The 72,089-nt window shown below is 43.1% G+C and overlaps 5 non-coding genes across 5 annotated transcripts; all 5 read left to right on the forward strand.

The window, feature by feature from the left end:
* The first annotated feature begins 19,951 nt into the window (after positions 1-19,951).
* Positions 19,952-20,022, forward strand: trnag-gcc (transfer RNA glycine (anticodon GCC)). Its single transcript has one exon. It is a non-coding gene; the product is annotated as a tRNA-Gly (tRNA).
* A 10,337-nt stretch (positions 20,023-30,359) lies between these two features.
* trnag-gcc (transfer RNA glycine (anticodon GCC)) lies at positions 30,360-30,430 on the forward strand. The gene has a single exon. It is a non-coding gene; the product is annotated as a tRNA-Gly (tRNA).
* Positions 30,431-44,615: 14,185 nt separating this feature from the next.
* Positions 44,616-44,686, forward strand: trnag-gcc (transfer RNA glycine (anticodon GCC)). The gene has a single exon. It is a non-coding gene; the product is annotated as a tRNA-Gly (tRNA).
* A 10,326-nt stretch (positions 44,687-55,012) lies between these two features.
* Positions 55,013-55,083, forward strand: trnag-gcc (transfer RNA glycine (anticodon GCC)). Its single transcript has one exon. It is a non-coding gene; the product is annotated as a tRNA-Gly (tRNA).
* A 13,984-nt stretch (positions 55,084-69,067) lies between these two features.
* Positions 69,068-69,138, forward strand: trnag-gcc (transfer RNA glycine (anticodon GCC)). Its single transcript has one exon. It is a non-coding gene; the product is annotated as a tRNA-Gly (tRNA).
* Positions 69,139-72,089: the final 2,951 nt, after the last annotated feature.

The following is a 72,089-nucleotide window of genomic DNA, read 5'->3' on the forward strand; positions in this document are numbered from 1 at the left end:
TACTGCAGCCACTGCAACAGAACAGGACACACAGAAGCAGTGTGCTGGGAAAAACATGGGGCACCCCCAAACATCACCTGGAAAACTGCGGAACTGCAGGAAGCCCGAGGTCAGCAGAGCTGACAACCAGCTGCCCCTATTTGTGAGGGTAAGGGCGAGAGGAGAATTTACATACCTGTAGTAATAGGAGGGAGGAAATGTGAGATGCTAGTGGACACGGGAGCCACTGTATCTGTCACAAACCTGCCCTTACCCCACACAAACAAAATAATGCACTTAACTGGGGTAAAATGGGATAAGACATCAGCTTACTTAAGCGAAACTACCCTCGTAGAAATAAATACCTTGTATATCCCCATGAGATACTATATATGTCAAAATAACAAGGCACGATATTGGGCAATGATCTCATGAAAGAATATAATGTTCTAACTGATTGTGCAAAAGGGAAATTGATTTGACCCAGGCCGGACGGTTGGAAGACTGAGATTGGGAAACGTATAAGTCACCTCGAAACTATTAAAGTGGCTACAGCCACCAGTAGGGACTGGAACCTGGAAAGGGGGCGATTCGGAGCCATCTGCCCCTCCGTCCCCAGAGGATGGGCAGAAACAGGTCTAGTTAACATCGACCCAATAAGGGTTCCCAGACAGGAGCATAAGCCCCTCCGGCAATACCCAATAAAACCCGAAGCAGAATAAGCAATTGTGGCGATAGTGAAATAGGGAATCCTGACTGAAACCGCAATTACAACTAATTCCCCAACGTGGCCAGTAATAAAGTCTGATGGGGGCTACAGGCTCACCATTGATTATACAAGACTAAGTAAGGTCACCCCCAAATTGCACACCGTTGTAGCGGATCCCTCTACCATTTTAAACACTTGGCCCCCGAACACAAGATTTTTTACTGCCCCTTTACACTAAGGGACAGGCAGTACACGTGGACTCGCCTGTCACAAGGGTTCCACAACAGCCCCACTATTTTTCACAGGGTGACGAGTGACATTCTGAAGAGAATAGATTTACCAGAGGGTCGCACTGCCCTTGCAGATCAGAAAGCCCTAGAACAAGAAGTCATTAACGAGACTGCAAAAGCCCACTATTGAAATAGTGAACGACGCCATCCAAATTCAGCAGCTGCGGGAGGACACCCTGCAGGAAGAGAGAGGTGGCATTCAAAGGGGAGGATGGTGTCTGGAGGCAAGCAGGCAAGATGGTAGCACCAGCGTGTTTATGGAAGCATTCCCAACCAAAAGCTGCACTTTAACCACTGTGGCCAGAATATTAGCAGAGGAGGTAATCCCTCAGTGAGGGGGACCCCTCCAGATCGTCACCGACCAAGGGACACATTTTACAGGAAAAGTCATGGAGACTGTATGCCAATTACTCGGCATTAGACAAAATTTCCACATCCCCTATCACCCCCAGGGCTCAGGGATGGTAGGGAGAATGAATACAAAGCTGAAAAATGCTTTAGCAAAGGCTATGCAAGCCTCATGCAGGACATGCGCTGAGGTGCTGCCAACCGTACCAATGAGATTAAGAGCCACCATGATTCAGGCAATCTGGCTAACACCATCTGAATTAATGACCGGGCGAGCAATGCAATTGCCAGAGACAATCCCAGGTGGCACCGATGTGGCTCCACTAAAATTCGGTGATATGTGATAGAATTAAGCACCAAATTGAAAGGGATGTGCAAATCTGTAATTGACAAGCAGGACAAAAAGGACAGGGCAGAGGAACTTGAAGTCTTTCCCTGAGGTCCCAGCAGCAGGGAGCTGCATCCTGGTGTGAGCACTGCCTGACAAACCAGGCCTTGCCCCGAAATGGAATGGGCCATACGAAGTGGTATTAAATGGGGACATCTGTGCCTGCCGAGACATTAAAGGAAGAGGCTCATGGGGGCACTGGACCATGCTAAAGCTGTTTAAAGACTCCTGTGGCCAAACTAATGTCATTGACCATTCCCCCGGTGCAAGCAGGAAAGGTGGACAAGATGGTCCTCCCAGGGAGAATACAGAAAATGCAACAGAACACGGCACGATTGCACCTCCTGACAAAGACAAAGACTTTTTACTGATAACTTTATCTTTAACTACAAGATGTAAATGTTTATATGTATTTCATTGCATGTAAGTGTCGCGACTGTCAGGAGCATGTCAGGATCTGTAATGTCGCCTGACCATCTCCGGCAATAGTACCTCGAAAGCTCTGGAAGCAATTAAAACAGAGCTGGCTGAACTCAGACTCTACACACAGCAGACACATTACGTGGTGGGTTATCAATTAGCACAGCAAGGGGGAGTTTGCACAATTATTGGTGACAATTGTGTTATCCATGTTATTGATGCCTCTTATAATATTACAGAAGCCATCAAAAATATCCGAGACCAGCTGGACAGTTTTCAACAGGGAACCACACTTACAGACAGCTGGCGAAATTGGTTGTGATGTATATCTTGTGGACCCTATTAGGCACATGGGATAGTTCTCTTCATTGCACTCATGCTGGTGTTCTGTGTGGGCCTCAGGTGTTTAAAGCTCCGCTGCATGACACTACTGACAAGAACTGTGCCAGCAGCGAATAAAACCACAGAAGAGACCCCAACGAAATTGGCACTCCATGACACCCGTCGGGAGGAGGAACTTCTAGAGATGACCCACCTCTACATGTAAATCAGGTGGTGTGCAGGAGATCTCCAAAGTCACCTGCTTGACCAAAAAGGAGGGGAATGGAATGGGAGATGGCATGGGGCAAGGTGACAATGGGCACACAGACACAAAAGATGGCCGCTGAGCCATCAGTTCTCCAACTTGACGCATGAGATGGTCGCCTGATCACAACATGGAGAGAAACAGCAGAGCAGATACAGACACTGCCTGAGGCCATCAGAATGCCAGCACAACCCAATTGATTAGTTTAAGGCGGGTGGGTGAGAGAATACACGTGAAGAACTAACACTGCTCATCAAAGTGTCTGAGTCCGGCCAGCACCTCTTATAGAAATGCTAACAACTTAATACAGACTCAATGCGCAATGTTAATGTCCAGGGCTGCTGTAATCGTCCTTATCAGGAAGAGCGATTAGCACCCATTGCTACAGTAATGGATTTCCGTGCAGTCATTGAATCAGACAACGTCTCCCCTGAAACTGACAATGGCTGTATTGAAACTATCAATGATTCTGTAATGATTACTATCAACAAACCATGTACAAGGACAATTATCTCATCACTGACCTATTGTGTCACAAGATGTCTGAAAATTTCTCAACATGTTCTCCGGGTTGAGAGAAGACTCGCAGCTGACCTCTGTGCTGTTGGTGTTTTTCTCTCCCTGAAGCACCAGTGTTTGTTTGTACAATAAACTCTGTCATTGAACCCGACTGACTCCGAGACTGGTGATTTCCTCCACAAGACTTTGAATTCCACCCTTGCGGTATGACACAGAGCTGCAAAGAGTTCACAGTTTGCATGCTGACAGAGTAAGTTTAGCCCCGGACACATGGTTTGTGCAAGAGCTGCCCAATGGTGCTGGGAAACGCTAAGTGTCATTGTAAAAGTGGGAGATGTCATTTGCAGCTTCTCCAGCCTGCTGACAAGGTTGAAGTCTGACATGGTGACAGGCTTCAGGTCAACGCCTTCCTCTCCAGACTGTAAATGGTTGGCACCTTCCAACTGCACATCGGGCACAATTCTGTCAAGGCTGTGAAGCACAGCCAAGATGGTAATATGGTGGGCAGAAGGATGGTTTGGAAGACTCTGCAGGTTTGACAGCGGTTTTTCTGCTGTGAAGTCAATCTCGCATTGGTTGATATCTCTTGAACGTAGGCTGCAGAAACAAAAGCAAAATGCACTTGCGAATTTATCCTTGTTCTATGTCTTGCATGGCCACCGCTTTTGGTTTCATTGCTGCAACATGGCCTGATTGAGAACACCAGAACCAATAGTGAGACAAAGTAATGGATGAAATGGCACCAGCCATGGTCTTTTCATAAGGAGAAGCTGAATTCAGAAAAGAACGTCAAGCTTGTAATTTGATTGGACTGGATGAGAAGAACAGTAATGAGTTGAAAGAAGTGTTGTGGGCTAGGCCAGACTACTCAAAACAATCTTAAGTAGGCCACCCAGACCTTAACTTTGCAGTTTGCTTCGGTAAGTGTAGAGTGAAAATTTCCCGAAGTTAGCTGGGTTGACTACCTAGTTTTAAATCAACTAGGTAAAAACAGTGACTGCAGATACTGGAAACCAGATTCTGGATTAGTGGTGCTGGAAGAGCACAGCGGTTCAGGCAGCAGGAATTGCAAAACCTGTGCCCACACCTCCTCCCTCACCTCCTTCCAAGGCCCTAAAGGAGCCTTCCACATCCATCAAAGTTTTACCTGCACATCCACCAATATCATTTATTGTATCCGTTGCTCCCCCGATGCGGTCTCCTCTACATTGGGGAGACTGGACGCCTCCTAGCAGAGCGCTTTAGGGAACATCTCCGGACACCCGCACCAATCAACCACACCGCACTGTGGCCCAACATTTCAACTCCCCCTCCCACTCTGCCGAGGACATGGAGGTCCTGGGCCTCCTTCACCGACGCTCCCTCACCACCAGACGCCTGGAGGAAGAATGCCTCATCTTCCGCCTCAGAACACTTCAACCCCAGGGCATCAATGTGGACTTCAACAGTTTCCTCATTTCCCCTTCCACCAAATCACCCCTGTTCCAAACTTCCAGCCTAGCACTGTCCCCATGACTTGTCCTACCTGTCTATCTTCTTTTCCACCTATCCACTCCATCTTCCTCCCTGATGTATCACCTTCATCCCGTCCCCACTCACCTATTGTACTATGCTACTTTGTCCCCACCCCCACCCTCCTTTAGCTTATCTCTCCACCCTTCAGGCTCTCTGCCTTTATTCCTGATGAAGGGCTTTTGCCTGAAACGTCGATTTTACTGCTCCTCGGATGCTGCCTGAACTGCTGTGCTCTTCCACCACCACTAATCCAGTACCTGGTTATAAAACAGACAAAAATTTATTCAGAAAATTACACAATGAAACACAAAGAACAGAATGAAGAACCTATGCAGAACTTAGTCTCTCCAAACTAGATTTAATTATGCTGTTCTGAATATACTCAACAGTCCCAATAAGCAATCCCCCTTTCAAAAAAAAACGATAAAAATGGAGCAAATGCTTACAGGTTGAAGTTAGAAGGGCAGAAGGAGAGAGAGTTTACCAGCCAGTTTCCACACAGCAGAACTTCTAACTAGTTCTGGACTGAACTGCTCAGCAAGAGAGCTGACCACTCCCCTTTCATTATACAGGTCTCTTCTAAAACATGACCACTTTGGCCTGAAGTCTCGCCTATTTACATAGAAACAAATGGTCTCTCAACATCCTTTTTCATCTCTGGACCAAATGCGCCACCTCAGAGCTGAGCTATGTACGACCCCTCTGAAAAAAAAGGACACAGTGTCCTTGAGAAAAGGCACATCTTTTTTAAAAAGGGACCAGTTTTGTGACACCTTCCCCCTTAAAAAAACATGATCCATCAATATCAAAAGATGGCCTCATTTTAAAACCCTTCACAAACAAACTGGTGAATAGTCTAAAACACACATATACACTGTACTAACTATACATGTGCAAACCTGCCCAGCCACATGCAAATTTAGACCATGGCACAACCACCACCGAACACCTCCTTATTTCATGCAAGACTTGATAATGCATCTGCAATCCCGTTTTCGTGACCTGCCACATGCACAATTGTTAAATTGAATGGCTGCAACAACAAGCTCCACCTAAGCAGTCTGACATTTTTGTCCTTAAATTTTTCCACAAATGTCAATGGGTTATGATCAGTGTGTACAATTGTCTCAGATGCATTGCTGATAATATAAATACTGAAATATTGTAATGCCAAGACCAAGCTTAAAGTCTCTTTATCCACCATTGAATATTTCTGTTGATGAATGTTCAACCTCCTGGAAAAATACCTGATGGGTCTTTGTATTCCCTTGTCATCCTCCTGCAGGAACACCTCACCAACACCCACTTCACTGGCATCGATAGCCACCTTGAAAGCTTTGTGTAATCAGGTGTGGCTAATACTGGGGCAGTGGCTAACACAGTCCTTAGGCTGTCAAATGCCTTTTGACAATCGCTGTCCACTGAAACATCTTGCCTTTTTTTAGTAATTTGGTGAGTGGAACAGCCACACTCCCAAAGTTCAGCACAAACTTTTGGTAAAATTCATTCAACCCAGGAACTGTAGCACTGATATTTTCACTGACGGTGTAGGAAATTCCCCAGTTACCTTCATTTTTGCATCCCATGGGACCATTCACCTATGTCCAATAACATGGCCCAGGAAGGTGACTTGTGCTTTGGCAAATTCCACTTTAGCTATGTTTACCACCAAGCCTGCCTTCTGAAGTTGATCGAAAAAGTCCAATAATTGCTGTGAATGTTCCTTTCATGAGTGACTAAAAACCACCAGGTCATCAACGTAAACAGCACAATTGGGTAATCCAGCAATAACCTTATTATTCAGTCTCTGAAATGTGGCTAAAGCATTTTTCATACCAAATGGTGTGCCTTTGAACTGATACAGTCCATTTGGCGTTATGAAAGCTGAAATTGCCTTTGCTGTCTCTGACAGAGGTCATTGCCAGTAACCTCTGAGCAAGTCCAACTTAGGAATGTAAGGGGCTTGTCCTACATTTTCAACACAGTCCTCCGAATATGGAATTGGATATGCATCAGTCTTTGTAACGGCGTTGACTTTGCGATCGTCCACACATAACTGTTGGGTAACATCTGGCTTTGGCACCATGATTATGGGTGAGCTCCAGTCACTGTAATTCACTTCGATTATTGGAGCATTCGTTATGCCTATAAGGATGTTGCTTAATCGGAACAGCACCTTCTATCTCTACATCATGCACAATTAGGTTAGTACTTCCCAGTTTATTTACTCACATCTCCCCATGTGATGGTAATAACTCTTTCAGGTCATTTCTTTCTTGTGGAACATAATTTATCCCAGTTTTTGATAACTTCCTGATTGTCCAATTTGATTTGAGGAACATCCAATTCAGAATCCTCTGAACTTGGACCTTCCTTCTGTGCTGCAATCATTAACACTTTCTCCTCTTGTTTTCCTTTCCTATCAAAATACCTTTTGAGCATATTCACATGACACACTCTGTGAGATTTCTTCCTGTCTGGAGTCCTTATCAAATACTTCACCTCACTCAATTTCCTCTAGATTTGATAAAGGTCCACTAAACCTAGCTTCTTGATGAGGACTCATCTACTGAGGTAGTATAGGCTGAGGTTAGAAACAGGAGAGGTCACACTGCTGGGAGTTTATTGTTGGCCTCCACAAAGTTCCAGGGATGTGGAGGAGAGGATTAGCAAAATGATTCTGGGCAGGAATGAAAGGAGCAGGATGGTCTTTATGGGGGACTTTAACTTCCCTAACGTTGACTGGAAATGCTATAACTCCAGTACGTCAGATGGATCAGTTTTTATCCAATATGTACAGGAGGGTTTCCTGACACAGTATGTTGAAGGGCCAACAAGATGGGAGGCCACACTGGATCTGGCGCTAGGTAATGAACAAGGCTTGGTGTTTGATTTAGGGTAGGTATGCACTTGGGAAAGAGTGTCCATAATTCGGTTACGTTTAGATTAGCAATGGAAAGGGAGAGGTACACACCACAGGACAAGAGTTACAGATGGGGGAAAGGCAATTATAATGCAATTAGGCAAGACTTAGGAGGCATAGAATGGGGCAGAAAATGTAGGGGATGGGGACAATCGAAATGTGGAACTGGTTTAAGGAACAGATATTGCGTGTCCTTGATAGGTAGGTCCCTGTCACGCGGGGAGGAAGTGATAAGGTAAAGGAACCATGGTTTACGAAATAAATTGTATCTCTTGTTAAGCAGAAGAAGGAGGCTTATATGATGTTGCGATGAGATAGTTCAGATGAGGCAATGGAGAGTTACAGAGTAGCTAGGAAGGATTTAAAGAGAGAGTTAAGAAGAGCAAGGAGGGGATATGAGCAGTCTTTAGCCGGAAGAATAAAGGAGAACCCTAAAGCTTTCTATAGGCATGTGAAGAATAAAAAGATGACTAGGGTAGGAATAGGGCCAGTCAAAGACAGAAGTGAGAAGTTGTGTGTGCACCCTGTGGAGATCGGAGAGGTGCTAAACAAATATTCCTATCTGTTTACACTCAGGAAAAGGAGAATATTGTAGAGGAGAAGACTGAGACACAGGCTATTAGACTAGAAAGGATTGAGGTTAGTAAGGAGGAGGTGTTATCAATTCGAGAATGTCTGAAAGTAGATAAGCCCCCTGGGCTGGTTGGAATTTTTCCAAGGGTTTTCTGGGAAGCTAAGGATGAGATAGCGGAACCTTTGAGTTGTCATTGTTGACAGGTTTAGTACCAGACGACTGGAGAATTGCAAATGTTGTGCCATTGTTCAAGAAGGGCAGTAGAAATGATCCAGGTAATTATAGGCCAGTGAACCTTATGGCTGTTGTAGGACAAGTTTTGGAAAGGATTATAAGTGATAGGATTTATAATCGTCTAGCATGCAACAATCTGATTGGAGATAGTCAACATGGTTTCACCAAGGGCAGGTCATGTCTCACAAGCCTCATTGAGTTTTTTTGAGAGGGTGACCAAGCACATGGATGAGGGTAGGGCAGTTGACATGGTATACATGGACTTCAGTGAAATTTTTGATAAGTTTCCATGTGATAGGCCATTGGAGAAAATGCGGAGGCATTAGATTAAGAGTAATTTAGCAGTTTGGATTTGAAACTAGCTTTCTGAAAGAAGGCAGCGAGTAGTGGTTAATGGAGTCCAGTTATGAGTGGTGTGCCACAGGATCTGTTTTGGGACCATTGCTGTTTGTCATTTTTATAAATGACTTGGACACAGGCATAAATGGATGGGTTAGTAAATTTGCAGATGACACTAAAGTCGGTGGAATGGTGGACAGTGTAATAGAACATTGCAGGTTGCAGGGGGACTTGGATTCACTGCAGAATTAGGCTGAGAGGTGGGCAAATCAAGTTCAATGCAGATAAATGTGAAGTGATCCACTTTGGGAAGAATAACAGGAAGGTGGAATACTGGGACAATGGAAAGATTCTTGGTAGTGTGGATGTACAATACATGTACACAGATCCCTGAAAGTTGCCATCCAGGTTGATAGTGCTGTTAAGAAAGCATACGGTGTGTTAGGTTTTATTGGTAGAGGAATTGAGTTCCGGAGTCGTGATGTCATAATGCAACTGTGCATAAAGCTAGTGCAGCCTCACTTGGAGTACTGTGTATAGTTCTGATCATCCCATTACAGGAAGGATGTGGAAGCATTGGAAAAGGTGCAAAGGAGATTTACCAGGATGTTGCCTGGTCTGGAGCAGAGGTCTAATGAGGAAAGGCTGAGAGACTTGGGTCTGTTCTCATTAGAGAAAAGAAAACATAGAGGGGTTTTAATAGTGACACACAAGATTATCGGAGAATTAGATAGGGTAGCCAGTGACAGTCTTTTTTCTAAGATGATGACATTGGTTTGTATGAGGGGGCATAGATGAAAATTGAGGGGTGATAGATTTAAGACAGATGTCAGAGGCAGGTTCTTTACTCAGAGAGTGGTAAGGGTATGGAATGCCCTGCCTGCCAATATAGTTAACTCAGTTACATTAGGGGCATTTAAACACGATGATTATGAGATAGTGTAGGGGGATGGGCTTAGATTAGTCAGTGCAACATTGAGGGATCAAGGGCCTATTCTGCGCTGTATTGTTTTATGTTCTATGTAAAGGCTGTCCTGTTACTGAAAGTAACACCAATACCTTATCCCCAATTGCAAAATTGCAAATTTATGATTTCTTATTTGCTTCTTGTTTCATTCTATGCTGTGATTCTTTTAAATACTGTGCAGCCAACTCTGCAGCTCTATTTAATCATTCTCTAAAATTTGACACACCCTCCAAATGGCTGGTCTCTGAATTCTGACTTATTATTTTCTCCCTAATCAATTTTAACAGTCCTTTTACTTCATGCCCAAAAACTAATTCAAATTGACTGAATTCGATCGATTTATTTGCTACATCACTGATCGCAAAAAGCACAAACGGAACTCTCTTATCCCAATCACCGAGAAAATCCTGACCATAAGCCTTGAACGTGGTCTTTGGTGCTTGATGCCCATCTCTCTTGTGCTCCCTGCAATTCTGGATGGTACGTAGTAGATTTGAATAGCTTATACCCAGGTTATCCATAAATTCCTTGAACAGTTTGGATGTGAAATTTGCTCCTTGATCTCATGAGATCTCTATTGGTAGTCTGTATCTAGTAAAAAAAATTGAAGTAATTCTTCTACAGTCCTTTTAGTTGTGATGTTGCATAATGCTATTGCCTCTGGAAATCTACTCGAGACATCCATTGTTGTTATAAATACTTATTCACACTTTTTGTTTGAGGTAGGAGACATATACAATCAATCAAGACTCTTGTGAAAGCTTTCTCAAATGCTGGAATAGGTACTAAAGGTGCAGGTTTTATTACTGCCTGTGGTTTTCTGTATAACTGACATGTATGCCACATCTGGCAAAATTCAACTACATCATTGTGTAGTTCAGCCCAGTAAAAATGTCTTTGCATTTTACTCTGTGTTTTCCTCACTCCTAAATGACCTCCAAGTGGTAGCTCATGCGCCACTTGCAGCACCTCATTTCTATATCCTACTGGCAAAACAATTTGATGAATCTCTGCCCATTTCTCAACTAGTTGAATGTGTGATGATCTCCATTTCCTCATTAAAACAACATTTGGTAAGCAATAACACACAAGGATGAATTCATTCTCCTCTGAATATGCCTTTTGATACAACTGTTTTAACTTCTCATCTTTCTGCTGTAACTCAATAAGCTTAGCAGAGCTAAAGATAATTAATTGCATGTTTACCTATTTGCTCCTGCTCTGCCCCACTTAATCTGATCAAATAAAGTCTCAGATAAAGCTATGTCAGCTTCCTTGCCTGTAGCTTTTAGATCTCTCCTGCTTCAACCTGTGCCTCTGTGATCTTGTGATCACACAATCTGGGAAAATTTCTGAATAAAGATCCTTCATTTCTTCAGTTGCCTGAGTCTCCGCTGGTTTTTCAACCAGAGTAGGCAGCGCACCTATGGGTTTGTCCAGTACTCCTACCACAAATTCTCTACTCTTCTCTGGACTATCGAGCCTTACTTTACATAACTGATCACTTTTTGTCTCATCATGAATTACTATTACCAGTATCTTTTATACCAATAATCTCTGAGAAGTACATATCTCCTCACCTTTCAGTATTACAGACTGAGAGGATCCTGGGTCCCTTAATATTGTAATCTTTTTACCTGCTATTCCTGGCCTATGTGAATAAACTTTGCCCTTGCAGGTATATTTTTTTAAGCAGATCTGGTACTTCCTCATTAATCAATCTGTGATCATCTTGTACACTCTGAGGCAGTTGTCTAACTTCCCTTGTGCTTTCTGTTACTCATCCAACAAAACTCCCGGGCTTGTCTGGTTTTCCTGCATCTGACTTTCTCCTAGCTCACCAAAACTGTGAATTTGTGTGGCCCACTTTATTACAATGAAAACACCAGAGTTTTTAAAAACTTCTTTGTCCCCCTCAAGGGTTTCTTTGTTACCCTGTGGTAAGTTATCCTTATGATCTTCCCTTTCCACATAAAGATTTCTCTTTGTCCCAGTTTCTAACACTCATGGACTGAATTTCATTCTGGAAGCCAAACCATGTTTTATGAACCAGCTCATGATCATCAGTTACTTCCGCTGCTCACCTTGTTATTTTAACTACGCCAGGCAGTGAATTTTTGAATTCCTCCAAAATTATTACCTCTCTAAAGGCATCATAGATTTGTTTGATTTTAAAACTCTTATCCATCTATCAAAATTACCCTGTGTGACCCTTTCAAACTCAATATTGGTTTGACCTGGGTTCCTCTTTAGATCCCTGAAACGTTGTCTGTAGGCTTCTGGTACAAACTCATATGCACTTAAAATGGCTTTTTGCACCTCCTCATACTCCCCAGATACCTCCTCTGATAGTGATGCGAGTACCTCACTCGTCCTACGTACAAGTTTCGTTTGGATCAACAAAACCCACATTGCCACTGGCCACTGCATTTGTATAGGCACCTTTTCAAATGAGATGAAAAAGGCTTCCACATCCTTCTCATCAAATTTAGGCAATGCATGAACATAGTTAATCAGATTCTCACTGGGCTTCTGACTACCAGGGGCTTGCTCATCCTCGCTCTCTTCCTCACTGAGCCTACCCTCAACCTTTATCTCCAGCCTTTAAGCTGACTTACCTTTTTAAGTGTCCATTTTTGAAGTTCAAATGCTCTCTCTTTTTCCCTCTCTTCTGCTGCCCTCTTGTTTTCCCTCTCTCATGCTTTTAGTCGTAATTCAAACTGTTTCATTTCTGCTGTCATTTCCTTATCTCTCGCCTCTAACTCAAGCCGCTTCATTTGCAATTGGATTCTTGCCATCTCTATAGATTCTGATGGATCCTCCACAATTTTAAACACTGAGCTACTGCTGTAATTATCTCTCCTTTCCTCACAGAAGCAGGCAGGTCCAATCCCAGCTTCCCTGCTCATTCCTGCAGCTTGGTCTTATTAACCTTTTTCAAAACTTCCAAAGTCACCACATCCACTTCCAGAAACCTTTTGGTGACTGAAAGAGCCCTTACTATCCCAAGCTTTGTCTACACAACCAACCCAACATCTGACACAGAGACACTAGCACCTACCACTCACTGTTTGAAATCCCGCAAAGAGCCCCCAGTCTCTTATGGACTGGGCCAGACCACTCAAAACATTTTTGAGCAGGCAACCCCGACCATAACTTTGTAATTTGTTCTGGTAAGTGAACAGTGAAAATTACCTGGAGTAAGTTAGCTAGGTTGAGTAACAGATTTGAAAACAGATAAAAATTTGCTCCAAATTATACAATGAAACAAAAAGAATAGAATAAAGATCCCCTACATAACTCAGTCTCTCCAAACTAGACTAAATCATGCTGTTCCGAATATACTCAACAGTCCCAATAAGCAAAGCCCCTTAAAACACAGTAAAAATGAGTTCTCATGACTTCAGGAAGTGAATTTTTGAACCCCTAGCTAAGTGCCAATTTGTGAAGTTCGAGTTCCCTCTCTTTCTGCCTTTCCTCTCCCTCCATTTTTGTCTGTTCTGTTTTTCATCCTAATTCAGACCGTTTCATTTCTGTTGCCTTTCCTTGTATTCTTCCTGGAACTCAAGATGCTCCATCGTCAATTGAATTTTAGCCATTTCTAAAGATTCTGATGGGATTTCCATCAAATGTAAATGCTGAGCTATTGCTGTGAAAAACACTCCTTTCCTTATGGAAGGAGACAGCTCCCGCTCTAGCTTGTCTGCTAACTCCAGCAGCTTGGCTTTCATCACCTTTTGCAAAACCCCTGGAGTCACTTCTTCTACCCCCCAAAAAACGCCTGGTGACTGAAAGAGCCATTGCTATCCCAGGCACTGTTGAAACCAAACAAATTCAACACCCAGAACAAAAGACACTAACACCAACCACTCGCTGCCTTCGAGTCCAGCAACCCTAATCCCAATTTGGATCTACAGAACAAATCCTGGATGAGCCCCCAGTCTGTTAAGGACCAGGCCAGACTCCCTCCAAACATTTCAACAAAGTCGCCCAGACCCTAACTTTGCTCACTGCTTTAAGCAATTGTAAGGTGGCTACTCCAGGAGGGAGGCACGTGGTCAAACCACTCAGTTTTAAACGAAACAGAATTTATTTACAAATAAAATGAAATGAAATGTGAACAAAAGAGAATAAAATACTGATAACTTAACCTCTCCAAAAACCCAACATATCATCCCAGCTATTCCAAATAGTTGCCACAATCCCAATAAACATCCTTTAGCACAAAAGGTAAACTCAAACACAAGGTCTTACAGGAGTGATGTCAGCAAGCAAGGAGGATCAGTCTGGGCCTTCGGTTTTGTCCAGCAGCTTTTACAACTGTCTGACTGCTTTCAGTGAACAGCCAGACCAGGGATGAGCTGAGCTGGGAGAACTGGCCACACCCCTTTCATTGTCCAAGTGTTTCTTTTTTAACGTGAAAGCCTTTTGCCTGAGGGAGGGTCAGTTGGTGATAAACAAACTGGCCCTAAAACCCATCCAAGCCCAGACTTTTTAGAACTTGTGTTTCTAAAATCTCCTGAAAAAACCACAATGACAACATAACCTTGTGAAAGGAGTAGCATCATCACAACAGTGCTGTACAGTCATGAAGGGAGTGAGTACAGATCCCATCATGTCTCAGAGCATCTGGCTATTCCTGGATAAGGATACCTTCTGAGCACTACTGTTCAAGCAGGTGAAGTCCTGAAGGACACGACTGTCAGACTGTGTCTGCTACAGATAACAGGGGAATGGAAAAGAGATAAACATCTATGGGACCACACCCTCACCAATCTCTGTGTCGCAGATATAACAAGCCAGGAGTGTGCTGGTGTGAGTGATCACCACACAAGTCATATCTTCACATTGATGATACATTCTATGATACTGAGTGTCACTACCAGTGTGCTAAAGAGGACAGAATTTGAAGAAATCTAACAAGTGCAAAGTGGGCATTTCTGGTGTACTTCCACAAAGTGTTCCTCCTCACCTGGCATTTTCCTCAAGTACGATGAGATGAAGAGTACTGTAGAGCATTCCAGAAACATCTCCAGGTATATTGAAAAATGAGGCATTAACCTGACCAATCAGCAACCCAGGACGACTTTGTTTCAGACAGTGGAAGCAGCATGCAATAGACAGAGTGAAGCAGGTCAGTCCAGGTCAGTAACAGATCAGTACGAAACTCTGCCCACCTGCTATATCTTGCCAGTAATGGTGATACAAATTGAACAACAAACAGGAGGAAGAGATTCCAAATCCTGGGACTTTAGGGCAAATATCGTTGCTGAAACATTTCCAACAGCCTTCAGCCACAAGTTCAGAGGAAATGATCAATCTCATTTTCCATCAGAGGTGCCCAGCATCACAGACACTAGACCTTCAGTCAGTTTGACTCATTCCATGTTATATCTAGTAACAGCAAAGGCAGTGGTCCCTGAATAGTACTGAAGGGTTGTGCTCCAGAATTAGTTACATCACAAGCTCCAGACCTGCTCCAGTCCTGCCACTGCCCCAGCAATGTGGAAAATTGCCCAGTTAGGTATCGTGTACAAAAAGCAGATCACATTCAACCTGACCAATTGCAGCTGCATCTGTCTACTCCTAATCATTAACAAAGTCAACAGTGCTGTCAAGTGGCACTTGCTCAGCAATAACCTGCTCCCTGATGCTCAGTTTGAGGGGAATAGGAAGTTGGACTGTAGAATTCACTGCTTCTGGCCTGCTCTTGCAGTCAGAGTATTTGTCTTTTCCCGGGAACCTTGTTACATTGGGGCATGGACTGAATAATATGTGAACATCTTCTATCCTTGCCTTATAATGGAAGAAAGCCATTATTAAAGAAACTAAATATGATTAGGCTGATGCTACTGTTATGGAAACATTTTCTTGCTGTAAATCTTATAGTGATATGGACTCAGACATTTCCAGCTCAGAAGGAGACAATTTGGCTCATGGTTCCCATGTTAGACACAAAGGGCTGACTATATTAATCCTATTTTCCAGCTTTTGACACAGAGGTATGACACTCTAGTTGAATAGAAATTGTTAAATCATTCATGAGCATCGCTGGAGACCGGTAATTTTATTGCCCGTACCGACATGCCTTTGAGAAGGTAACAGTGAGTTACCTTCTTGAACCATCGCAGTCCATCTGCTATAGGTAGATCCAGAATGGCCTTAAGGAGGGAATTCCAGGATTTTGAACCAGCGACAGTGAAGGAATGGCACTATATTTCCAAGTCAGGATGTTGAGTTGGTTGGTGGGGACCATGCAGTTGCTGATATATCTGCTGCCCTTGTCCTTCGAGATGGAAGTGATTGTGGGTTTGGAAGGTGTTGTCTCAGGACCTTTAGTGAATATCTGCAGTGGATCTTGCAGATTGTACTCACTGCTACCACTGAGCATTGGAGATGGAGTGGGTGGACACTTGTGCATGTGGTGCCAATCAAGGGGGCTGCTTAATTCCAGATGGCATCAAGATTCTTGAGTGTTGTTGGAAATGCACCCATTCAGGCAAGTGGGGAGTATTCCATGACATTCCAGACTTGTGTGTTATAGATAATGGACAGGCTTTGAGGTGAGTTACTTGTCTCAGCATTCCTATATGTTAACCTGCTCTTGTAGTCACTGTATTGATATGGTAAGTCCAGTTGAGTATTCAAGTCAATGGCAGCTGCTATGAAGCTTATAATGAGAAATTCAATGATTGGAGCATCATTGAACTTAAAGGGATGGTGATTAGATCACCTATTATTGTGTATGTTCATTATGTGGCATTTATGTGGTGTGAACGTTACTTGATGCTTGTCAGATATTGTCCAGATGTTGTTCCCTTTGAACATGGACTGCTTCAGTACCTGAGGAATCACAAATAGTGCTTGACATTGTGCAATTCCTGGTAAACGCCACCACTTCTGACCTTACCATGGAAGGAAGGTCATTGATAAGGTAGCTGAAGCTAGTTGGGCCTGGGACTCTACTCTGAGGAACACATTCAATGATGTCATGGAGCTTAGGTGATTCACTCCTACAACCACAGCCATCATCCGATATGTCAGGTATGACTGCAACCATTGGAAAGTTTGCACTGCTATGACACATTGATCCCAGTTGTGCTCGGGCTCCTTGGTTCCCCACTTGGTCAAGTGCAGACTTGACGTTAAGGGCTGTCACTCCCACTTTGCCTCTAGAATTCAACTCCTTTGCCCATGTGTGAAGCAGGGCTGCAAAGAGATCAGGAGCTGAGTGGCCCTGATGGAACTTAAACTGGGCATCACTGAGGAGGTGTTGTTCAATAGCATCATCACTTTACTGATGACCAAGAATAGACTGAGAAGGTGGTAATTGGCTGGGTAGGATTATCCTGATTTTTGTTTACATGATGTACTTGGGAAATTGTCCACATTGTCAAGTAGATGCCAGTTTTGAAACTCCACTGGAAAAGCTTGTTTAGGAGAGTGACAAGTTCTGGATGACAAGTTTTCAGTATTATTTCTAGCCAATAGTCTTGCTATGTCTGTGTTTCTAACTGTTTCTTAATATTGTGTAGAGTTGATCAAATTGGCATTAGTGATGGTGGAGACCACTGCAGGAGGCTGCAAATGGATGACTTCTGGCTGAAGGTTGCTGTGAATGCTTCATCCTTATTTTTTGCAAAGATGTGCAGGGCCCTTCCATCATTGAGGATAGTGATAGTGGAGCTGCCTCCTCCATTAAGTTGTTTAATACTCCTTCACATTCATGGCTAAACGTGGCACAACGGCAAAGCTTACATCTGACTTATTCATCGATGCGCAGTCTTGAATTGTTAGATCTATAAAAATGTTGTGGGAAAAGGTGCTTAAATACTAGTGCCATATTACACAGCAGTGAAATCATGTGGATCTTGTTATGTTTTGTTGTGCTGGATATGATGTGCCCTTGCCAGGTTTGATTTCAGCAAGGGATTTGCAATGCAGGCTGGGTGGCCAGTAAAACCCATTCCTTGCCTATCTTGTATCAGTGTATTTCAAACCAGACAGGCCTCCTGGATATGTTTGACCGTTACATGGCATACTACATGTGATGTTCTAATATAAAGGTGTCCGCCACATATTGAGTTACTTTCTACATGTAATCGGGTCAATTATACAGCAACATCAATGATATACACAGAAACCGGACTATATATTTTGCGAATAAACTTCAAAACATTGGACGCAACAAAACCTGGCTCTCTGTGGTATATGTTACATAGGCTAACATATAGAAAAGTGTATCACTCCCTCCCTGTGGTGCTAATTTCCCCACATCCTGCCTAAATCCCTGGATTTACCTTCCTTGAGAATCCATGGGGCTATCTTGCGAAGCTTGACTGGAGTCCAAGCAGCTGGATATCCATTCCGATTGGTTGGTCGCTCTTTTGGGTGGGAATTTCACACAATGATGGGCCGCAGCTCCACTAAGTTCTCGTATGCAAACAAAAATGAGGAAAAAGTGTTGGAGAAAACTCAATAGGTCTGCAACATTGGTGGAGAGAAAAGCAGAGTTAACGTTTCAAAATCTGAAGAGCCAGAAGATTTGAAATGTTAATTCTACTTTCTGTCTACAGATGCTGCCAGACCTGCTGAGTTTCTCCAGCAATTTCTGTTTTTGTTTTGCATTGTCAGCATCTACAGTTCTTTGTCTAAATTCTGGGTTAGCTTGCCTGAAGCTCTGTAGCTGTGCTGAAAATGTGTTGCTGGTTAAAGCACAGCAGGTCAGGCAGCATCCAAGGAACAGGAAATTCGACGTTTCGGGCCAGAGCCCTTCATCAGGAATGAGGAGAGTGTACCAGGCAGGCTAAGATAAAACGTAGGGAGGAGGGACTTGGGGGAGGGGTGATGGAGATGTGATAGGTGGAAGGAGGTCAAGGTGAGGGTGATAGGCCGGAGTGGGGTGGGGGCGGAGAGGTCAGGAAGAAGATTGCAGGTTAGGAGGGCGGTGCTGAGTTCGAGGGAATCGACTGAGACAAGGTGGGGGGAGGGGAAATGAGGAAACTGGAGAAATCTGAGTTCATCCCTTGTGGTTGGAGGGTTCCCAGGCGGAAGATGAGGCGCTCATCCTCCAACCGTGGTGTTGTTATGTTCTGGCGATGGAGGAGTCCAAGGACCTGCATGTCCTCGGTGGAGTGGGAGGGAGAGTAAAAGTGTTGAGCCAAGGGGTGGTTGGGTTGGTTGGTCCGGGGGTCCCAGAGGTGTTCCGCAAGTAGGCGGCCCGTCTCCCCAATATAGAGGAGTCCCAGAGATGTCCCACAGCTCTGTAGCTGTGACCAGGATTCTAACCCACCAGTTGGCTCTCTGGCCATTTTCTTTCGGTGGTGGGTGGCTAAGCCACCTGCCCCAACTGCCATCCTTCCCAGAATGCTCTGGCTCACATTAACATAGAGTAGGAGGAGTCACACTTTAGGTTGAAAATCCTGGAGTCCCATCAGGAGTATTTTATTCATCTTTCCATTTGGCTCACAGACTGATACATTATTTCTCAGCGTACAACCTTGACTGTGGTGTCTTGGGATTTAATTGCTGCCAATTACTTTCGATACTTATATAAGAGTAATGATTTGGAGAAGCCGGTGTTGGACTGGTGTGGACAAAGTTAAAAATCACACAACACCAGGTTATAGTCCAACAGGTTTAATTGGAAGCATTAGTTTTCAGAGCGCTGCTCCTTCATCAGGTGGTAAGGAGCGAGGCTCCGAAAGCTGGTGTGCTTCTAATTAAACCTGTTGGACTATAACCTGATGTTGTGTGATTTTTAATGTTGTATAAGAGTATAATGCGTCCACAGACAAAGCGTTAGGTGCAGCAGTGTATAATTGAAACATGTTCCAAAATACAAGTTATCATCTTAAGGTAAGCCACAATCGAGATGGGCACGGGACCATGCATGAATACGTAATGTGTATTGTACCAGTGCTAGAAGAGTAAAATTTGAATTGTGCTTAAAAATGAGGTTTCCAGGATTTCAGGAAGGTTTGGGTTTAATGGTAAATTTTTGTTCCGACTTATTGAGTAAAAGGGAAAAGTATAGAGTAAAAGTAAAATGCAGCATATTCAGTTAACAGTGATTTCACAAAATAACAAAACATCATGTGAAGAAAAATCTCCTCGATTAAATTATTCAGTGAGTGCAAAGGCATTGATTCACATCTGTTGCATTGGTGGTTCAGTGGTAAAATTCTCGCCTGCCACGCGGGAGGCCCGGGTTCGATTCCCGGCCAATGCAGTTGGCTTATTGCCTATTTTACTCACTCCGAAATACTAACTTCCTTCAACAAAAATTCTTCTTCTGCACTTTTTATACATTTCACGAAATCCCAAATATTCTGCTCATGTTTTTACCATTTTACTACAGCGAGTTTTCAAAACCTGCTTCATAAAAGTCCTGTTCTTTTCATCTCACTTCAGCAGTTCCATCCCTACTCTTAAAAACTGCAAAATCACCGCTTCATCATTCTTACAACCATCAGACTATCAACTCTCGCAAATACTCTCCAGTCGTCAGCTTTTACACGGTGTTTACTTGAATCACATTACTTATTTCGTAACATTAAGACAACGTTTACATAGCTGGTGTCTCCATCTTTTTTTTAAAATCCAACTCAGCTGTGACACATGTGGGAAGCAAATGGGATGAATTAACCCATTCATAACGTACTTTTCAGAAAAGTAGACTAATAGCTTTCACCATGTATCCTGCATAAGAGTCTGGACATACACTGAGAAAGTGAATGCCATTTAAAAACACTGAGCAAAATTGGGTGAAATCATTCATTGACACATCTTGTCTTGACAAACTAATATCAAGCAGTCGACTCTTATTTTACTTTGGAGAAGGTTGGGTGCATTACATTACTAAACAGAGGCTGCTGAAGAACAAGGTCTTTAAAGATAACTGTTTATTCACATTCTAATATATGCACGTAGACCAAGGACACTGGCCTAGGTAGCATGGTGGCTCAGTGGTTAGCACTACTACCACACAGCACCAGAGTCTCAGGTTCAATCCTGCCCTCAGGTGAGTGCTTGTGTGGGATTTGCATGTCCTGTCTGTGTGGGTTTCCTTCCCCAGTCCAAAGATGTGTATGATAAATTGCCCATTGCAATAGTCAGATGGGGATGGGTAACTCTGTGGTGTGTTGGTGTAGACTGCTTTGGCCATAGGGCCTGTTTCCATCCTATAAGTAAGAAATCTCATCTAATCATTGCTGTTCTCTTAGGCCCTCCCTCATCATGTGGTCTATAACATTGTTCCTGATCCAGCTCCCTATTTACAATTGGTTAATTCTTTACACAGTCATTGCCTCTTCTCAATATTCACATCATCCATCATTTCCTCCAAACTCTCCATTTCAAGGCTGTGGTGTTTTCACAAATCTACTTGATTGGATGTGAAGTTTCCTTATTGATGGCTCAGTTCTCTAAGATTTTGTTTTCCCAGAGTTTATGAGCACTCCTGATGACTCTCAAAAATGGTAACTCTTTGATCTCAAAGATTTGTTGCCACTTCCAGCACAGAAGGGTGGGTCAGGTGGGTGTCATTCACCCCTTTGTATCCACATCAGTCTACAATGATTGACTACACTAATCCCATGTTCTGGTTTTTGGTCTATAGCCCTGGAGATTCCAAAGAAATGCAAGCAGATATTGAAATACTGATCAATTGTTATGAGAGTTTCTGACTCAACTATACTTTCAGGCAATGACCTCTAGATTCTCACCTCCCTCTAGATGGTAAAAAAAAAGACTTCTCCACTTCCCTCTCCTCCTTTTATAACGTTTACCTTAATCTATGCCCACTTGCTATTAACCCCTCCACTAAAGGGAGGGAAGTGTCCTCCTATCCACCCTATCTCTGCCTCTCATCACCTTATATACCTCTATCCGATCCCTTCTCAACCTTCCCTGTCCAAGGATAACAGTTCTCCCTCGAGTCTTTCAGACACAGATTGCTCAGGAAATACAATCCAGGAAAGTTCCTCCATTCAATCTTCTATAGCCCTTCAAAACCGAAATCCTCCAAACATATTATCACAAGCATTAAATGCTACCTTGAAGGACTCAGTTAAAATTTGTGCAGCCAACACTTCTTCACTGATCAAAATGGAAACATCGAACTAGAAGCAGGAGTAGGCCATTCAGCCCGTTGATGCTCCTTCACCAATCGGCACAAACCTGGCTGATCCTCTTTCTCAACTCCCATTCTCTCCCACATCACTTGACACCTTTAGCCTTTTTGAAATCTACCTATTTGTTCCTTAAATAAATTAAATGACCTTACCCCTGCAGCTGTCATATCCTTTAGAATTCCCCAGGTCCACCACCCTCCTCGTGAGATATCTCTCATTATTCCAGTTCAAAATGTTCTACTACATATCCTGAGACCATAACACCTTGATCTCGCACCATCTCTGTATCCAGTCTCTCCCGCCTTGTCAGAATTGTAAATGTTTTAATGAGATCTCTCCTCTCTTTCTTTTAAATTCCAGTGAATACAGGCTCAGTCAATCCACTCTCCGTTAGACAAACCTGCATCTCAGGAATCAGTCTGATGAATCTTTGCTGCACTCCTTCTCGAGCAAGTATGTTATAAGGAGACCAAAACTGCACACAACAAATACTACAAGTGTGCTCTCACCACGGCCCTGTACAGCTGCAGTAAGACTTCCTTGTTCCTGTACACAAACTCTTTTTTTTAAAGACAGCTAACATACCAATTGCCTTCCTGACTGTTCTATAGCTGTACCTGTCTGCTTCCTTTCAATAACTGATGTACAAGGACAACTAAGTTCCTCTGTGCATCAAGATTTCCTTATCTATCACAAATGAAATAATACTCTGCAATTCCCTTTTTCCTAGTGAAGTGGATAACTTCATCCTTATCCATGTTATATTGCTTCTGCCATGTACTGCCCCCTTATTCAACTTGCCAAATCATCCCGAAGCCTCTTTACATTGTCCACACCACTCACATCTCATTTCATGTCTCAGCAACATCAGAATTTGATTCCCATTTCCAAATTGTTGGTATACAATGGTCCAAGCTGTGATTCAAGTTCAATCCCCTGTGATTCCCCACTTGTCACCCCCATGTCACTCGGTTAATGAGCCATGTCTGCTAACCCATTGTCAGTCCATGTCAGTATATTACCACCAATCTCATGTCCTTTCATTTTCCACAATAAGTTCTTAGGTAGGGTTTCATCAAAAACTTTCTGGAAATCCAAACCTACCATATCCACATTCTCCCTGATATATGAGTTATGTTTTCAAATACCTCCAAGACATTTGTTAAATGTGATTTCTCTTTTATAAATCCATGTTGACTTTGTGTAATTCCATTTGCATTTCCCATTATCCCACAATAAAAGACTCCACCATTGTCTCTGTTACTGGGGTTGCGCTAACTGGTCTATAATTATGGCTTTAACTCTCCCTGCTACTTTAAAGTTTTGGTTTATATTTGCCACCCCCCAATCTGCCAGGACTGTTCCGGAATCTACAACATTGTGGAATGTGACAACCACAACATAATCCATCATTTTCCTGGCCATCTCCTTTAATGAACTGGGATGGACATTATCAGACCCTGGAATTTTATCAACAATCAACTTCACAAAAGACACCTGACATTCCCTGAACCATAATCCATTGATTTTCTTTTTGAGCAAATCTGCCAGTGGAGCAGATATAGTTATGGAATTTGGTACAAATGTGTAATAGAAATCATATATCTCAAATCATCCCATTATTTCTTATTTAGGTTTACAGGCAGCCAACTCCACTAATGCTTGCAGTTTTGCTGTTTGCGGTAGCACTGGTGCTTAGCTGGTTAGGTTGCTCGTGCATTTGTAAATTCACTTTTACACAAATTGTCTTACCAAACCAGCCAATTGCAATTTCTTAACAAGATTTGTGGTTGTTCGGAGTGGTCCTCCCAAGTGTATAACAGCACAATATTGAGACAAATTACATAATTTGAAACATTGGTTACTTACTTGCTTCATCAGTGTCTGGAAAGTTGCAGGAGGAATTTATTAGCCTGATCACTATCACTCAGTATTTGGGAAAGACTATCTGATGTGCAGAGGTCAACATGGGTTGTCCGTATCCCTTTCACAAATTTATTAACGTAAGAAATCTGGCATGGTCAACATTATCAATTCTCTTTTCCAAGTGAGGGATTGAGTAAGAGTTTGTATTTGTCACTGCACTGTTCTTTCTGTAGTGCATGAAGAAACTGGTAGAACCATCAGGGCTTCGGCTGTAACATAACCGAAGGACCCCAGCCTCTTTGATTAGATTCAACTAGGTGGCTTTCCAACATGTATTAGATGTCTGTTTTCACCTGAACCTGTCTCTTTGGTCCTAAGTGGTAAGGTTACTGTTTTAAGGCAGAGAACCCTCTGAGGTTCACATCTGTCATGGTGAGAGTTGTACACCTTGGTTAGTCCCTACTGAGAATTTTAACTTCAATGAATAACAGTGTAAGCTTTTCTTTGTTCTTCTGTCTCTAAACACGAAAACAATGTGCCTAAACTTCCAGAGAGTTGAGTAATAGCACAACAGTGTGTGGAGTAGCAGCTCAATCAACCCAACTCAAAGCCTTTGTTTGTTTTCAATAAACCTTGGATTGTCTTCACCCTTCTTTTGGATTCTCCATTGGTATGCGTGTAGCTGGGAAAACTGGTAATGTATACAAAGCTGTCTGATTTCACAAAGATCTGAAAAATCTGTTTGCAAACTGCAGTGCATTATTCAAACCACAACATTGGAATGATGTGTGTTGAGAAGAATATTTCAAGAAAGATTATAACAGAATCAGAACTGCACTCCTGCTATCAATTCACAGTGATACACTAAGAATATTAACTGATGAGAATAAGAAATATCTTCCCTTTAAACACAAAGAAGTCCACATTTTCTCGACTCTTCCCAACACCGTCTGGTGGGAAAATTAATTATTCTTTCTGGTCTTGGCAATGAATGGATGTGCAAAATAATTGGAGATGATGGTCTCCAAAGATCTTGAGATTCCTGGCCATTACCACATGTACTGTTCCCCAGTCTGACACTCAGTGATACCAATGGCTACATCAATGAAGCTTCTTAAGGATACCAAGGTGACAGGCTCTTGGGAATTAGTAACTTCGCAATGTAAACAAACAGGTCATTGATCACATTAATATGTCCATGTTCTTCAACGTGCTGCTTCAGGGTGCAATTGTAAACAGTATTCATGAATCTGGAAAGATTTTTCAGTGCTTGTCAAACCTCCTGTAGTTTTCTTGTTGCTGCATGTAACTATCTGGTTGTCAAGTCTCCAATTCTTCTCTGAAGATCTTGTCCTCCTGCTCTGCTTCATTCTTTGATATTATGGTCAATGTATCTGCAGTGCTTTACAGGCACAGAGTCATAGAGATGTACATCACAGAAACAAACTCTTCAGTCCAACCTGTCCATGGCGACCTGATACCCTAAATCAATCTAGTCCCAGTTGCCACCATTTGGCCCATATCTTACTAAAATCTCTCTATTCATATACCCATCGAGAATCCTTTTAAATGCTGTAATTGTACCAGCCTCCACCACTTCCTCTGGCAGCTCATTCCATACACACCATCTTCTATGTGAAAACGTTTCCCCTTTAGGACTCCTCTACTCTAGAGAAAAGACCTTGAATATTTGTCCTATGCATCCCTCTCATGATTTAACTAACTGCTATAAGGTCACCCCTCAGTCTCTGATGCTCCGGGGAAAACTGCCCCAGCCTATTCAGTCTCCTCTTAGAGTTTAAACCCTCCAAACTTGGCAGCATCCTTGATTCATTCATGCCGACGTACGGCTGTGTTCAAACTCTGTGAAACCACCATGCGTATCGATGCTTGGTGCTCCTGAAACTTGACACTAGAAACCTCGCTCCGCAGGTTTTGTTCATCTTGTAAATCTACAAACCCTCACACTCCACAGTTAATAATGTCACGGCTCCAGGTTATAGACCAATAGGGTTCTTGGGAAGTACAAGCTGTCGGAGAGCTCCTGCTGCGTCACTTTCAGGATGGTAGGACACAGGGTGTTGTACATGTTGACCATTTCCTAGAAATTCTGTGTCCGATGATGTTGCCTCACTAGTGACCTGACCAAGCAGCAGCACCCGAAAGCTTGTCATTTCAAATCAGCCTGTTGGACTATAACCTGGTCTGGTGTCATTTTTAACTTTGTCCATCCCGGTCCCACATTGACCCCTCCACATCCCCCTCTTAAAGCTGTCCACTCAGGCTCTCCTTTCACTTGGGCATCTTCAGTTCTCACCAAAAAGCTGCGTACATCAGGCTTCACAAGTTTTCTTTGTCCACCACATGAAGGGTATTGCAATGTTGAAAAAAATTCAAATTGTTTGGCACATTTAACTTTCCCCGATAGTCTGGAAACCAACTCCAGCGCTGCCCTGAAATCTCACCGGAGCAGCATTTTACACAGTGGAACCGATATCATTCAGTCAACTTGAAAAGGAAACAATGAGATATCTCATTGGAAATACAGCCTGAGGTGTGCGGCAGGAGTGCTTCAAGCAGAATTCGGCCAATGGGGCGAGACCTTCACAGTCTGTTTGCTCACAGAGGAGAGTGAAAGCTTCACCCCTGGTTTACGCCAGATCTTTTGATGCTGCTGCCAAACGGTGTCATTGTCAAATTGGCAGATGTCGTTGCAGCTTCTGGAGCTTTCCTACAAAGGTAACGTCTTCATTGGGATCTGTTTCTGGGCAACGCCTTTCTCTCCAGGACCATGAATCACTGACCTCTCCCAATTACACTTCAGACTGAATGACATCATGGCTGTGAGGCGCAGCAGTGATGGTAATAACATGCTGCTGAGAATGCCCAGGGTTTGAAGGGCTTTTCTTCTGTCGTCCCCTCGGTTCCAGTGGAGCTTATTATCTCCATCAGTCGGCAGCAAACCTCAGAGCCAAGTGCATCTGCAATTCCATGTTCGATGTGCTGAGTGGATAACATTCTTGGTCTCACTGGTGGTTGGTAGGAAGTGAGAGGAAATATGGGGCCTGATTGAGAGCAAGGCAAAAATAATGTGCCAATTATCGGATGAGCTGGAGTGAGTCGTGGTCATTTGGTTGCAAGAAGCTGAACTGTAGCAAATATTTGCCATTTGTCGGGAGGCCACAGTGTGAACACTGGCGACTGGCTGTAGGGAGAGAGAATGAGCTGATGATGCCAATAGAATTCATTACACTCTAGTGAAGTGACAATAATGGAATATGAGGCTGTGGTGTGGTATTCGGGGGCTGGGGGGTGTGGGACATAAACCTGATTCCGAATGAAGAGCTTTGCATGAAACGTCGTCTATCCTGCTCCTGGGATGCTGCCTGACCGGCTGTGCTTTTCCAGCACCACACTTCTCATCTCTTGGATCTTCACTCCTCACTTTCTCTCCAGCAATTCCTTCAAAACGCTGCACAGACTTACATTGAGTAGGGCAAATTGTAAGGATGTGAAGGCATCCTGCTCCAGAATCCAGAAGCCAATACTGGTGAGCTGGCTCCCTGCCCTGATCAGCCCTGATTCCCCTTCGGAAAAATGTTCCCGGACCTCAACATTCCTCTGGACCAAAGTTTTGAATCTTCTGTTCTGAAGTAAGACTTGCCTTCATGTGTTTGACTCCACTTCCCAGACATATTTTCCCCATTAGGAATTGGAAGTCTCCTATGCACTGAACTCCAGTGATGTGCTTTCTTTGAACTGATGCACTGAGCCTACTCTTGCAACTGACTTTCTGATCTGTTGAAACCAAAATAGCATTACCAAACTTCCTCACATCCATCTCACTATATCTCCAAATTCAAACACCAAAATATACCATAAAATATACTTTCTGTCACATTAATGTGGATAAAATGCACTGGATTGGATGCTCAGCCATGATGGTACTGAATGCTGCAGTTGGGTCAATCAGTTGAATAGCTTTCTTCAGTTCCTGTCTTCCTAGGCCAGGGTATGTGCTGCATTACTGGGAAGAGAGCCCCACCGGAGATGACTGCACTGTGTTATGGACCAAGCCAGACCCTAACTTTGCTCGCTGTTTTAAGCAGGTCTCACGCCTATATTCCAGGAGGGATGCAGGTGGTCAACCCACTGAGTTTTAAACAAAACAGAATTTATTTCCAAGATTACAGAATGTAACACAAACAAAACAGAATAGAAGACTGAATAACTTAACCTATCCGAAAACCCGACCGATCACCCCAACTTAATGATGCAGTTCTAAATTCTTGCCCCAATCCCCATAAACACCCCTTAGCACAAAAGGTAATCTCAAACACAAGGTCTTACAGGAGTGATGTCAGCGAGCAAGGAGGATCAGTCTGGGCCTTCGGTCTGGTCCAGCAGCTTTTACAACTGCCTGATGCTTTCAGTGAACAGCCAGACCAGGGATGAGCTGAGCTGGGAGAACTGGCCACACACCTTTCATTGTCCAAGTGTTTCTTTTTTAACTTGAAAGCCTTTTGCCTGAGGGAGGGTCAGTTGGTGATAAACAAATTGGCCCTAAAACACATCCAAGGCCAGATATTTCAGAACTTGTGTTTCTAAGATCTCCTGAAAAAAACCACAATGACAACATAACCTTGTGAAAGGAGTAGCATCATCACAACAGTGCTGTACTGTCATGAAGGGGTTACCATGAGTGAGTACAGATCCCATCATGTCTCACAGCATCTGGCCATTCCTGGATAAGGATACCTCCTGAGCACTACTGTTCAAGCAGGTGAAATCCTGAAGGACACGACTGTCAGACTGTGTCTGCTACAGATAACAGGGGAATGGAAAAGAGATAAACATCTATGGGACCACACCCTTACCAATCTCTGTGTCGCAGATATAACAAGCCAGGAGCGTGCTGGTGTGAGTGATCACCACACAAGTCATATCTTCACATTGATGATACATTCTATGATACTGGGTGTCACTACCAGTGTGCTAAAGAGGACAGAATTTGAAGAAATCTAACAAGTGCAAAGTGGGCACGTCTGGTGTACTTCCACAAAGTGTTCCTCCTCACCTGGCATCTTCCTCAAGAACGATGAGATGAAGAGTACTGTAGAGCATTCCAGAAACATCACCAGGTATATCGAAAAATGAGGCATTAACCTGACCAATCAGCAACCCAGGACGACTTTGTTTCAGACAGTGGAAGCAGCATGCAATAGACAGAGTGAAGCAGGTCAGTCCAGGTCAGTAACAGATCAGTACGAAACTCTGCCCACCTGCTATATCTTGCCAGTAATGGTGATACAAATTGAACAACAAACAGGAGGAAGAGATTCCAAATCCCGGGACTTTAGGGCAAACATCGTTGCTGAAACATTTCCAACAGCCTTCAGCCACAAGTTCAGAGGAAATGATCAATCTCATTTTCCATCAGAGGTGCCCAGCATCACAGACACTAGACCTTCAGTCAGTTTGATTCATTCCATGTTATATCTAGTAACAGCAAAGGCAGTGGTCCCTGAATAGTACTGAAGGGTTGTGCTCCAGAATTAGTTGCATCACAAGCTCCAGACCTGCTCCAGTCCTGCCACTGCCCCAGCAATGTGGAAAATTGCCCAGTTAGGTATCGTGTACAAAAAGCAGGACACATTCAACCTGATCAATTGCAGCTGCATCTGTCTACTCCTAATCATTAACAAAGTCAACAGTGCTGTCAAGTGGCACTTGCTCAGCAATAACCTGCTCCCTGATGCTCAGTTTGAGGGGAATAGGAAGTTGGACTGTAGAATTCACTGCTTCTGGCCTGCTCTTGCAATCAGAGTATTTGTCTTATCATGGGAACCTTGTTACATTGGGGCATGGACTGAATAGTATGTGAACGTCTTCTATCCTTGCCTTATAATGGAAGAAAGCCATTCTTAAAGAAACTAAAGATGATTAGGCTGATGATACTGTTATGGAAACATTTTCTTGTTGTAAATCTTATAGTGATACGGACTCAGACATTTCCAGCTCAGAAGGAGACAATTTGGCTCATGGTTCCCATGTCAGACACAAAGGGCTGACTATATTAATCCTATTTTCCAGCTTTTGACCCAGAGGTATGATGCTCTAGTTGAAATGAAATAGTTAAATCATTCATGAGCATCGCTGGAGGCCGGCAATTTTATTGCCCGTACCTACGTGCCTTTGAGAAGGTAACAGTGAGTTACCTACTTGATCCATTCCAGTCCATGTGCTATAGGTAGATCCTCAATGGCCTTAAGGAGGGAATTCCAGGATTTTGAAGCAGCGACAGTGAAGGAATGGCACTATATTTCCAAGTCAGGATGTTGAGTTGGTTGGAGGGGAACGTGCAGTTGCTGATATATCTGCTGCCCTTGTCCTTCGAGATGGAAGTGATTGTGGATTCGGATCTAGTAAGAGGGAAAAGTATAGAGTAAAAGTAAAATGCAGCATATTCAGGTAACTGTGATTTCACAAAATAATGTAACACCATGTGAAGAAAAATCTCCTCGATTTAATTATTCAGTGAGGGCAAAGGGCTTGATTAACATCTGTTGCATTGGTGGTTCAGTGGTAGAATTCTCGCCTGCCACGCGGGAGGCCTGGGTTCGATTCCCGGCCAATGCAGCTGGCTTATTGCCTATTTTACTCTCTCCGAAATACTAACTTTCTTCAACAAAAATTCTTCTTCTACACTTTTTATACATTTCACGAAATCCCAAATATTCTGCTCACGTTTTTACCATTTTACTACAGCGAGTTTTCAAAACCTGCTTCATAAAAGTCCTGTTCTTTTCATCTCACTTCAGCAGTTCCATCCCTACTCTTAAAAACCGCAAAATCACCGCTTCATCATTCTTACAACCATCAGACTATCAACTCTCGCAAATACTCTCCAGTCGTCAGCTTTTACATGGTGTTTACTTAAATCACATTACTTATTTCGTAACATTTACATAATTGGTGTCTCCATTTTTTTTAAAATCCAACTCAGCTGTGCCACATGTGGGAAGCAAATGGGATGAATTAACCCATTCATAACGTACTTTTCAGAAAAGTAGACTAATAGCTTTCACCATGTATCCTGCATAAGCGTCTGGACATACACTGAGAAAGTGAATGCTATTTAAAAACACTGAGCAAAATTGGGTGAAATCATTCATTGGCACATCTCGTCTTGACAAACTAATATCAAGCAGTCGACTCTTATTTTACTTTGGAGAAGGTTGGGTGCATTACATTACTAAACAGAGGCTGCTGAAGAACAAGGTCTTTAAAGATAACTGTTTATTCACATTCTCACATATGCACGTAGACCAAGGGCCATGCCCTAGGTAGCATGGTGGCTCAGTGGTTAGCACTGCTACCACACAGCACCAGAGGCTCTGATTCAATCCTGCCCTCAGGTGAGTGCTTGTGTGGGATTTGCATGTCCTGTCTGTGTGGGTTTCCTTCCCCAGTCCAAAGATGTGTATGATAAATTGCCCATTGCATTAGTCGGATGGGTAACTCTGTGGTGTGTTGGTGTAGACTGCTTGGGCCGAAGGGCCTGTTTCCATCCTATAAGTAAGGAATCTCATCTAATCATTGCTTCTCTCTTAGGCCCTCCCTCATCATGTGATCTATTACATTGTTCCTGATCCAGCTCCCTATTTACAATTGATTAATTCTTTACACAGTCATTGCCTATTCTCAATGTTCACATCATCCATCATTTCCCCCAAACTCTCCATTTCAAGGCTGTGGTGCTTTCACAAATCTCCTTGATTGGATGTGAAGTTTCCTTATTGATGGTTTAGTTCTCTAAGATTTTGTTTTCCCAGAGTTTATGTGCACTCCTGACGACTCTCAAAAATATTAACTCTTTGATCTCAAAGATTTGTTGCCTCTTCCAGCACAGAAGGGTGGGGCAGGTGGGTGTCATTCACCCCTTTGTATCCACATCAGTCTACAATGATTGACTACACTAATCCCATGTTCTGGTTTTTGGTCTATAGCCCTGGAGATTCCGAAGAAATGAAAGCAGATATTGAAATACTGATCAAATGTTATGAGAGTTTCTGACTCAACCATACTTTCAGGCAATGACCTCCAGATTCTCACCCCCCTTTAGATGGTTAAAAAAAAAGACTTCTCCAATCCACTCTCCTCCTTTTCTAACGTTTACCTTCAATCTATGCCCACTTGCTATTATCCCCTCCACTAAAGGGAGGGAAGTGTCCTCCTATCCACCCTATCTCTGCCTCTCACACCTTATATACCTCCATCCGATCCCTTCTCAACCTTCCCTGCTCCAAGGATAACAGTTCTCCCTCGAGTCTTTCAGACACAGATTGCTCAGGAAATACAATCCAGAAAAGTTCCTCCATTCAACCTTCTATAGCCCTTCAAAACCGATATCCTCCAAACATATTATCACGAGCATCAAATGCTACCTTGAAGGACTCAGTTAAAATTTGTGCAGCCAACACTTCTTCACTGATCAAAACGGAAACATCGAACTAGAAGCAGGAGTAGGCCATTCAGCCCATTGATGCTACTTCACCAATCGGTACAAACCTGGCTGATCCTCTTTCTCAACTCCCGTTCTCTCCCACATCACTTGACACCTTTAGCCTTTTTGAAATCTACCTATTTGTTCCTTAAATAAATTAAATGACCTTACCCCTGCAGCTGTCATATCATTAAGAATTCCCCAGGTCCACCACCCTCCTCGTGAGATATCTCTCATTATTCCAGTTCAAAATGTTCTACTACATACCCTGAGACCATAACACCTTGATCTCGCACCATCTCTGTATCCAGTCTCTCCCGCCTTGTCAGAATTGTAAATGTTTTAATGAGATCTCTCCTCTCTTCCTTTTAAATTCCAGTGAATACAGGCTCAGTCAATCCACTCTCCGTTAGACAAAGCTGCATCTCAGGAATCAGTCTGATGAATCTTTGCTGCACTCCTTCTCGAGCAAGTATATTATAAGGAGACCAAAACTGCACACAACAAATACTACAAGCGTGCTCTCACCACGGCCCTGTGCAGCTGCAGTAAGACTTCCTTGTTCCTGTACACAAACTCTTTTTTTTTAAAGACAGCTAACATACCAATTGCCTTCCTGACTGTTCTACAGCTGTACCTGTCTGCTTCCTTTCAATAACTGATGTACAAGGACAACTAAGTTCCTCTGTGCATCAAGATTTCCTGATCTATCACAAATGAAATAATATTCTGCAATTCCGTTCTTCCCAGTGAAGTGGATAACTTCATCCTTATCCATGTTATATTGCTTCTGCCATGTACTGCCCCCTTATTCAACTTGCCAAATCACTCCGAAGCCTCTTTACATTGTCCACACCACTCACATCTCATTTCATCTCATCAGCAAAATCAGAATTTGATTCCCATTTCCAAATTGTTGATATACAATGGTCCAAGCTGTGATTCAAGTCCAATCCCCTGTGATTCCCCACTTGTCACCCCCGGCACTCGGTAAATGAGCCATGTCTGCTAACCCATTCTCAGTCCATGTCAGTAAATTACCACCAATCTCATGTCCTTTCATTTTCCAAAATAAGTTCTTATGTAGGGTTTCATCAAAAACTTTCTGGAAATCTAAACCTACCATATCCTCATTCTCCCTGATATATGAGTTATGTTTTCAAATACCTCCAGTACATTTGTTAAATGTGATTTCTCTTTTATAAATCCATGTTGACTTTGTGTAATTACATTTGCATTTCTCATTATCTCAGAATAAAAGACTCCACCATTGTCTCTGTTACTGGGGTTGCGCTAACTGGTCTATCATTATGGCTTTAACTCTCCCTGCTACTTTAAAGTTTTGGTTTATATTTGCCACCCCCCAATCTGCCAGGACTGTTCCGGAATCTACAACATTGTGGAATGTGACAACCTCAACATAATCCATCGTTTTCCTGGCCATCTCCTTTAATGAACTGGGATGGACATTATCAGACCCTGGAATTTTATCAACAATCAACTTCACAAAAGACACCTGACATTCCCCGAACCATAATCCATTGATTTTCTTTTTGAGCAAATCTGCCAGTGGAGCAGATATAGTGATGGAATTTGGCACAAATGTATAATAGAAATCATATATCTCAAATCATCCCATTATTTCTCATTTAGGTTGACAGTTAGTCAACTCCACTAATGCTTGCAGTTTTGCTGTTTGCGGCAGCATTGGTGCTTAGCTGGTTAGGTTGCTCGTGCATTTGTAAATTCACTTTTACACAAATTGTCTTACCAAACCAGCCAATTGCAATTTCTTAACAAGATTTGTGGTTGTTCGGAGTGGTCCTCCCAAGTGTTTACCAGCACAGTATTGAGACAAATTACATAATTTGAAACATTGGTTACCTACTTGCTTCATCAGTCTCTGGAAATTTGCAGGAGGAATTTATTAGCCTGAACACTATCACTCAGTCTTTGGGAAAGACTATCTGATGTGCAGAGGTCAACATGGGTTGTCCGTATACCTTTCACAAATCTATTAACGTCAGAAATCTGGCATGGTCAACATTATCAATTCTCTTTTCCTAGTGAGGGATTGAGTAAGAGTTTGTATTTGTCACAGCACTGTTCTTTCTGTAGTGTATGAAGAAACTGGTAGAACCATCAGGGCTTCGGCTGTAACATAACCGAGGAACCCAGCTGCTTTGATTAGATTCAATTAGGTGCCTTTCCAACATGCATTAGATTTCTGTTTTCACCTGAACCTGTCTCTTTGGTCCTAAGTGGTAAGGTTACTGTTTTAAGCAGAGAACCCTCTGAGGTTCACATCCGACATGGCGAGAGTTGTACATCTTGGTTAGTCCCTACAGAGAATTTTAAGTTCAATGAATAACAGTGTAAGCTTTTCTTTGTTCTTCTGTCTCTAAACACGAAAACAGTGTGTCTAAACTTCCAGAGAGTTGAGTAATAGCACAACAGTGTGTGGAGGAGCAACTCAATCAACCCAACTCAAAGCCTTTGTTTGTTTTCAATAAACCTTGGATTGTCTTCACCCTTCTTTTGGATTCTCCATTGGTATGTGTGTAGCTGGGAAAGCTGGTAATGTATACAAAGCTGTCTGATTCCACAAAAATCTGAAAAACATCTGTTTGCAAACTACAGTGCATTATTCAAACCAAAACATTGGAATGATGTGTGTTAAGAAGAATATTTCGAGGAAGTTTATAACAGAATCAGAACTGAGGTCCTGCTATCACTTCACAGTGATACACTAAGAATAATAACCGATGAGAATAAGAAATACCTTCCCTTTAAACACAAAGAAGTCCACCTTTTCTCGACTCTTCCCAACATGGTCTGGTGGGAAAATTAATTGTTCTTTCTGGTCTTGGCAATGAATGAATGTGCAAAACAATTGGAGATGATGGTCTCCAAAGATCTTGAGATTCCTGGCCATTACCACATGTTCTGTTCCCTAGTCTGACACTCAGTGATACCAATGGCCACATCAATGAACCTTCTTAAGGATACCAAGGTGACAGGTTCTTGGGAATTAGTAACTTCTCAATGTAAACTAACAGGGCATTGATGACACTAATGTGTCCACGTTCTACAACATGCTGCTTCAGGGTGCCCATTCTGTCATTTTTCTGTGCTTGTCAAACCTCCTGTAGTTTTCTTGTTGCTGCATGTAACTATCTGGTTGTCAAGTCTCCAATTCTTCTCTGAAGCTCTTGTCCTCCTGCTCTGCTTCATTCTTTGATATTATGGTCAATGTATCTGCAGTGCTTTACAGGCACAGAGTCATAGAGATGTCCATCACAGAAACAGACTCTTCAGTCCAACTTGTCCATGCTGACCTGATACCCTAAATCAATCTAGTCCCAGTTGCCATCATTTTGCCCATATCTGACTAAAATCTCTCTATTCATATACCCATCCAGAATCTCTTTAAATGCTGTAATTGTACCAGCCTCCACCACTTCCTCTGGCAGCTCATTCCATACACACCATCTTCTATGTGAAAAAGTTTTCCCTTTAGGACTCCTCTACTCTAGAGAAAAGACCTTGAATATTTGTCCTATGCATCCCTCTTATGATTTCATTAACTGCTATAAGGTCACCCCTCAGTCTCTGATGCTCCGGGGAAAACTGCCCCAGCCTATTCAGCCTCCTCTTAGAGCTTAAACCCTCCAAACTTGGCAGCATCCTTGATTCATTCATGCCGACGTACGGCTGTGTTCAAACTCTGTGAAACCACCATGTGTATCGATGTTTGCTGTTCCAGAAACTTGACACTAGAAACCTCGCTCCGCAAGTTTTGTTCATCTTGTAAATCTACAAACCCTCACACTCCACAGTTAATAATGTCACGGCTCAGGTTATAGACCAATAGGGTTCTTGGGAAGTACAAGCTTTCGGAGAGCTCCTGCTGCGTCACTTTCAGGATGGTAGGACACAGGGTGTTGTACATGTTGACCTTTTACTAGAAATTCTGTGTCGGATGATCCTGCCTCACTAGTGACCTGACCAAGCAGCAGCACCCCGAAAGCTTGTCATTTCAAATCAGCCTGTTGGACTATAACCTGGTCTTGTGTCATTTTTAACTTTGTCCATCCCGGTCCCACATTGACCCCTCCACATCCCCCTCTTAAAGCTGTCCACTCAGGCTCTCCTTTCACTTGGGCATCTTCAGTTCTCACCAAAAAGCTGCGTTCATCAGGCTTCACAAGTTTTCTTTGTCCACCACATGAAGTGTATTGCAATGTTGGAAAAAATTCAAATTGTTTGGCACATTTAACTTTCCCCGATAGTCTGGAAACCAACTCCAGCGCTGCCCTGAAATCTCACCGGAGCAGCATTTTACACAGTGGAACCGATATCATTCAGTCAACTTGAAAAGGAAACAATGAGATATATAATTGGAAATACAGCCTGAGGTGTGCGGCAGGAGTGCTTCAAGCAGAATTTGGCCAATGGGGTGAGACCTTCACAGTCTGTTTGCTCACAGAGGAGAGTGTTGCTGGTCAAAGCACAGCAGGTTAGGCAGCATCTCAGGAATAGAGAATTCGACGTTTCGAGCATAAGCCCTGATGAAACGTCGAATTCTCTATTCCTGAGATGCTGCCTAACCTGCTGTGCTTTGACCAGCAACACATTTGCAGCTGTGATCTCCAGCATCTGCAGACCTCATTTTTTACTCACAGAGGAGAGTGAAAGCTTCACCCCTGGTTTACGCCAGATCTTTTGATGCTGCTGCCAAACGGTGTCATTGTCAAATTGGCAGATGTCGTTGCAGCTTCTGGAGCTTTCCTACAAAGCTAACGTCTTCATTGGGATCTGTTTCTGGGCAACGCCTTCCTCTCCAGGACCATGAATCACTGACCTCTCCCAATTACACTTCAGACTGAATGACATCATGGCTGTGAGGCGCAGCAGTGATGGTAATAACATGCTGCTGAGAATGCCCAGGGTTTGAAGGGCTTTTCTTCTGTCGTCCCCTCGGTTCCAGTGGAGCTTATTATCTCCATCAATCAGCTGCAAACCTCAGAGCCAAGTGCATCTGCAATTCCATGTTCGATGTGCTGAGTGGATAACATTCTTGGTCTCACTGGTGGTTGGTAGGAAGTGAGAGGAAATATGGGGCCTGATTGAGAGCAAGGCAAAAATAATGTGCCAATTATCGGATGAGCTGGAGTGAGTCGTGGTCATTTGGTTGCAAGAAGCTTAACTGTAGCAAATATTTGCCATTTGTCGGGAGGCCACAGTGTGAACACTGGAGACTGGCTGTGAGGAGAGAGAATGAGCTGATGATGCCAATCGAATTCATTACACTCTAGTGAAGCGACAATAATGGAGGTTGAGGCTGTGGTGTGGCATTCGGGGGCTGGGGGGTGTGGGGCATAAACCTGATTCCGAATGAAGAGGTTTGCTCCTGGGATGCTGCCTGACCGGCTGTGCTTTTCCAGCACCACACTTCTCATCTCTTGGATCTTCACTCCTCACTTTCTCTCCAGCAATTCCTTCAAAACACTGCACAGACTTACATTGAGTAGGGCAAATTGTAAGGATGTGAAGGCATCCTGCTCCAGAATCTAGAAGCCAATACTGGTGAGCTGGCTCCCTGCCCTGATCAGCCCTGATTCCCCTTCGGAAAAATGTTCCCGGACCTCAACATTCCTCTGGACCAAGGTTTTGAATCTTCTGTTCTGAAGTAAGACTTGCCTTCATGTGTTTGACTCCACTTCCCAGACATATTTTCCCCATTAGGAATTGGAAGTCTCCTATGCACTGAACTCCAGTGATGTGCTTTCTTTGAACTGATGCACTGAGCCTACTCATGCAACTGACTTTCTGATCTGTTGAAACCAAAATAGCATCACCGAACTTCCTCACATCCATCTGACTATATCTCCAAATTCAAACACCAAAATATACCATAAAATATACTTTCTGTCACATTAATGTGGATAAAATGCACTGGATTGGATGCTCAGCCATGATGGTACTGAATGCTGCAGTTGGGTCAATCAGTTGAATAGCTTTCTTCAGTTCCTGTCTTCCTAGGCCGGGGTATGTGCTGCATTACTGGGAAGAGAGACCCACCGGAGATGACTGCACTGTGTTATGGACCATGCCAGACCCTAACTTTGCTCGCTGTATTAAGCAGGTCTCACGCCTATATTCCAGGAGGGATGCAGGTGGTCAACCCACTGAGTTTTAAACAAAACAGAATTTATTTCCAAGATTACAGAATGTAACACAAACAAAAGAGAATAGAAGACTGAATAACTTAACCTATCCGAAAACCCGACCGATCACCCCAACTTAATGATGCAGTTCTAAATTCTTGTCACAATTCCCATAAACACCCCTTAGCACTAAAGGTAAATTCAAACACAAGATCTTACAGGAGTGATGTCAGCGAGCCAGGAGGATCAGTCTGGGCCTTCGGTTTTGTCCAGCAGCTTTTACAACTGCCTGACGCTTTCAGTGAACAGCCAGACCAGGGATAAGCTGAGCTGGGAGAACTGGCCACACCCCTTTCATTGTCCAAGTGTTTCTTTTTTAACTTGAAAGCCTTTTGCCTAAGGGAGGGTCAGTTGGTGATAAACAAACTGGCCCTAAAACCCATCCAAGGCCAGATATTTCAGAACTTGTTTCTAAGATCTCCTGAAAAAAACCACAATGACAACATAACATTGTGAAAGGAACAGCATCATCACAACAGTGCTGTACTGTCATGAAGGGGTTACCATGAGTGAGTACAGATCCCATCATGTCTCACAGCATATGGCCATTCCTGGATAAGGACACCTCCTGAGCACTACTGTTCAAGCAGGTGAAATCCTGAAGGACACGACTGTCAGACTGTGCCTGCTACAGATAACAGGGGAATGGAAAAGAGATAAACATCTATGGGACCACACCCTCACCAATCTCTCTGTCGCCGACATAACAAGCCAGGAGTGTGCTGGTGTGAGTGAGCACCACACAAGTCATATCTTCACATTGATGATACATTCTATGATACTGGGTGTCACTACCAGTGTGCTAAAGAGGACAGAATTTGAAGAAATCTAACATGTGCAAAGTGGGCACGTCTGGTGTACTTCCACAAAGTGTTCCTCCTCACCTGGCATCTTCCTCAAGAACGATGAGATGAAGAATACTGTAGAGCATTCCAGAAACATCACCAGGTATATCGAAAAATGAGGCATTAACCTGACCAATCAGCAACCCAGGACGACTTTGTTTCAGACAGTGGAAGCAGCATGCAATAGACAGAGTGAAGCAGGTCAGTCCAGGTCAGTAACAGATCAGTACGAAACTCTGCCCACCTGCTATATCTTGCCAGTAATGGTGACACAAATTGAACAACAAACAGGAGGAAGAGATTCCAAATCCCGGGACTTTAGGGCAAACATCGTTGCTGAAGCATTTCCAACAGCCTTCAGCCACAAGTTCAGAGGAAATGATCAATCTCATTTTCCATCAGAGGTGCCCAGCATCACAGACACTAGACCTTCAGTCAGTTTGACTCATTCCATGTTATATCTAGTAACAGCAAAGGCAGTGGTCCCTGAATAGTACTGAAGGGTTGTGCTCCAGAATTAGTTACATCACAAGCTCCAGACCTGCTCCAGTCCTGCCACTGCCCCAGCAATGTGGAAAATTGCCCAGTTAGGTATCGTGTACAAAAAGCAGGACACATTCAACCTGACCAATTGCAGCTGCATCTGTCTACTCCTAATCATTAACAAAGTCAACAGTGCTGTCAAGTGGCACTTGCTCAGCAATAACCTGCTCCCTGATGCTCAGTTTGAGGGGAATAGGAAGTTGGACTGTAGAATTCACTGCTTCTGGCCTGCTCTTGCAGTCAGAGTATTTGTCTTTTCCCGGGAACCTTGTTACATTGGGGCATGGACTGAATAATATGTGAACATCTTCTATCCTTGCCTTATAATGGAAGAAAGCCATTATTAAAGAAACTAAATATGATTAGGCTGATGCTACTGTTATGGAAACATTTTCTTGCTGTAAATCTTATAGTGATATGGACTCAGACATTTCCAGCTCAGAAGGAGACAATTTGGCTCATGGTTCCCATGTTAGACACAAAGGGCTGACTATATTAATCCTATTTTCCAGCTTTTGACCCAGAGGTATGACACTCTAGTTGAATAGAAATTGTTAAATCATTCATGAGCATCGCTGGAGACCGGTAATTTTATTGCCCGTACCGACATGCCTTTGAGAAGGTAACAGTGAGTTACCTTCTTGAACCATCGCAGTCCATGTGCTATAGGTAGATCCAGAATGGCCTTAAGGAGGGAATTCCAGGATTTTGAACCAGCGACAGTGAAGGAATGGCACTATATTTCCAAGTCAGGATGTTGAGTTGGTTGGTGGGGACCATGCAGTTGCTGATATATCTGCTGCCCTTGTCCTTCGAGATGGAAGTGATTGTGGGTTTGGAAGGTGTTGTCTCAGGACCTTTAGTGAATATCTGCAGTGGATCTTGCAGATTGTACTCACTGCTACCACTGAGCATTGGAGATGGAGTGGGTGGACACTTGTGCATGTGGTGCCAATCAAGGGGGCTGCTTAATTCCAGATGGCATCAAGATTCTTGAGTGTTGTTGGAAATGCACCCATTCAGGCAAGTGGGGAGTATTCCATGACATTCCAGACTTGTGTGTTATAGATAATGGACAGGCTTTGAGGTGAGTTACTTGTCTCAGCATTCCTATATGTTAACCTGCTCTTGTAGTCACTGTATTGATATGGTAAGTCCAGTTGAGTATTCAAGTCAATGGCAGCTGCTATGAAGCTTATAATGAGAAATTCAATGATTGGAGCATCATTGAACTTAAAGGGATGGTGATTAGATCACCTATTATTGTGTATGTTCATTATGTGGCATTTATGTGGTGTGAATGTTACTTGATGCTTGTCAGATATTGTCCAGATGTTGTTCCCTTTGAACATGGTCTGCTTCAGTACCTGAGGAATCACAAATAGTGCTTGACATTGTGCAATTCCTGGTAAACGCCACCACTTCTGACCTTACAATGGAAGGAAGGTCATTGATAAGGTAGCTGAAGCTAGTTGGGCCTGGGACTCTACTCTGAGGAACACATTCAATGATGTCATGGAGCTTAGGTGATTCACTCCTACAACCACAGCCATCATCCGATATGTCAGGTATGACTGCAACCATTGGAAAGTTTGCACTGCTATGACACATTGATCCCAGTTGTGCTCGGGCTCCTTGGTTCCCCACTTGGTCAAGTGCAGACTTGACGTTAAGGGCTGTCACTCCCACTTTGCCTCTAGAATTCAACTCCTTTGCCCATGTTTGAAGCAGGGCTGCAAAGAGATCAGGAGCTGAGTGGCCCTGATGGAACTTAAACTGGGCATCACTGAGGAGGTGTTGTTCAATAGCATCATCACTTTACTGATGACCAAGAATAGACTGAGAAGGTGGTAATTGGCTGGGTTGGATTATCCTGATTTTTGTTTACATGATGTACTTGGGAAATTGTCCACATTGTCAAGTAGATGCCAGTTTTGAAACTCCACTGGAAAAGCTTGTTTAGGAGAGTGACAAGTTCTGGATGACAAGTTTTCAGTATTATTTCTAGCCAATAGTCTTGCTATGTCTGTGTTTCTAACTGTTTCTTAATATTGTGTAGAGTTGATCAAATTGGCATTAGTGATGGTGGAGACCACTGCAGGAGGCTGCAAATGGATGACTTCTGGCTGAAGGTTGCTGTGAATGCTTCATCCTTATTTTTTGCAAAGATGTGCAGGGCCCTTCCATCATTGAGGATAGTGATAGTGGAGCTGCCTCCTCCATTGAGTTGTTTAATACTCCTTCACATTCATGGCTAAACGTGGCACAACGGCAAAGCTTACATCTGACTTATTCATCGATGCGCAGTCTTGAGTTGTTAGATCTATAAAAATGTTGTGGGAAAAGGTGCTTAAATACTAGTGCCATATTACACAGCAGTGAAATCATGTGGATCTTGTTATGTTTTGTTGTGCTGGATATGATGTGCCCTTGCCAGGTTTGATTTCAGCAAGGGATTTGCAATGCAGGCTGGGTGGCCAGTAAAACCCATTCCTTGCCTATCTTGTATCAGTATATTTCAAACCAGACAGGCCTCCTGGATATGTTTGACCGTTACATGGCATACTACATGTGATGTTCTGATATAAAGGTGTCCGCCACATATTGAGTTACTTTCTGGTAACATGTAATCGGGTCAATTATACAGAAACATCAATGATATACACAGAAACCGGACTATATATGTTGCGAATAAACTTCAAGACATTGGACGCAACAAAACCTGGCTCTCTGTGGTATATGTTACATAGGCTAACATATAGAAAAGTGTATCACTCCCTCCCTGTGGTGCTAATTTCCCCACATCCTGCCTAAATCCCTGGATTTACCTTCCTTGAGAATCCATGGGGCTATCTTGCGAAGCTTGACTGGAGTCCAAGCAGCTGGATATCCATTCCGATTGGTTGGTCGCTCCTTTGGGGGGGAATTTCACACAATGATGGGCCGCAGCTCCACTAAGTTCTCGTATGCACACTAAAATGAGGAAAAAGTGTTGGAGAAAACTCAATAGGTCTGCAACATTGGTGGAGAGAAAAGCAGAGTTAACGTTTCAAAATCTGAAGAGCCAGAAGATTTGAAATGTTAACTCTACTTTCTGTCTACAGATGCTGCCAGACCTGCTGAGTTTCTCCAGCAATTTCTGTTTTTGTTTTGCATTGTCAGCATCTACAGTTCTTTGTCTAAATTCTGGGTTAGCTTGCCTGAAGCTCTGTAGCTGTGCTGAAAATGTGTTGCTGGTTAAAGCACAGCAGGTTAGGCAGCATCCAAGGAACAGGAAATTCGACGTTTCAGGCCAGAGCCCTTCATCAGGAATGAGGAGAGTGTACCAGGCAGGCTAAGATAAAAGGTAGGGAGGAGGGACTTGGGGGAGGGGCGATGGAGATGTGATAGGTGGAAGGAGGTCAAGGTGAGGGTGATAGGCCGGAGTGGGGTGGGGGCGGAGAGGTCAGGAAGAAGATTGCATTTTAGGAGAGCGGTGCTGAGTTCGAGGGAATCGACTGAGACAAGGTGGGGGGAGGGGAAATGAGGAAACTGGAGAAATCTGAGTTCATCCCTTGTGGTTGGAGGGTTCCCAGGCGGAAGATGAGGCGCTCATCCTCCAACCGTCGTGTTGTTATGTTCTGCCGGTGGAGGAGTCCAAGGACCTGCATGTCCTCGGTGGAGTGGGAGGGAGACTAAAAGTGTTGAGCCAAGGGGTGGTTGGGTTGGTTGGTCTGGGCGTCCCAGAGGTGCTCCCTGAGGCGTTCCGCAAGTAGGCGGCCCATCTCCCCAATATAGAGGAGTCCCAGAGATGTCCCACAGCTCTGTAGCTGTGACCAGGATTCTAACCCACCAGTTGGCTCTCTGGCCATTTTCTTTCGGTGGTGGGTGGCTAAGCCACCTGCCCCAACTGCTGTCCTTCCCAGAATGCTCTGGCTCATGTTAACATAGAGTAGAAACAGTCACACTTTAGGTTGAAAATCCTGGAGTCCCATCAAGAGTATTTTATTCATCTTTCCATTTTGCTCACAGACTGATACATTATTTCTCAGCGTACAACCTTGACTGTGGTGTCTTGGGATTTAATTGCTGCCAATTACTTTCGATACTTATATAAGAGTAATGATTTGGAGAAGCCGGTGTTGGACTGGTGTGGACAAAGTTAAAAATCACACAACACCAGGTTATAGTCCAACAGGTTTAATTGGAAGCATTAGTTTTCAGAGCGCTGCTCCTTCATCAGGTGGTAAGGAGCGAGGCCCCGAAAGCTGGTGTGCTTCTAATTAAACCTGTTGGACTATAACCTGATGTTGTGTGATTTTTAATGTTGTATAAGAGTATAATGCGTCCACAGACAAAGCGTTAGGTGCAGCAGTGTATAATTGAAACATGTTCCAAAATACAAGTTATCATCTTAAGGTAAGCCACAATCGAGATGGGCACGGGACCATGCATGAATACGTAATGTGTATTGTACCAGTGCTAGAAGAGTAAAATTTGAATTGTGCTTAAAAATGAGATTTCCAGGATTTCAGGAAGGTTTGGGTTTAATGGTAAATTTTTGTTCCGACTTATTGAGTAAAAGGGAAAAGTATAGAGTAAAAGTAAAATGCAGCATATTCAGTTAACAGTGATTTCACAAAATAACAAAACATCATGTGAAGAAAAATCTCCTCGATTAAATTATTCAGTGAGTGCAAAGGCTGTGATTCACATCTGTTGCATTGGTGGTTCAGTGGTAGAATTCTCGCCTGCCACGCGGGAGGCCCGGGTTCGATTCCCGGCCAATGCAATTGGCTTATTGCCTATTTTACTCACTCCGAAATACTAACTTCCTTCAACAAAAATTCTTCTTCTACACTTTTTATACATTTCACGAAATCCCAAATATTCTGCTCATGTTTTTACCATTTTACTACAGCGAGTTTTCAAAATCTGCTTCATAAAAGTCCTGTTCTTTTCATCTCACTTCAGCAGTTCCATCCCTACTCTTAAAAACTGCAAAATCACCGCTTCATCATTCTTACAACCATCAGACTATCAACTCTCGCAAATACTCTCCAGTCGTCAGCTTTTACACGGTGTTTACTTGAATCACATTACTTATTTCGTAACATTAAGACAACGTTTACATAACTGGTGTCTCCATCTTTTTTTTAAAATCCAACTCAGCTGTGACACATGTGGGAAGCAAATGGGATGAATTAACCCATTCATAACGTACTTTTCAGAAAAGTAGACTAATAGCTTTCACCATGTATCCTGCATAAGAGTCTGGACATACACTGAGAAAGTGAATGCCATTTAAAAACACTGAGCAAAATTGGGTGAAATCACTCATTGACACATCTTGTCTTGACAAACTAATATTAAGCAGTCGACTCTTATTTTACTTTGGAGAAGGTTGGGTGCATTACATTACGAAACAGAGGCTGCTGAAGAACAAGGTCTTTAAAGATAACTGTTTATTCACATTCTAATATATGCACGTAGACCAAGGACAATAGCCTAGGTGGCATGGTGGCTCAGTGGTTAGCACTACTACCACGCAGCACCAGAGTCTCAGGTTCAATCCTGCCCTCAGGTGACTGCTTGTGTGGGATTTGCGTGTCCTGTCTGTGTGGGTTTCCTTCCCCAGTCCAAAGATGTGTAAGATAAATTGCCCATTGCATTAGTCAGATGGGTAACTCTGTGGTGTGTTGGTGTAGACTGCTTTGGCCAAAGGGCCTGTTTCCATCCTATAAGTAAGAAATCTCATCTAATCATTGCTGTTCTCTTAGGCCCTCCCTCATCATGTGATCTATTACATTGTTCCTGATCCAGCTCCCTATTTACAATTGGTTAATTCTTTACACAGTCATTGCCTCTTCTCAATATTCACATCATCCATCATTTCCCCCAAACTCTCCATTTCAAGGCTGTGGTGTTTTCACAAATCTCCTTGATTGGATGTGAGGTTTCCTTATTGATGGTTTAGTTCTCTAAGATTTTGTTTTCCCAGAATTTATGTGCACTCCTGATGACTCTCAAAAATGTTAACTCTTTGATCTCAAAGATTTGTTGCCACTTCCAGCACAGAAGGGTGGGGCAGGTGGGTGTCATTCACCCCTTTGTATCCACATCAGTCTACAATGATTGACTACACTAATCCCATGTTCTGGTTTTTGGTCTATAGCCCTGGAGATTCCAAAGAAATGCAAGCAGATATTGAAATACTGATCAAATGTTATGAGAGTTTCTGACTCAACTATACTTTCAGGCAATGACCTCTAGATTCTCACCTCCCTCTAGATGGTAAAAAAAAAGACTTCTCCAATCCCCTCTCCTCCTTTTCTAACGTTTACCTTAATCTATGCCCACTTGCTATTATCCCCTCCACTAAAGGGAGGGAAGTGTCCTCCTATCCACCCTATCTCTGCCTCTCATCACCTTATATACCTCCATCCGATCCCTTCTCAACCTTCCCTGTCCAAGGATAACAGTTCTCCCTCGAGTCTTTCAGACACAGATTGCTCAGGAAATACAATCCAGGAAAGTTCCTCCATTCAATCTTCTATAGCCCTTCAAAACCGAAATCCTCCAAACATATTATCACGAGCATCAAATGCTACCTTGAAGGACTCAGTTAAAATTTGTGCAGCCAACACTTCTTCACTGATCAAAATGGAAACATCGAACTAGAAGCAGGAGTAGGCCATTCAGCCCGTTGATGCTCCTTCACCAATCGGCACAAACCTGGCTGATCCTCTTTCTCAACTCCCATTCTCTCCCACATCACTTGACACCTTTAGCCTTTTTGAAATCTACCTATTTGTTCCTTAAATAAATTAAATGACCTTACCCCTGCAGCTGTCATATCCTTTAGAATTCCCCAGGTCCACCACCCTCCTCGTGAGATATCTCTCATTATTCCAGTTCAAAATGTTCTACCACATATCCTGAGACCATAACACCTTGATCTCGCACCATCTCTGTATCCAGTCTCTCCCGCCTTGTCAGAATTGTAAATGTTTTAATGAGATCTCTCCTCTCTTTCTTTTAAATTCCAGTGAATACAGGCTCAGTCAATCCACTCTCCGTTAGACAAAGCTGCATCTCAGGAATCAATCTGAAGAATCTTTGCTGCACTCCTTCTCGAGCAAGTATATTATAAGGAGACCAAAACTGCACACAACAAATACTACAAGCGTACTCTCACCACGGTCCTGTACAGCTGCAGTAAGACTTCCTTGTTCCTGTAAACAAACTCTTTTTTTTAAAGACAGCTAACATACCAATTGCCTTCCTGACTGTTCTACAGCTGTACCTGTCTGCTTCCTTTCAATAACTGATGTACAAGGACAACTAAGTTCCTCTGTGCATCAAGATTTCCTTATCTATCACAAATGAAATAATATTCTGCAATTCCCTTTTTCCTAGTGAAGTGGATAACTTCATCCTTATCCATGTTATATTGCTTCTGCCATGTACTGCCCCCTTATTCAACTTGCCAAATCACCCCGAAGCCTCTTTACATTGTCCACACCACTCACATCTCATTTCATCTCATCAGCAAAATCAGAATTTGATTCCCATTTCCAAATTGTTGGTATACAATGGTCCAAGCTGTGATTCAAGTTCAATCCCCTGTGATTCCCCACTTGTCACCCCCGGCACTCGGTAAATGAGCCATGTCTGCTAACCCATTCTCAGTCCATGTCAGTAAATTACCACCAATCTCATGTCCTTTCATTTTCCAAAATAAGTTCTTTGGTAGGGTTTCATCAAAAACTTTCTGGAAATCCAAACCTACCATATCCACATTCTCCCTGATATATGAGTTATGTTTTCAAATACCTCCAGTACATTTGTTAAATGTGATTTCTCTTTTATAAATCCATGTTGACTTTGTGCAATTACATTTGCATTTCCCATTATCTCAGAATAAAAGACTCCACCATTGTCTCTGTTACTGGGGTTGCGCTAACTGGTCTATAATTATGGCTTTAACTCTCCCTGCTACTATAAATGTTTGGTTTATATTTGCCACCCGCCAATCTGCCAGGACTGTTCTGGAATCTACAACATTGTGGAATGTGACAACCTCAACATAATCCATCATTTTCCTGGCCATCTCCTTTAATGAACTGGGATGGACATTATCAGACCCTGGAATTTTATCAACAATCAACTTCACAAAAGACACCTGACATTCCCCGAACCATAATCCATTGATTTTCTTTTTGAGCAAATCTGCCAGTGGAGCAGATATAGTGATGGAATTCGGTACAAATGTGTAATAGAAATCATATATCTCAAATCATCTCATTATTTCTCATTTAGGTTTACAGGCAGCCAACTCCACTAATACTTGCAGTTTTGCTGTTTGCGGTAGCACTGGTGCTTAGCTGGTTAGGTTGATCATGCATTTGTAAATTCACTTTACACAAATTGTCTTACCAAACCAGCCAATTGCAATTTCTTAACAAGATTTGTGGTTGTTCGGAGTGGTCCTCCCAAGTGTATAACAGCACAATATTCAGACAAATTACACAATTTGAAAAATTGGTTACCTGCTTGCTTCATCAGTGTCTGGAAAGTTGCAGGAGGAATTTATTAGCCTGATCACTATCACTCAGTATTTGGGAAAGACTATCTGATGTGCAGAGGTCAACATGGGTTGTCCGTATCCCTTTCACAAATTTATTAATGTAAGAAATCTGGCATGGTCAACATTATCAATTCTCTTTTCCAAGTGAGGGATTGAGTAAGAGTTTGTATTTGTCACTGCACTGTTCTTTCTGTAGTGCATGAAGAAACTGGTAGAACCATCAGGGCTTCGGCTGTAACATAACCGAAGGACCCCAGCCTCTTTGATTAGATTCAACTAGATGGCTTTCCAACATGTATTAGATGTCTGTTTTCACCTGAACCTGTCTCTTTGGTCCTAAGTGGTAAGGTTACTGTTTTAAGGCAGAGAACCCTCTGAGGTTCACATCCGACATGGTGAGAGTTGTACACCTTGGTTAGTCCCTACTGAGAATTTTAAGTTCGATGAATAACAGTGTAAGCTTTTCTTTGTTCTTCTGTCTCTAAACACGAAAACAATGTGCCTAAACTTCCAGAGAGTTGAGTAATAGCACAACAGTGTGTGGAGTAGCAGCTCAATCAACCCAACTCAAAGCCTTTGTTTGTTTTCAATAAACCTTGGATTGTCTTCACCCTTCTTTTGGATTCTCCATTGGTATGTGTGTAGCTGGGAAAACTGGTCATGTAGACAAAGCTGTCTGATTTCACAAAGATCTGAAAAATCTGTTTGCAAACTGCAGTGTATTATTCAAACCACAACATTGGAATGATGTGTGTTGAGAAGAATATTTCAAGAAAGATTATAACAGAATCAGAACTGCACTCCTGCTATCAATTCACAGTGATACACTAAGAATATTAACTGATGAGAATAAGAAATATCTTCCCTTTAAACACAAAGAAGTCCACATTTCCTCGACTCTTCCCAACACCGTCTGGTGGGAAAATTAATTATTCTTTCTGGTCTTGGCAATGAATGGATGTGCAAAATAATTGGAGATGATGGTCTCCAAAGATCTTGAGATTCCTGGCCATTACCACATGTACTGTTCCCCAGTCTGACACTCAGTGATACCAATGGCTACATCAATGAAGCTTCTTAAGGATACCAAGGTGACAGGCTCTTGGGAATTAGTAACTTCGCAATGTAAACAAACAGGTCATTGATCACATTAATATGTCCATGTTCTTCAACGTGCTGCTTCAGGGTGCAATTGTAAACAGTATTCATGAATCTGGAAAGATTTTTCAGTGCTTGTCAAACCTCCTGTAGTTTTCTTGTTGCTGCATGTAACTATCTGGTTGTCAAGTCTCCAATTCTTCTCTGAAGATCTTGTCCTCCTGCTCTGCTTCATTCTTTGATATTATGGTCAATGTATCTGCAGTGCTTTACAGGCACAGAGTCATAGAGATGTACATCACAGAAACAAACTCTTCAGTCCAACCTGTCCATGGCGACCTGATACCCTAAATCAATCTAGTCCCAGTTGCCACCATTTGGCCCATATCTTACTAAAATCTCTCTATTCAGATACCCATCGAGAATCCTTTTAAATGCTGTAATTGTACCAGTCTCCACCACTTCCTCTGGCAGCTCATTCCATACACACCATCTTCTATGTGAAAAAGTTTCCCCTTTAGGACTCCTCTACTCTAGAGAAAAGATACATATTTGTCCTATGCATCCCTCTCATGATTTAACTAACTGCTATAAGGTCACCCCTCAGTCTCTGATGCTCCGGGGAAAACTACCCCAGCCTATTCAACCTCCTCTTAGAGTTTAAACCCTCCAAACTTGGCAGCATCCTTGATTCATTCATGCCGACGTACGGCTGTGTTCAAACTCTGTGAAACCACCATGCGTATCGATGCTTGGTGCTCCTGAAACTTGACACTAGAAACCTCGCTCCGCAGGTTTTGTTCATCTTGTAAATCTACAAACCCTCACACTCCACAGTTAATAATGTCACGGCTCCAGGTTATAGAACAATAGGGTTCTTGGGAAGTACAAGCTGTCGGAGAGCTCCTGCTGCGTCACTTTCAGGATGGTAGGACACAGGGTGTTGTACATGTTGACCATTTCCTAGAAATTCTGTGTCCGATGATGTTGCCTCACTAGTGACCTGACCAAGCAGCAGCACCCCGAAAGCTTGTCATTTCAAATCAGCCTGTTGGACTATAACCTGGTCTGGTGTCATTTTTAACTTTGTCCATCCCGGTCCCACATTGACCCCTCCACATCCCCCTCTTAAAGCTGTCCACTCAGGCTCTCCTTTCACTTGGGCATCTTCAGTTCTCACCAAAAAGCTGCGTACATCAGGCTTCACAAGTTTTCTTTGTCCACCACATGAAGCGTATTGCAATGTTGAAAAAAATTCAAATTGTTTGGCACATTTAACTTTCCCCGATAGTCTGGAAACCAACTCCAGCGCTGCCCTGAAATCTCACCGGAGCAGCATTTTACACAGTGGAACCGATATCATTCAGTCAACTTGAAAAGGAAACAATGAGATATATAATTGGAAATACAGCCTGAGGTGTGCGGCAGGAGTGCTTCAAGCAGAATTCGGCCAATGGGGTGAGACCTTCACAGTTGTTTGCTCACAGAGGAGAGTGAAAGCTTCACCCCTGGTTTATGCCAGATCTTTTGATGCTGCTGCCAAACGGTGTCATTGTCAAATTGGCAGATGTCGTTGCAGCTTCTGGAGCTTTCCTACAAAGCTAACGTCTTCATTGGGATCTGTTTCTGGGCAACGCCTTCCTCTCCAGGACCATGAATCACTGACCTCTCCCAATTACACTTCAGACTGAATGACATCATGGCTGTGAGGCGCAGCAGTGATGGTAATAACATGCTGCTGAGAATGCCCAGGGTTTGAAGGGCTTTTCTTCTGTCGTCCCCTCAGTTGCAGTGGAGCTTATTATCTCCATCAGTCGGCTGCAAACCTCAGAGCCAAGTGCATCTGCAATTCCATGTTCGATGTGCTGAGTGGATAACATTCTTGGTCTCACTGGTGGTTGGTAGGAAGTGAGAGGAAATATGGGGCCTGATTGAGAGCAAGGAAAAAATAATGTGCCGATTATCGGATGAGCTGGAGTGAGTCGTGGTCATTTGGTTGCAAGAAGCTGAACTGTAGCAAATACTTGCCATTTGTCGGGAGGCCACAGTGTGAACACTGGCGACTGGCTGTGAGGAGAGAGAATGAGCTGATGATGCCAATAGAATTCATTACACTCTAGTGAAGCCACAATAATGGAAGTTGAGGCTGTGGTGTGGTATTCGGGGGCTGGGGGGTGTGGGGCATAAACCTGATTCCGAATGAAGAGCTTTGCACGAAACGTCGTCTATCCTGCTCCTGGGATGCTGCCTGACCGGCTGTGCTTTTCCAGCACCACACTTCTCATCTCTTGGATCTTCACTCCTCACTTTTGCTCCAGCAATTCCTTCAAAACACTGCACAGACTTACATTGAGTAGGGCAAATTGTAAGGATGTGAAGGCATCCTGCTCCAGAATCCAGAAGCCAATACTGGTGAGCTGGCTCCCTGCCCTGATCAGCCCTGATTCCCCTTCGGAAAAATGTTCCCAGACCTCAACATTCCTCTGGACCAAGGTTTTGAATCTTCTGTTCTGAAGTAAGTCTTGCCTTCATGTGTTTGACTCCACTTCCCAAACATATTTTCCCCATTAGGAATTGGAAGTCTCCTATGCACTGAACTCCAGTGATGTGCTTTCTTTGAACTGATGCACTGAGCCTACTCTTGCAACTGACTTTCTGATCTGTTGAAACCAAAATAGCATTACCAAACTTCCTCACATCCATCCGACTATATCTCCAAATTCAAACACCAAAATATACCATGAAATATACTTTCTGTCACATTAATGTGGATAAAATGCACTGGATTGGATGCTCAGCCATGATGGTACTGAATGCTGCAGTTGGGTCAATCAGTTGAATAGCTTTCTTCAGTTCCTGTCTTCCTAGGCCGGGGTATGTGCTGCATTACTGGGAAGACAGACCCACCGGAGATGACTGCACTGTGTTATGGACCAAGCCAGACCCTAACTTTGCTCGCTGTTTTAAGCAGGTCTCACGCCTATATTCCAGGAGGGATGCAGGTGGTCAACCCACTGAGTTTTAAACAAAACAGAATTTATTTCCAAGATTACAGAATGTAACACAAACAAAACAGAATAGAAGACTGAATAACTTAACCTATCCGAAAACCCGACCGATCACCCCAACTTAATGATGCTGTTCTAAATTCTTGCCCCAATCCCCATAAACACCCCTTAGCACAAAAGGTAATCTCAAACACAAGGTCTTACAGGAGTGATGTCAGCGAGCAAGGAGGATCAGTCTGGGCCTTCGGTCTGGTCCAGCAGCTTTTACAACTGCCTGATGCTTTCAGTGAACAGCCAGACCAGGGATGAGCTGAGCTGGGAGAACTGGCCACACACCTTTCATTGTCCAAGTGTTTCTTTTTTAACTTGAAAGCCTTTTGCCTGAGGGAGGGTCAGTTGGTGATAAACAAATTGGCCCTAAAACACATCCAAGGCCAGATATTTCAGAACTTGTGTTTCTAAGATCTCCTGAAAAAAACCACAATGACAACATAACCTTGTGAAAGGAGTAGCATCATCACAACAGTGCTGTACTGTCATGAAGGGGTTACCATGAGTGAGTACAGATCCCATCATGTCTCACAGCATCTGGCCATTCCTGGATAAGGATACCTCCTGAGCACTACTGTTCAAGCAGGTGAAATCCTGAAGGACACGACTGTCAGACTGTGTCTGCTACAGATAACAGGGGAATGGAAAAGAGATAAACATCTATGGGACCACACCCTCACCAATCTCTGTGTCGCAGATATAACAAGCCAGGAGCGTGCTGGTGTGAGTGATCACCACACAAGTCATATCTTCACATTGATGATACATTCTATGATACTGGGTGTCACTACCAGTGTGCTAAAGAGGACAGAATTTGAAGAAATCTAACAAGTGCAAAGTGGGCACGTCTGGTGTACTTCCACAAAGTGTTCCTCCTCACCTGGCATCTTCCTCAAGAACGATGAGATGAAGAGTACTGTAGAGCATTCCAGAAACATCACCAGGTATATCGAAAAATGAGGCATTAACCTGACCAATCAGCAACCCAGGACGACTTTGTTTCAGACAGTGGAAGCAGCATGCAATAGACAGAGTGAAGCAGGTCAGTCCAGGTCAGTAACAGATCAGTACGAAACTCTGCCCACCTGCTATATCTTGCCAGTAATGGTGACACAAATTGAACAACAAACAGGAGGAAGAGATTCCAAATCCCGGGACTTTAGGGCAAACATCGTTGCTGAAACATTTCCAACAGCCTTCAGCCACAAGTTCAGAGGAAATGATCAATCTCATTTTCCATCAGAGGTGCCCAGCATCACAGACACTAGACCTTCAGTCAGTTTGATTCATTCCATGTCATATCTAGTAACAGCAAAGGCAGTGGTCCCTGAATAGTACTGAAGGGTTGTGCTCCAGAATTAGTTGCATCACAAGCTCCAGACCTGCTCCAGTCCTGCCACTGCCCCAGCAATGTGGAAAATTGCCCAGTTAGGTATCGTGTACAAAAAGCAGGACACATTCAACCTGATCAATTGCAGCTGCATCTGTCTACTCCTAATCATTAACAAAGTCAACAGTGCTGTCAAGTGGCACTTGCTCAGCAATAACCTGCTCCCTGATGCTCAGTTTGAGGGGAATAGGAAGTTGGACTGTAGAATTCACTGCTTCTGGCCTGCTCTTGCAGTCAGAGTATTTGTCTTATCATGGGAACCTTGTTACATTGGGGCATGGACTGAATAGTATGTGAACGTCTTCTATCCTTGCCTTATGATGGAAGAAAGCCATTCTTAAAGAAACTAAAGATGATTAGGCTGATGATACTGTTATGGAAACATTTTCTTGTTGTAAATCTTATAGTGATACGGACTCAGACATTTCCAGCTCAGAAGGAGACAATTTGGCTCATGGTTCCCATGTCAGACACAAAGGGCTGACTATATTAATCCTATTTTCCAGCTTTTGACCCAGAGGTATGATGCTCTAGTTGAAATGAAATAGTTAAATCATTCATGAGCATCGCTGGAGGCCGGCAATTTTATTACCCGTACCGACATGCCTTTGAGAAGGTAACAGTGAGTTACCTACTTGATCCATTCCAGTCCATGTGCTATAGGTAGATCCTCAATGGCCTTAAGGAGGGAATTCCAGGATTTTGAAGCAGCGACAGTGAAGGAATGGCACTATATTTCCAAGTCAGGATGTTGAGTTGGTTGGAGGGGAACGTGCAGTTGCTGAAATATCTGCTGCCCTTGTCCTTCGAGATGGAAGTGATTGTGGATTCGGATCTAGTAAGAGGGAAAAGTATAGAGTAAAAGTAAAATGCAGCATATTCAGTTAACTGTGATTTCACAAAATAATGTAACACCATGTGAAGAAAAATCTCCTCGATTTAATTATTCAGTGAGGGCAAAGGGCTTGATTAACATCTGTTGCATTGGTGGTTCAGTGGTAGAATTCTCGCCTGCCACGTGGGAGGCCCGGGTTCGATTCCCGGCCAATGCAGCTGGCTTATTGCCTATTTTACTCTCTCCGAAATACTAACTTTCTTCAACAAAAATTCTTCTTCTACACTTTTTATAGATTTCACGAAATCCCAAATATTCTGCTCATGTTTTTACCATTTTACTACAGCGAGTTTTCAAAACCTGCTTCATAAAAGTCCTGTTCTTTTCATCTCACTTCAGCAGTTCCATCCCTACTCTTAAACACTGCAAAATCACCGCTTCATCATTCTTACAACCATCAGACTATCAACTCTCGCAAATACTCTCCAGTCGTCAGCTTTTACATGGTGTTTACTTAAATCACATTACTTATTTCGTAACATTTACATAATTGGTGTCTCCATTTTTTTTAAAATCCAACTCAGCTGTGCCACATGTGGGAAGCAAATGGGATGAATTAACCCATTCATAACGTACTTTTCAGAAAAGTAGACTAATAGCTTTCACCATGTATCCTGCATAAGCGTCTGGACATACACTGAGAAAGTGAATGCCATTTAAAAACACTGAGCAAAATTGGGTGAAATCATTCATTGGCACATCTCGTCTTGACAAACTAATATCAAGCAGTCGACTCTTATTTTACTTTGGAGAAGGTTGGGTGCATTACATTACTAAACAGAGGCTGCTGAAGAACAAGGTCTTTAAAGATAACTGTTTATTCACATTCTCACATATGCACGTAGACCAAGGGCCATGCCCTAGGTAGCATGGTGGCTCAGTGGTTAGCACTGCTACCACACAGCACCAGAGGCTCTGATTCAATCCTGCCCTCAGGTGAGTGCTTGTGTGGGATTTGCATGTCCTGTCTGTGTGGGTTTCCTTCCCCAGTCCAAAGATGTGTATGATAAATTGCCCATTGCATTAGTCGGATGGGTAACTCTGTGGTGTGTTGGTGTAGACTGCTTGGGCCGAAGGGCCTGTTTCCATCCTATAAGTAAGGAATCTCATCTAATCATTGCTTCTCTCTTAGGCCCTCCCTCATCATGTGATCTATTACATTGTTCCTGATCCAGCTCCCTATTTACAATTGATTAATTCTTTACACAGTCATTGCCTATTCTCAATGTTCACATCATCCATCATTTCCCCCAAACTCTCCATTTCAAGGCTGTGGTGCTTTCACAAATCTCCTTGATTGGATGAGAAGTTTCCTTATTGATGGTTTAGTTCTCTAAGATTTTGTTTTCCCAGAGTTTATGTGCACTCCTGACGACTCTCAAAAATATTAACTCTTTGATCTCAAAGATTTGTTGCCTCTTCCAGCACAGAAGGGTGGGGCAGGTGGGTGTCATTCACCCCTTTGTATCCACATCAGTCTACAATGATTGACTACACTAATCCCATGTTCTGGTTTTTGGTCTATAGCCCTGGAGATTCCGAAGAAATGAAAGCAGATATTGAAATACTGATCAAATGTTATGAGAGTTTCTGACTCAACCATACTTTCAGGCAATGACCTCCAGATTCTCACCCCCCTTTAGATGGTTAAAAAAAAAGACTTCTCCAATCCACTCTCCTCCTTTTCTAACGTTTACCTTCAATCTATGCCCACTTGCTATTATCCCCTCCACTAAAGGGAGGGAAGTGTCCTCCTATCCACCCTATCTCTGCCTCTCACACCTTATATACCTCCATCCGATCCCTTCTCAACCTTCCCTGCTCCAAGGATAACAGTTCTCCCTCGAGTCTTTCAGACACAGATTGCTCAGGAAATACAATCCAGAAAAGTTCCTCCATTCAACCTTCTATAGCCCTTCAAAACCGATATCCTCCAAACATATTATCACGAGCATCAAATGCTACCTTGAAGGACTCAGTTAAAATTTGTGCAGCCAAAACTTCTTCACTGATCAAAACGGAAACATCGAACTAGAAGCAGGAGTAGGCCATTCAGCCCATTGATGCTACTTCACCAATCGGTACAAACCTGGCTGATCCTCTTTCTCAACTCCCGTTCTCTCCCACATCACTTGACACCTTTAGCCTTTTTGAAATCTACCTATTTGTTCCTTAAATAAATTAAATGACCTTACCCCTGCAGCTGTCATATCATTAAGAATTCCCCAGGTCCACCACCCTCCTCGAGAGATATCTCTCATTATTCCAGTTCAAAATGTTCTACTACATACCCTGAGACCATAACACCTTGATCTCGCACCATCTCTGTATCCAGTCTCTCCCGCCTTGTCAGAATTGTAAATGTTTTAATGAGATTTCTCCTCTCTTCCTTTTAAATTCCAGTGAATACAGGCTCAGTCAATCCACTCTCCGTTAGACAAAGCTGCATCTCAGGAATCAGTCTGATGAATCTTTGCTGCACTCCTTCTCGAGCAAGTATATTATAAGGAGACCAAAACTGCACACAACAAATACTACAAGCGTGCTCTCACCACGGCCCTGTACAGCTGCAGTAAGACTTCCTTGTTCCTGTACACAAACTCTTTTTTTTAAAGACAGCTAACATACCAATTGCCTTCCTGACTGTTCTACAGCTGTACCTGTCTGCTTCCTTTCAATAACTGATGTACAAGGACAACTAAGTTCCTCTGTGCATCAAGATTTCCTGATCTATCACAAATGAAATAATATTCTGCAATTCCGTTCTTCCCAGTGAAGTGGATAACTTCATCCTTATCCATGTTATATTGCTTCTGCCATGTACTGCCCCCTTATTCAACTTGCCAAATCACTCCGAAGCCTCTTTACATTGTCCACACCACTCACATCTCATTTCATGTCTCAGCAAAATCAGAATTTGATTCCCATTTCCAAATTGTTGATATACAATGGTCCAAGCTGTGATTCAAGTCCAATCCCCTGTGATTCCCCACTTGTCACCCCCGGCACTCGGTAAATGAGCCATGTCTGCTAACCCATTCTCAGTCCATGTCAGTAAATTACCACCAATCTCATGTCCTTTCATTTTCCAAAATAAGTTCTTATGTAGGGTTTCATCAAAAACTTTCTGGAAATCTAAACCTACCATATCCTCATTCTCCCTGATCTATGAGTTATGTTTTCAAATACCTCCAGTACATTTGTTAAATGTGATTTCTCTTTTATAAATCCATGTTGACTTTGTGTAATTACATTTGCATTTCTCATTATCTCAGAATAAAAGACTCCACCATTGTCTCTGTTACTGGGGTTGCGCTAACTGGTCTATCATTATGGCTTTAACTCTCCCTGCTACTTTAAAGTTTTGGTTTATATTTGCCACCCCCCAATCTGCCAGGACTGTTCCGGAATCTACAACATTGTGGAATGTGACAACCTCAACATAATCCATCGTTTTCCTGGCCATCTCCTTTAATGAACTGGGATGGACATTATCAGACCCTGGAATTTTATCAACAATCAACTTCACAAAAGACACCTGACATTCCCCGAACCATAATCCATTGATTTTCTTTTTGAGCAAATCTGCCAGTGGAGCAGATATAGTGATGGAATTTGGCACAAATGTATAATAGAAATCATATATCTCAAATCATCCCATTATTTCTCATTTAGGTTGACAGTTAGTCAACTCCACTAATGCTTGCAGTTTTGCTGTTTGCGGCAGCATTGGTGCTTAGCTGGTTAGGTTGCTCGTGCATTTGTAAATTCACTTTTACACAAATTGTCTTACCAAACCAGCCAATTGCAATTTCTTAACAAGATTTGTGGTTGTTCGGAGTGGTCCTCCCAAGTGTTTACCAGCACAGTATTGAGACAAATTACATAATTTGAAACATTGGTTACCTACTTGCTTCATCAGTCTCTGGAAATTTGCAGGAGGAATTTATTAGCCTGAACACTATCACTCAGTCTTTGGGAAAGACTATCTGATGTGCAGAGGTCAACATGGGTTGTCCGTATACCTTTCACAAATCTATTAACGTCAGAAATCTGGCATGGTCAACATTATCAATTCTCTTTTCCTAGTGAGGGATTGAGTAAGAGTTTGTATTTGTCACAGCACTGTTCTTTCTGTAGTGTATGAAGAAACTGGTAGAACCATCAGGGCTTCGGCTGTAACATAACCGTGGAACCCAGCTGCTTTGATTAGATTCAATTAGGTGCCTTTCCAACATGCATTAGATTTCTGTTTTCACCTGAACTTGTCTCTTTGGTCCTAAGTGGTAAGGTAACTGTTTTAAGCAGAGAACCCTCTGAGGTTCACATCCGACATGGCGAGAGTTGTACATCTTGGTTAGTCCCTACAGAGAATTTTAAGTTCAATGAATAACAGTGTAAGCTTTTCTTTGTTCTTCTGTCTCTAAACACGAAAACAGTGTGTCTAAACTTCCAGAGAGTTGAGTAATAGCACAACAGTGTGTGGAGGAGCAACTCAATCAACCCAACTCAAAGCCTTTGTTTGTTTTCAATAAACCTTGGATTGTCTTCACCCTTCTTTTGGATTCTCCATTGGTATGTGTGTAGCTGGGAAAGCTGGTAATGTATACAAAGCTGTCTGATTCCACAAAAATCTGAAAAACATCTGTTTGCAAACTACAGTGCATTATTCAAACCAAAACATTGGAATGATGTGTGTTAAGAAGAATATTTCGAGGAAGTTTATAACAGAATCAGAACTGAGGTCCTGCTATCACTTCACAGTGATACACTAAGAATAATAACCGATGAGAATAAGAAATACCTTCCCTTTAAACACAAAGAAGTCCACCTTTTCTCGACTCTTCCCAACATGGTCTGGTGGGAAAATTAATTGTTCTTTCTGGTCTTGGCAATGAATGAATGTGCAAAACAATTGGAGATGATGGTCTCCAAAGATCTTGAGATTCCTGGCCATTACCACATGTTCTGTTCCCTAGTCTGACACTCAGTGATACCAATGGCCACATCAATGAACCTTCTTAAGGATACCAAGGTGACAGGCTCTTGGGAATTAGTAACTTCTCAATGTAAACTAACAGGGCATTGATGACACTAATGTGTCCACGTTCTACAACATGCTGCTTCAGGGTGCCCATTCTGTCATTTTTCTGTGCTTGTCAAACCTCCTGTAGTTTTCTTGTTGCTGCATGTAACTATCTGGTTGTCAAGTCTCCAATTCTTCTCTGAAGCTCTTGTCCTCCTGCTCTGCTTCATTCTTTGATATTATGGTCAATGTATCTGCAGTGCTTTACAGGCACAGAGTCATAGAGATGTCCATCACAGAAACAGACTCTTCAGTCCAACTTGTCCATGCTGACCTGATACCCTAAATCAATCTAGTCCCAGTTGCCATCATTTTGCCCATATCTGACTAAAATCTCTCTATTCATATACCCATCCAGAATCTCTTTAAATGCTGTAATTGTACCAGCCTCCACCACTTCCTCTGGCAGCTCATTCCATACACACCATCTTCTATGTGAAAAAGTTTTCCCTTTAGGACTCCTCTACTCTAGAGAAAAGACCTTGAATATTTGTCCTATGCATCCCTCTTATGATTTCATTAACTGCTATAAGGTCACCCCTCAGTCTCTGATGCTCCGGGGAAAACTGCCCCAGCCTATTCAGCCTCCTCTTAGAGCTTAAACCCTCCAAACTTGGCAGCATCCTTGATTCATTCATGCCGACGTACGGCTGTGTTCAAACTCTGTGAAACCACCATGTGTATCGATGTTTGCTGTTCCAGAAACTTGACACTAGAAACCTCGCTCCGCAAGTTTTGTTCATCTTGTAAATCTACAAACCCTCACACTCCACAGTTAATAATGTCACGGCTCAGGTTATAGACCAATAGGGTTCTTGGGAAGTACAAGCTTTCGGAGAGCTCCTGCTGCGTCACTTTCAGGATGGTAGGACACAGGGTGTTGTACATGTTGACCTTTTACTAGAAATTCTGTGTCGGATGATCCTGCCTCACTAGTGACCTGACCAAGCAGCAGCACCCCGAAAGCTTGTCATTTCAAATCAGCCTGTTGGACTATAACCTGGTCTTGTGTCATTTTTAACTTTGTCCATCCCGGTCCCACATTGACCCCTCCACATCCCCCTCTTAAAGCTGTCCACTCAGGCTCTCCTTTCACTTGGGCATCTTCAGTTCTCACCAAAAAGCTGCGTACATCAGGCTTCCCAAGTTTTCTTTGTCCACCACATGAAGTGTATTGCAATGTTGGAAAAAATTCAAATTGTTTGGCACATTTAACTTTCCCCGATAGTCTGGAAACCAACTCCAGCGCTGCCCTGAAATCTCACCGGAGCAGCATTTTACACAGTGGAACCGATATCATTCAGTCAACTTGAAAAGGAAACAATGAGATATATAATTGGAAATACAGCCTGAGGTGTGCGGCAGGAGTGCTTCAAGCAGAATTTGGCCAATGGGGTGAGACCTTCACAGTCTGTTTGCTCACAGAGGAGAGTGAAAGCTTCACCCCTGGTTTACGCCAGATCTTTTGATGCTGCTGCCAAACGGTGTCATTGTCAAATTGGCAGATGTCGTTGCAGCTTCTGGAGCTTTCCTACAAAGCTAACGTCTTCATTGGGATCTGTTTCTGGGCAACGCCTTCCTCTCCAGGACCATGAATCACTGACCTCTCCCAATTACACTTCAGACTGAATGACATCATGGCTGTGAGGCGCAGCAGTGATGGTAATAACATGCTGCTGAGAATGCCCAGGGTTTGAAGGGCTTTTCTTCTGTCGTCCCCTCGGTTCCAGTGGAGCTTATTATCTCCATCAATCAGCTGCAAACCTCAGAGCCAAGTGCATCTGCAATTCCATGTTCGATGTGCTGAGTGGATAACATTCTTGGTCTCACTGGTGGTTGGTAGGAAGTGAGAGGAAATATGGGGCCTGATTGAGAGCAAGGCAAAAATAATGTGCCAATTATCGGATGAGCTGGAGTGAGTCGTGGTCATTTGGTTGCAAGAAGCTTAACTGTAGCAAATATTTGCCATTTGTCGGGAGGCCACAGTGTGAACACTGGAGACTGGCTGTGAGGAGAGAGAATGAGCTGATGATGCCAATCGAATTCATTACACTCTAGTGAAGCGACAATAATGGAGGTTGAGGCTGTGGTGTGGCATTCGGGGGCTGGGGGGTGTGGGGCATAAACCTGATTCCGAATGAAGAGGTTTGCTCCTGGGATGCTGCCTGACCGGCTGTGCTTTTCCAGCACCACACTTCTCATCTCTTGGATCTTCACTCCTCACTTTCTCTCCAGCAATTCCTTCAAAACACTGCACAGACTTACATTGAGTAGGGCAAATTGTAAGGATGTGAAGGCATCCTGCTCCAGAATCTAGAAGCCAATACTGGTGAGCTGGCTCCCTGCCCTGATCAGCCCTGATTCCCCTTCGGAAAAATGTTCCCGGACCTCAACATTCCTCTGGACCAAGGTTTTGAATCTTCTGTTCTGAAGTAAGTCTTGCCTTCATGTGTTTGACTCCACTTCCCAGACATATTTTCCCCATTAGGAATTGGAAGTCTCCTATGCACTGAACTCCAGTGATGTGCTTTCTTTGAACTGATGCACTGAGCCTACTCATGCAACTGACTTTCTGATCTGTTGAAACCAAAATAGCATCACCGAACTTCCTCACATCCATCTGACTATATCTCCAAATTCCAACACCAAAATATACCATAAAATATACTTTCTGTCACATTAATGTGGATAAAATGCACTGGATTGGATGCTCAGCCATGATGGTACTGAATGCTGCAGTTGGGTCAATCAGTTGAATAGCTTTCTTCAGTTCCTGTCTTCCTAGGCCGGGGTATGTGCTGCATTACTGGGAAGACAGACCCACCGGAGATGACTGCACTGTGTTATGGACCAAGCCAGACCCTAACTTTGCTCGCTGTATTAAGCAGGTCTCACGCCTATATTCCAGGAGGGATGCAGGTGGTCAACCCACTGAGTTTTAAACAAAACAGAATTTATTTCCAAGATTACAGAATGTAACACAAACAAAAGAGAATAGAAGACTGAATAACTTAACCTATCCGAAAACCCGACCGATCACCCCAACTTAATGATGCAGTTCTAAATTCTTGTCACAATTCCCATAAACACCCCTTAGCACTAAAGGTAAATTCAAACACAAGATCTTACAGGAGTGATGTCAGCGAGCCAGGAGGATCAGTCTGGGCCTTCGGTTTTGTCCAGCAGCTTTTACAACTGCCTGACGCTTTCAGTGAACAGCCAGACCAGGGATAAGCTGAGCTGGGAGAACTGGCCACACCCCTTTCATTGTCCAAGTGTTTCTTTTTTAACTTGAAAGCCTTTTGCCTAAGGGAGGGTCAGTTGGTGATAAACAAACTGGCCCTAAAACCCATCCAAGGCCAGATATTTCAGAACTTGTGTTTCTAAGATCTCCTGAAAAAAACCACAATGACAACATAACATTGTGAAAGGAACAGCATCATCACAACAGTGCTGTACTGTCATGAAGGGGTTACCATGAGTGAGTACAGATCCCATCATGTCTCACAGCATATGGCCATTCCTGGATAAGGACACCTCCTGAGCACTACTGTTCAAGCAGGTGAAATCCTGAAGGACACGACTGTCAGACTGTGCCTGCTACAGATAACAGGGGAATGGAAAAGAGATAAACATCTATGGGACCACACCCTCACCAATCTCTCTGTCGCCGACATAACAAGCCAGGAGTGTGCTGGTGTGAGTGAGCACCACACAAGTCATATCTTCACATTGATGATACATTCTATGATACTGGGTGTCACTACCAGTGTGCTAAAGAGGACAGAATTTGAAGAAATCTAACATGTGCAAAGTGGGCACGTCTGGTGTACTTCCACAAAGTGTTCCTCCTCACCTGGCATCTTCCTCAAGAACGATGAGATGAAGAATACTGTAGAGCATTCCAGAAACATCACCAGGTATATCGAAAAATGAGGCATTAACCTGACCAATCAGCAACCCAGGACGACTTTGTTTCAGACAGTGGAAGCAGCATGCAATAGACAGAGTGAAGCAGGTCAGTCCAGGTCAGTAACAGATCAGTACGAAACTCTGCCCACCTGCTATATCTTGCCAGTAATGGTGACACAAATTGAACAACAAACAGGAGGAAGAGATTCCAAATCCCGGGACTTTAGGGCAAACATCGTTGCTGAAGCATTTCCAACAGCCTTCAGCCACAAGTTCAGAGGAAATGATCAATCTCATTTTCCATCAGAGGTGCCCAGCATCACAGACACTAGACCTTCAGTCAGTTTGACTCATTCCATGTTATATCTAGTAACAGCAAAGGCAGTGGTCCCTGAATAGTACTGAAGGGTTGTGCTCCAGAATTAGTTACATCACAAGCTCCAGACCTGCTCCAGTCCTGCCACTGCCCCAGCAATGTGGAAAATTGCCCAGTTAGGTATCGTGTACAAAAAGCAGGACACATTCAACCTGACCAATTGCAGCTGCATCTGTCTACTCCTAATCATTAACAAAGTCAACAGTGCTGTCAAGTGGCACTTGCTCAGCAATAACCTGCTCCCTGATGCTCAGTTTGAGGGGAATAGGAAGTTGGACTGTAGAATTCACTGCTTCTGGCCTGCTCTTGCAGTCAGAGTATTTGTCTTATCATGGGAACCTTATTACATTGGGGCATGGACTGAATAATATGTGAACATCTTCTATCCTTGCCTTATAATGGAAGAAAGCCATTATTAAAGAAACTAAATATGATTAGGCTGATGCTACTGTTATGGAAACATTTTCTTGCTGTAAATCTTATAGTGATATGGACTCAGACATTTCCAGCTCAGAAGGAGACAATTTGGCTCATGGTTCCCATGTTAGACACAAAGGGCTGACTATATTAATCCTATTTTCCAGCTTTTGACCCAGAGGTATGACACTCTAGTTGAATAGAAATTGTTAAATCATTCATGAGCATCGCTGGAGACCGGTAATTTTATTGCCCGTACCGACATGCCTTTGAGAAGGTAACAGTGAGTTACCTTCTTGAACCATCGCAGTCCATGTGCTATAGGTAGATCCAGAATGGCCTTAAGGAGGGAATTCCAGGATTTTGAACCAGCGACAGTGAAGGAATGGCACTATATTTCCAAGTCAGGATGTTGAGTTGGTTGGTGGGGACCATGCAGTTGCTGATATATCTGCTGCCCTTGTCCTTCGAGATGGAAGTGATTGTGGGTTTGGAAGGTGTTGTCTCAGGACCTTTAGTGAATATCTGCAGTGGATCTTGCAGATTGTACTCACTGCTACCACTGAGCATTGGAGATGGAGTGGGTGGAGACTTGTGCATGTGGTGCCAATCAAGGGGGCTGCTTAATTCCAGATGGCATCAAGCTTCTTGAGTGTTGTTGGAAGTGCACCCATTCAGGCAAGTGGGGAGTATTCCATGACATTCCAGACTTGTGTGTTATAGATGATGACAGGCTATAGAGAGTCGTGAGGTGAGTTGCTTGTCTCAGCATTCCTATATGTTAACCTGCTCTTGTAGTCACTGTATTGATATGGTAAGTCCAGTTGAGTATTCAAGTCAATGCTATGAAGCTTATAATGAGAAATTCAATGATTGGAGCATCATTGAACTTAAAGGGATGGTGATTAGATCACCTATTATTGTGTATGTTCATTATGTGGCATTTATGTGGTGTGAACGTTACTTGATGCTTGTCAGATATTGTCCAGATGTTGTTCCCTTTGAACATGGTCTGCTTCAGTACCTGAGGAATCACAAATAGTGCTTGACATTGTGCAATTCCTGGTAAACGCCACCACTTCTGACCTTACCATGGAAGGAAGGTCATTGATAAGGTAGCTGAAGCTAGTTGGGCCTGGGACTCTACTCTGAGGAACACATTCAATGGTGTCATGGAGCTTAGGTGATTCACTCCTACAACCACAGCCATCATCCGATATGTCAGGTATGACTGCAACCATTGGAAAGTTTGCACTGCTATGACACATTGATCCCAGTTGTGCTCGGGCTCCTTGGTTCCCCACTTGGTCAAGTGCAGACTTGACGTTAAGGGCTGTCACTCCCACTTTGCCTCTAGAATTCAACTCCTTTGCCCATGTTTGAAGCAGGGCTGCAAAGAGATCAGGAGCTGAGTGGCCCTGATGGAACTTAAACTGGGCATCACTGAGGCGGTGTTGTTCAATAGCATCATCACTTTACTGATGACCAAGAATAGACTGAGAAGGTGGTAATTGGCTGGGTTGGATTATCCTGATTTTTGTTTACATGATGTACTTGGGAAATTGTCCACATTGTCAAGTAGATGCCAGTTTTGAAACTCCACTGGAAAAGCTTGTTTAGGAGAGTGACAAGTTCTGGATGACAAGTTTTCAGTATTATTTCTAGCCAATAGTCTTGCTATGTCTGTGTTTCTAACTGTTTCTTAATATTGTGTAGAGTTGATCAAATTGGCATTAGTGATGGTGGAGACCACTGCAGGAGGCTGCAAATGGATGACTTCTGGCTGAAGGTTGCTGTGAATGCTTCATCCTTATTTTTTGCAAAGATGTGCAGGGCCCTTCCATCATTGAGGATAGTGATAGTGGAGCTGCCTCCTCCATTGAGTTGTTTAATACTCCTTCACATTCATGGCTAAACGTGGCACAACTGCAAAGCTTACATCCGACTTATTCATCGATGCGCAGTCTTGAGTTGTTAGATCTATAAAAATGTTGAGGGAAAAGGTGCTTAAATACTAGTGCCATATTACACAGCAGTGAAATCATGTGGATCTTGTTATGTTTTGTTGTGCTGGATATGATGTGCCCTTGCCAGGTTTGATTTCAGCAAGGGATTTGCAATGCAGGCTGGGTGGCCAGTAAAACCCATTCCTTGCCTATCTTGTATCAGTATATTTCAAACCAGACAGGCCTCCTGGATATGTTTGACCGTTACATGGCATACTACATGTGATGTTCTAATATAAAGGTGTCCGCCACATATTGAGTTACTTTCTACATGTAATCGGGTCAATTATACAGAAACATCAATGATATACACAGAAACCGGACTATATATGTTGCGAATAAACTTCAAGACATTGGACGCAACAAAACCTGGCTCTCTGTGGTATATGTTACATAGGCTAACATATAGAAAAGTGTATCACTCCCTCCCTGTGGTGCTAATTTCCCCACATCCTGCCCAAATCCCTGGATTTACCTTCCTTGAGAATCCATGGGGCTATCTTGCGAAGCTTGACTGGAGTCCAAGCAGCTGGATATCCATTCCGATTGGTTGGTCGCTCTTTTGGGTGGGAATTTCACACAATGATGGGCCGCAGCTCCACTAAGTTCTCGTATGCAAACTAAAATGAGGAAAAAGTGTTGGAGAAAACTCAATAGGTCTGCAACATTGGTGGAGAGAAAAGCAGAGTTAACGTTTCAAAATCTGAAGAGCCAGAAGATTTGAAATGTTAACTCTACTTTCTGTCTACAGATGCTGCCAGACCTGCTGAGTTTCTCCAGCAATTTCTGTTTTTGTTTTGCATTGTCAGCATCTACAGTTCTTTGTCTAAATTCTGGGTTAGCTTGCCTGAAGCTCTGTAGCTGTGCTGAAAATGTGTTGCTGGTTAAAGCACAGCAGGTTAGGCAGCATCCAAGGAACAGGAAATTCGACGTTTCGGGCCAGAGCCCTTCATCAGGAATGAGGAGAGTGTACCAGGCAGGCTAAGATAAAACGTAGGGAGGAGGGACTTGGGGGAGGGGTGATGGAGATGTGATAGGTGGAAGGAGGTCAAGGTGAGGGTGATAGGCCGGAGTGGGGTGGGGGCGGAGAGGTCAGGAAGAAGATTGCAGGTTAGGAGGGCGGTGCTGAGTTCGAGGGAATCGACTGAGACAAGGTGGGGGGAGGGGAAATGAGGAAACTGGAGAAATCTGAGTTCATCCCTTGTGGTTGGAGGGTTCCCAGGCGGAAGATGAGGCGCTCATCCTCCAACCGTCGTGTTGTTATGTTCTGGCGATGGAGGAGTCCAAGGACCTGCATGTCCTCGGTGGAGTGGGAGGGACAGTAAAAGTGTTGAGCCAAGGGGTGGTTGGGTTGGTTGGTCCGGGCGTCCCAGAGGTGTTCCCTGAGGCGTTCCGCAAGTAGGCGGCCCGTCTCCCCATATAGAGGAGTCCCAGAGATGTCCCACAGCTCTGTAGCTGTGACCAGGATTCTAACCCACCAGTTGGCTCTCTGGCCATTTTCTTTCGGTGGTGGGTGGCTAAGCCACCTGCCCTAACTGCTGTCCTTCCCAGAATGCTCTGGCTCACATTAACATAGAGTAGAAAGAGTCACACTTTAGGTTGAAAATCCTGGAGTCCCATCAAGAGTATTTTATTCATCTTTCCGTTTGGCTCACAGACTGATACATTATTTCTCAGCGTACACCTGTGACTGTGGTGTCTTGGGATTTAATTGCTGCCAATTACTTTCAATACTTATATAAGAGTAATGATTTGGAGAAGCCGCTGTTGGACTGGTGTGGACAAAATAAAAAATAACACAACAACAGGTTATAGTCCAACAGGTTTAATTGGAAGCATTAGTTTTCAGAGCGCTGCTCCTTCATCAGGTGGTAAGGAGCGAGGCTCCGAAAGCTGGTGTGCTTCCAATTAAACCTGTTGGACTATAACCTGATGTTGTGTGATTTTTAACATCATATGAGTATAATGCGTCCACAAACAAAGCGTTAGGTGCAGCAGTGTATAATTGAAACATGTTCCAAAATACAAGTTATCATCTTAAGGTAAGCCACAATCGAGATGGGCACGGGACCATGCATGAATACGTAATGTGTATTGTACCAGTGCTAGAAGAGTAAAATTTGAATTGTGCTTAAAAATGAGGTTTCCAGGATTTCAGGAAGGTTTGGGTTTAATGGTAAATTTTTGTTCCGACTTATTGAGTAAAAGGGAAAAGTATAGAGTAAAAGTAAAATGCAGCATATTCAGTTAACAGTGATTTCACAAAATAACAAAACATCATGTGAAGAAAAATCTCCTCGATTAAATTATTCAGTGAGTGCAAAGGCTTTGATTCACATCTGTTGCATTGGTGGTTCAGTGGTAGAATTCTCGCCTGCCACGCGGGAGGCCCGGGTTCGATTCCCGGCCAATGCAGTTGGCTTATTGCCTATTTTACTCACTCCGAAATACTAACTTTCTTCAACAAAAATTCTTCTTCTACACTTTTTATAGATTTCACGAAATCCCAAATATTCTGCTCACGTTTTTACCATTTTACTACAGCGAGTTTTCAAAACCTGCTTCATAAAAGTCCTGTTCTTTTCATCTCACTTCAGCAGTTCCATCCCTACTCTTAAAAACTGCAAAATCACCGCTTCATCATTCTTACAACCATCAGACTATCAACTCTCGCAAATACTCTCCAGTCGTCAGCTTTTACACGGTGTTTACTTGAATCACATTACTTATTTCGTAACATTAAGACAACGTTTACATAACTGGTGTCTCCATCTTTTTTTTAAAATCCAACTCAGCTGTGACACATGTGGGAAGCAAATGGGATGAATTAACCCATTCATAACGTACTTTTCAGAAAAGTAGACTAATAGCTTTCACCATGTATCCTGCATAAGAGTCTGGACATACACTGAGAAAGTGAATGCCATTTAAACACACTGAGCAAAATTGGGTGAAATCATTCATTGACACATCTTGTCTTGACAAACTAATATCAAGCAGTCGACTCTTATTTTACTTTGGAGAAGGTTGGGTGCATTACATTACTAAACAGAGGCTGCTGAAGAACAAGGTCTTTAAAGATAATTGTTTATTCACATTCTAATATATGCATGTAGACCAAGGACAATGGCATGGTGGCTCAGTGGTTAGCACTACTATCACGCAGCACCAGAGTCTCAGGTTCAATCCTGCCCTCAGGTGACTGCTTGTGTGGGATTTGCATGTTCTGTCTGTGTGGGTTTCCTTCTCCAGTCCAAAGATGTGTAAGATAAATTGCCCATTGCATTAGTCAGATGGGTAACTCTGTGGTGTGTTGGTGTAGACTGCTTTGGCCAAAAGGCCTGTTTCCATCCTATAAGTAAGAAATCTCATCTAATCGTTACTGTTCTCTTAGGCCCTCCCTCATCATGTGATCTATTACATTGTTCCTGATCCAGCTCCCTATTTACAATTGGTTAATTCTTTACACAGTCATTGCCTCTTCTCAATATTCACATCATCCATCATTTCCCCCAAACTCTCCATTTCAAGGCTGTGGTGTTTTCACAAATCTCCTTGATTGGATGTGAAGTTTCCTTATTGATGGCTCAGTTCTCTAAGATTTTGTTTTCCCAGAGTTTATGTGCACTCCTGATGACTCTCGAAAATGGTAACTCTTTGATCTCAAAGATTTGTTGCCATTTCCAGCACAGAAGGGTGGGGCAGGTGGGTGTCATTCACCCCTTTGTATCCACATCAGTCTACAATGATTGACTACACTAATCCCATGTTCTGGTTTTTGGTCTATAGCCCTGGAGATTCCAAAGAAATGCAAGCAGATATTGAAATACTGATCAAATGTTATGAGAGTTTCTGACTCAACTATACTTTCAGGCAATGACCTCTAGATTCTCACCTCCCTCTAGATGGTAAAAAAAAGACTTCTCCACTTCCCTCTCCTCCTTTTCTAACGTTTACCTTAATCTATGCCCACTTGCTATTAACCCCACCACTAAAGGGAGGGAAGTGTCCTCCTATCCACCCTATCTCTGCCTCTCATCACCTTATATACCTCCATCCGATCCCTTCTCAACCTTCCCTGTCCAAGGATAACAGTTCTCCCTCGAGTCTTTCAGACACAGATTGCTCAGGAAATACAATCCAGGAAAATTCGTCCATTCAATCTTCTATAGCCCTTCAAAACCGAAATCCTCCAAACATATTATCACGAGCATTAAATGCTACCTTGAAGGACTCAGTTAAAATTTGTGCAGCCAACACTTCTTCACTGATCAAAATGGAAACATCGAACTAGAAGCAGGAGTAGGCCATTCAGCCCGTTGATGCTCCTTCACCAATCGGCACAAACCTGGCTGATCCTCTTTCTCAACTCCCATTCTCTCCCACATCACTTGACACCTTTAGCCTTTTTGAAATCTACCTATTTGTTCCTTAAATAAATTAAATGACCTTACCCCTGCAGCTGTCATATCCTTTAGAATTCCCCAGGTCCACCACCGTCCTCGTGAGATATCTCTCATTATTCCAGTTCAAAATGTTCTACTACATATCCTGAGACCATAACACCTTGATCTCGCACCATCTCTGTATCCAGTCTCTCCCGCCTTGTCAGAATTGTAAATGTTTTAATGAGATCTCTCCTCTCTTTCTTTTAAATTCCAGTGAATACAGGCTCAGTCAATCCACTCTCCGTTAGACAAACCTGCATCTCAGGAATCAGTCTGATGAATCTTTGCTGCACTCCTTCCCGAGCAAGTATATTATAAGGAGACCAAAACTGCACACAACAAATACTACAAGTGTGCTCTCACCACGGTCCTGTACAGCTGCAGTAAGACTTCCTTGTTCCTGTACACAAACTCTTTTTTTTAAAGACAGCTAACATACCAATTGCCTTCCTGACTGTTCTATAGCTGTACCTGTCTGCTTCCTTTCAATAACTGATGTGCAAGGACAACTAAGTTCCTCTGTGCATCAAGATTTCCTTATCTATCACAAATGAAATAATACTCTGCAATTCCCTTTTTCCTAGTGAAGTGGATAACTTCATCCTTATCCATGTTGTATTGCTTCTGCCATGTACTGCCCCCTTATTCAACTTGCCAAATCACCCCGAAGCCTCTTTACATTGTCCACACCACTCACATCTCATTTCATGTCTCAGCAACATCAGAATTTGATTCCCATTTCCAAATTGTTGGTATACAATGGTCCAAGCTGTGATTCAAGTTCAATCCCCTGTGATTCCCCACTTGTCACCCCCTGACACTCGGTTAAATGAGCCATGTCTGCTAACCCATTCTCAGTCCATGTCAGTATATTACCACCAATCTCATGTCCTTTCATTTTCCACAATAAGTTCTTAT

Source organism: Hemiscyllium ocellatum, chromosome 1 (genome assembly GCF_020745735.1).
Source record: "Hemiscyllium ocellatum isolate sHemOce1 chromosome 1, sHemOce1.pat.X.cur, whole genome shotgun sequence".
NCBI classification, from domain to species: domain Eukaryota; kingdom Metazoa; phylum Chordata; class Chondrichthyes; order Orectolobiformes; family Hemiscylliidae; genus Hemiscyllium; species Hemiscyllium ocellatum.